This window comes from Lygodium microphyllum, chromosome 20, assembly GCF_053477565.2.
Source record: "Lygodium microphyllum isolate KBCC chromosome 20, Lygodium_microphyllum_v1.1.10, whole genome shotgun sequence".
Lineage (NCBI taxonomy): Eukaryota > Viridiplantae > Streptophyta > Polypodiopsida > Schizaeales > Lygodiaceae > Lygodium > Lygodium microphyllum.
Window position 1 is genome coordinate 138846619 of NC_141154.1, and position 72089 is coordinate 138918707.

At 38.8% G+C, this 72089-nt stretch overlaps 1 protein-coding gene and 1 long non-coding RNA gene across 6 annotated transcripts; one reads left to right on the top strand and one right to left on the bottom strand.

Annotated features, from left to right (window-relative positions):
* The first annotated feature begins 2375 nt into the window (after nt 1-2375).
* Nucleotides 2376-50161, top strand: LOC148019466 (uncharacterized). Of its 5 annotated transcripts, none has more exons than XM_087701426.1 (5): nt 2376-2766; nt 3559-3742; nt 3925-4039; nt 49721-49870; nt 49966-50161. In XM_087701426.1, the coding sequence occupies exons 1-4, from the start codon at nt 2748-2750 to the stop codon at nt 49769-49771; spliced, it is 369 nt and encodes a 122-aa protein (XP_087557552.1). In that variant the 5' UTR covers nt 2376-2747; the 3' UTR covers nt 49772-49870; nt 49966-50161. The 5 variants fall into 5 exon arrangements, with proteins under 5 accessions (XP_087557552.1, XP_087557551.1, XP_087557549.1 ...); XM_087701427.1 differs by having other exon boundaries at nt 2388-2766; nt 3559-3724; nt 49966-50140; XM_087701425.1 differs by lacking the exons at nt 49721-49870; nt 49966-50161 and adding an exon at nt 49400-49524.
* LOC148019467 (uncharacterized) lies at nt 39012-40632 on the bottom strand. Its single transcript, XR_015695052.1, has 3 exons — nt 39611-40632; nt 39426-39527; nt 39012-39342 (listed from the first exon to the last, which is right to left on the bottom strand). It is a non-coding gene; the product is annotated as an uncharacterized LOC148019467 (long non-coding RNA).
* Nucleotides 50162-72089: the final 21928 nt, after the last annotated feature.

Consider the following 72089-nt stretch of genomic DNA (forward strand, 5'->3'; position numbering starts at 1 on the left):
CCACAACACCTCAAAAGGAAGGGGGTGGGGCCTATGGACACTAAAAGATAAGGTGGATAGAATAGCACTCTCCTAGCTTAAGAGGATGATTGACGTGTAGCCTTGGACAACCAGCATGAAGCTCTTTATCACTAGTTTAGCAACCCCATGCAAACACTAGAAAGACCTTAGGCACATTGCAAATGCATCAAAGTCAAAGTACAAGATCAATGATAGCAAATTCCTTGCTACGAGCTGAGAAAATATTCCTAGAAGAGTGCTAATGCTCGTTAACAGAGAGGCAAAGTGGTAGATCTAACTCCTCACTCAATAGGCCAATTTTGCTACCTAAAGAAGCCTTTGAGGAGGACAAAGCCTTGGTAGACTCCAGCCCCAATTGTCCAAGGCCTTAAGCAATAAAGTTTTCCAAAACTAGTTTGATATATGGGATGATAAAGACCTTTGGCTCTTAGACAATGACAAATTAGCTTGTGGTTTGGGGTAATATGAAAGAAAAGAATGGATGCAGGATTTCATGGCTTAATGCAAGGAGAGCTAGTCCACTTCTTTCCAAATTCAAACCGTGGATGAAATTCATAACCAACCTAAAAGGGCAATATGTACAAGATCACAAGGGTCATAAGGATGTAGAGATGAGGAGTCTAGCCATGGCTCTAGAAGTCAAACAATGTTGGAATCTAGGGTACTTCATTAGTTAGTTGTTGATATCCTGAAGATCCAAGCCAAGAAATGCCAACACAAGCACTTGTTGGTCTTGTGAATGATAGCCAAGGGTTTGCCGATTAAGGCAGATATAACCAAATACGGGTAGTGCTACTTGGTGCTACTTTTGTGAGAGGGTAGATGAATATGCCTTGCATGTTCTTTGGAAACATAAAGAAAGAAACACTCTCTAAAGGTTTGTGAAGAAATGGATGAACGAGGCCTCGTTGAATGCAAGCATCAATTTCACGAATGCACTCTCAGGAGATCAAGGGCATATTGACAATGAAACTTGGAAGGCATGACAAATAGTTAGACTTGCCCCTTTAAGACCAATATGGCAAGCTAGAAATTATGTGATTAATAAATATTCAAGATCAAATAGAGCTGCTCTATAAAGGAGAAGCCTTACTTATTTTGCGGGAAAAGTAGGTTCAAAATAATCGAATTTAAGGTGGTTTTTTGGAAACTTAAAGAAGTTATTTGATGTTATGGACTGAATCAAGACATTGCAATCAAGACATTCATGCATTGTAAATATGATTATTAGTCACTAGCATACCTCCTAACATGCATTGCAATCAAGACATGCATTGCAATCAAGACATTCATGAGCATTGTTGACATGAAAACCTTCATTGCGATCATAAAAAAAAAACTACCTTCGATACGCTCGAGGATGGTGGTTGAGGGATTGGCTTCAGTTATGCACCTCTTCTCTCTTCACTGCTAAGGCTGCACAATCACTCGTCAATGCAAGGCCGATCCTTTTAACAACCCACACGATAGTGTTGTGGACAATTCTTTCAGCGGCACGTCGATGGGGTCAACCTGCAAGCCTCAGGACTATGTGCCACAATAGTGTTGTGGATGATGGCGATTCACGGTTGAGGTGGGCAGCCGGATGCGCGCTTTTGGCTCCACCGATTTTGAGCAGCGAGAAAGGCAAGCTTTCCTGCTCTCGGACTCAGACTTCAACGCGCCTCTCGGCTCCCCGCAAGCACAAAACCTTCGCGCCTCTCGGCTCCTCGCAAGCACAAAACCTTCTGTCCAGGACGATGGTGATGGCGATGGCGAAGGTGGGGTCCTCAGGCGATCCTCAGGCTGAGGCGATGGCATTAAAAACCCAAACAGTCGGACTCCAGTCGAGCGGGCAACCCAAATAGTAAACCTGCCCGACTCCCCCTCCCGCCCGATGGAGCCCTCCCCCCTCCAATCCATCACGGGCCACGCGTGCAAACCCAGCCCGAAGTACCCCCCCCTCGTTACTATGATGCCCCTGCCTCCTGCCCGGCGAAAATACCGCGTGACTCGTCAAATCGACCGAAGGCCACCCTTTTCCGGCGGGCCGGCCCCCTCCCCCCCCGCCGAACCGGGTTTACAATATGGCCCGGGTTTACTTTTTAGGCGGGGTTTACTTTCTTGGCGGGGTTCACTATCGTGGGCCGGGTTTATCCTGGGCGAAAAAGTAGGGGCCCAGATCCTCCCCGCGATCCACGGGCCCCCCTCAACCGTCGATCCCAACTCTCAGGACCCCGTGGCACATAGTCCTGAGGGTCAACAGGCCGACGTGGATATGGGACATACTGGTAAAAAATAATTATGATAAAAAAAGGATCTACATGTATGCATGCCTTATGGCCATGCGTTCCATGAGAGGGGTCTCCCAAACAATCTCTCTCTCTCTCTCTCTCTCTCTCTCTCTCTCTCTCTAGCATCATGGAGAAGGAGATTTGCTCTGCATCTCTGAACTAGAGCTGCCTCCCCCCTTCTCTCTCTCTCTCTCGTGCGCATGGAGAAGGAGATCATGCACATGGAGAAGGAAATCTGTGTAGCTCCTCTAAAGCAGAGGCCCTCCCACCCTTCCTTCGAGGCCCAGGACATACGAGTGTAAGCTGGCCCCCCCAAACTCCCCTTTTGGAAGTGTCTTCTCTTTCTCCTGTGGTGAAACTCTCTCTCTCTCTCTCTCTCCCCCCCTATCCATCCATCCATGGAGGAGGAGCAACAGGTCATCACAGTTTCTCTCTCTGTGGATCTATCCATCCATGGCCGGTCTTGCATCAGGTAATCTTTCAGACTCTCTCGCTCTGCGACTTGTGGTGAAACTCTCTCTCTCTCTCTCTCTCTTTGCGTGGGTCCATCCAACCAGCTAGCTTTCCTTTGCTTTGTTTTCATTCAAATGTGGTGCTTTCTGTATATGATCAGACAAATGCCGTCTCTCTACTTTGAATCGATTCAGAAATGATATTGTAGACTTCTGATGATTCGATAAATAGCGCCTCTCTGCTTCTCTTTCATTCAGATACCATGAGTACTCCCAATGATTCGATAGATGGTGTCCCTCTGCTTCTCTTTCATTCAGATGCCATGAGTACTTCTGATGATTCGGCAAATGGCTTTCTTATGCTCTGCTTTCATTCAAATGTGGTGCTTCTTGTATACGATTAGACAAATGGCGTCACTTTACTTTGAATCGATTCAGAAATGATATTGCAGACTTCTAATTATTCGATAAATAGTGCGCCCTCTCTGCTTCTCTTCATTCATATTCCATGAGTACTTCTAATGATTCGACCAATGGTTGCTAATTTCTTCTACTTTGTTTTCATTCAAATGTGGTGCCTCGTGAATAGGATTAGACAAATGGTGTCTCCTTGCTTTGCATTCATGCAGGTGCCATGTTGACTTGTTGTGAATCGACAGATGGCGTCTATGTGCTTCTCTTTCATTCAGATGCAACGACTTTTGATCAGTCGACAAGTGTCTTTCCTCTACCGTACTTTCATAATTCAGATGCCATGTGCTCTTTCGATGATTTGATAAGTGGTCTTTCTCCACGTTGCTTTCTGCATGCAGATGTAATGTCTTCAGATTATCTGATGAATGGATTTCCTCAGATATGGTGCCTTCTGATATTGGAGAAGATTGAGGATTTGGCAATATGCCAATGCAAAGGGATTGGAGAAGGAGATCTTGCGCAGTTGGGGCATGCCTGGAGCAAGGCCTCAAGTTTCAGTTTCAGGTTTATATTCACCCAAAAGTCAGTTTCACATCTGCATACTATCCATATACAGATGCAAATCACCTGCTGATATTATAATTCGATCAAATATGCTATGTTTGATACAGGACGCATGCAGATGATAGATACTTTATGCTTTTTATATGTTCTAGTAACTGTTTGCTCGAGAGTTGCTATATCTGCCTATGTTTGTGATTCAGGTGGTTGCCAATCATAGGTACGGAGTTAATGTTGTTTCCTCAATTCCTGGCTACACTTCCTCATGCTTGGCGGACTACCAGGGAGACGAGTATGCTGATGGAAAGGGATGCACAGGTGCTTGATCTGAAACTCTTACTATTGCGTATCTAGGTTCTGGGTATCATGCCTTTGATGTAAAAATTTATTTTCTATGTAAGACATAAATGTGTTGGATCAATTCTTGTGTAAGACACAAATGTATTGGACCAGTTCCTTTCTAAAACACAAATGTATTGGATCAGTTCTTGTGTAAGGCACAAATGTATTGGATCAGTTTCTTCTAGGGGACGAATGTATTGGATCAAATTTCGTCTCTCTTCTCTAGGCTTTTGCCATAGCAATATATATTTCTTTGGGACATCCTTGTTGGCTTTCAATGTGTGAGAAACCGTGCATTCTCTAGGTTACTACATTGTCCTTGCATGAGGGAGGTGTTTACAATACTAATCAAGGTATCGGTTTAGCAATTTTAGTAAGCATTCAATATAAGCATTAATTGATTCAGATTTAGTAATTTTAGATATTTAAGCATTTACTATATCATTAGAGTTTGTGCTGATGATAAGGGTTAGCTCAACATGATTTTATTGATTGAGAACATGCATACTTTTGAATTTCAAGTATGGTATGCACACTTGAGGGAGTTCTCATGGAGCCCCCATTGTATTTTTTGCACTTGTTACCAATGTGTTAGTTTTGATGTTAGACACGATGCTTTAGGGACTTGAGCAATGTTAGAGGTTAGAAGGCTTTCATGACCCTCAATTCCATTCTAAACATGGGATATGGACTCACCTTGCTAATGTGATGACTTGACATCTCAATAGAATTTGTGTTGTACTTCCTTATATCAGTATTGTTGGCTTGGGTAGCTCTAGTCTATTCAATTTGTATCTTAGATGATCAATGCAATCCAGGTAGACATGGGTACCCCTAGCCTATTGTATCTTAGATGATCGATACAAACCGTGTCTACTCAAGTTTGGGGTTCACCTTCCATCATTCAAGTTGTCAAGTGTTTCAATTTATGTTGAAGTTAGCCCTTACCTTATGATCTTTCATAATCATATGTCAACCTCACTTCAAATTTCTCATGTCGCACTACTCGCCATTGCTTGACATCTAGCATGTCTAGACAAGCTTAGCATGATATGACTCACCTCATAGTCATGCAAATGTCCTAACCCTCCAATCATTCTACTCCTCTGATTTATGTCCTAACCCTCCAGTCATTCTACTCCTCTCATTTATGCCCTCGCTATCCTACAAAAACTAGATACTTTATCTTGCTATGGTTATAAGGATACTTTAAAGTCACTAATCCATTCTTAAGAAATAATTTTCCAATGTCTAAGAAGGTTATCGCAAACTTATGATCAAAATCCAATAGTTGAAACAGGAATATTACTAGACTAACACAACTCAATTAATTACACATTCTAGAGATAGATAACTCATGACTAGTCTTGTAAAAAAAGGTTTGGCTATTATTGGTAAGGACCCAATTGTGCACGCTGTGTGGATCATCATGGTGCGTTTGCAAAGTGACAGCTTCCAACTTGCTTGAAATATTTAAAATATCCCACAATGTAAGAAAAGTATCTCTTATGGTCTTCAAGATACCATCTTTGGCACCTCTCTGAATTGTGTGTATATGTTGTTGCAAAACTTGTGGGGTATACCCTTTGTGAAGCATGTCACAGATCCATGATTTCATCCTCACAGACAACCATGGTGCAAAGGCCATCCTTGCATTAGATTGTTCAGTGTATAGTGCACCATGACATACATTTCCTTTTGCATCAACATTCTCGTATTGTATATAATTCAAACGGCAAATTGTGGGCCAAAGATATAGTTGCGTAGCCACGAAGTGGCATTGACAACTCACATCATAGGTTTGGGACTCAACCCTTCGTTTGTCGATGTTCTTTTGGATTTTCATGGATGGTGGGTTATCACAAGCATCAATCGGACCAAAGTTACACCAAAACCTATAGAAAAAGAATAAAATATAACATTCAATGGTATTGCACAAAGTACTTTAGATTGATTAGAGTCGAAACAGAGGAGTGATTCTTTTTTTTAAAAGTAGTCTTTAAAAGTGTAGTGGTTGTTTGTAATGACTCAATTAATAGAGGAGGGAGATTGGGGGGGCGGAATCATATATTTAGGTTGCAGCGCCATTAGAAGTAGACCCCACGGGCCATAGATGCAAGCTTGATGCCATCCATCCGCCATCCCATAATAAATCTCAGTTTTACTCTAAATGTAAAAAAAACAATGGTTTGCTAGTGTGGGGCCTCTTTGCGACCTCTTCATCCTAGTGCACAAAAGACAAAAAACCCCGCTTGAAATCTATCCTGGGGCGTGCTTACTTGCATGCAATCTGATTGACAGGCTAGCCGTATCATCAAGGATGTGATCCATGGGGATTGGGAGGGGAGTTGCTGTGTTTTGTGAAGATCGAAGGCGAGTAGGCTAGTGAGATAAGATGGAAATTGCAGTATGAAGAGTCGATGAGCAATTGACAGTCATCATCCATTTGCTAATAATCAACTTAGGATGAGATAACTTGGTGAGCAGCCACAGTAGGTGACTTTCTTGCTGGAGGGACTATTGTACTCTATGTAAAGGAACTCTTTCAATCATGATAAAGGAGCTAAATCAAAGATGTTCGTGTTTCGCCAGCTACAATAACCAGATGTAGAGTTGTTATTGTCTAATGGGTTGCCATCTAGACTACTAAATTAATTACACATTCTAGACATAGATAACTCATGACCAATCTTGAGTCAAATATTTGTTGAGTCCAAACACGACCCCAAAACCATATGATTTTAAAAATCTTCAAATGGTTAAATGTAGCACAAGGGTAGAGATGTTGGCACAATGGGTCAATGTGGAAATGAGCTAAGAATCATTCCCCTTTAGTTCTTTGATAGTCAATGTCATAAAAAGATTTGTCCATCTTATGTGCCAAGTAACCAAAATGTCAATCAACTTGAAGCATTCCCTACTTCTTCCTCCTCACATGCCTTGTCTAATTTGCCTTGCATTGTGACCTTGATTTTTTTAGGAGGCTTTGGGAAAGAGGGGAGCTTCCTTACTTGTGCTTTAGTCCTCAAAACTTTCTTGCGACAATGTGCCTCAAAGAATGGACGTGCCCTAACTAGTGAATTCCCAAAACCATCCTCGACAGGTTGGAAGCTAATAAGTGGATGTGGTAGTTGTGGCTTCGACACCTTTGCTTGTTGGACAGACATCTGCATTTGAAGAGCAAGACATCGAGCAAACTCTAGTAGTTCCACATCACCATCTGCCAAGCACACATTATTTCAAGACAACCATAATATTTATAGGTGGTCAAAGCTAAGTTTGATCATACCCAACACTTACCACACTGGAAGAGTGTCTCATCAACAATTTGGCATATTTGTGCAATCTTGTCCTCATTTGATGTCATCGATGAGCCTAATAATAAACCTCCAATAATCAATGAATATTGACTTGCAACAATTTAACAATGATAGATTAGAGTTATTTGTATCTGCACCAACCCCACGGGGAGACATGGGAAGTGGGTCCTCAACATCGGTTGGATCCATGTGGCATAAGAATCCATGACCTATCAAAATTATCGAATCACAATAACTTAGCAACTTAGATTGTAAAAAGCACAATAAGGAACTTCTAGCAACAATAGAATGACTCACGTGGTACATCTTTGTTGGACAGGTTGTACAAGTCCATGGATGCCTTGATGACGTGGGAAAAATTTAAACCACTGATCATCAACACCTTTGCTTGGTGCTTGCAAAGGTTGCCACACATGGCCCACTCACATGAGCAACATGCCCACTCGCAGGCAATTTGCATTCTCAACTTTGTGCCACGGATTGGTTCTAGTTTGGCTCTTCACCAAGGCAACCTTGTGATCAACATCCAAGAACCTTACATTATCATCTGAGATTTCTTTGGCGCGTTGCACCGAGCTTGCAACAACATCCAAGATATTAAAGTTTTTTTTGAACCCAGCCTCCTTCAACATATCCTGATACCAATAATATGAATGACAAGGGCCCAATAGCTTTTGTAGAAGCCAATCTACCCTCCGACCATGAATTGTCTTACGTCCAGTAAGAAATCGTGATTTTAAAATCCCATGATAGGACTCGATGCTACCATTTGTCTTTTGATTTGAGTGTGGCAAATTTTGAGCTGCTCGAATCCACATTCCTGGAAAGTAAACAATTGAAATTAGGCAAATAAGAGAGGGAAAAGAATTAACTAGGCCACAAATCATTACCTATTGATGCCATCCACTAGTCCTTAAAGTACTTAACGAAGTCCTCCTCCTCCCTATACCTATGTAAAAAGTCACTTCTTGCTTTGTATTCACGTGATCAATTTTCACTTGGCTTCGCATGTTCATTATCTGGCCTAGTGCCCTAAACATGTCCGCCCGTTTTGAGGTATCAGAAACCTTCTTGATCAAGTTCTTTAACCAAGCCCGTCGGACATGCCAAATGCAAAGGTATACTGGCACGCCAAAGACCTCCCTATTGCAAAGAACAAAATATAATGAACCTCCAATCCCATGCACAATGCAACATAAAAGTGCCATAAATAAACAATTAATATGGAGGAATGCTTTATAGATGGCTTACCTGATAGCTTGTATTTCTGCAAGCGCATCATCTACCATAAATGCATTAGGTTGCCATGATTTTTTTGCATCAAACATTTGATCCCGAAAGGCCAGTAGCCATGCTCGAATGTCAGCCATGGTGCTCGAAGATGTAATGACCCATGCAACAGGGATGCCATACGATGAGAGTCAAACACCAAGATGGTGTATAGATCAAACTGCAGAAGACCATTATTGTTAACATTAATAAACTTTTTTCAATGAACATAAAAATTAGTGTAAATTTGTTTTCTAATACTATACCTTATATTTGTTAGTTCCAAATGTGGCATCCACTGCCAACAATCCATCGTTCCCATGCACTTTTGCCATCTCTAGTTGCCAATCAGTTTGCACACCGAGCGCAAATGCATTCCCTTTTGCCTCATCAAAGAGCTGATAAAAAAAGGTTTGGATCTTATTGGTAAGGACCCAACTGTGCACGTTGCGTGCATCATCCTGGTCTGTTTGCAAAGTGACAGCTTCCAACTTGCTTGAAATATTTAAAATATTCTGCAATGTAAGAAAAGTATCTCTTGTGGTCTGCAAGATACCATCTTTCGCATCCCTTTGCACTGTGTGTATATGTTGTAGCAAAACTTGATGCGGGGTATACCCTTTGTGAAGCATGTCACAGATCCATGATTTCATCCTCACTAACAGCCATGGTGCAAAGGCCATCCTTGCATTGGACTGTCCAGTGTATAGTGCACCATGACACACATTTCCTTTTGCATCAACATGCTCATATTGTATATAATTCAACCGCAAAATTGTGGGCCAAAGATATAGTTGTGTAGCCACAAAGTGGCATTGACAACCCACAACATAGGTTTGGGACTCAACCCTTCGTTTTCCGGTCTTGTTTTGGATTTTCATGGATGGTGGGTTATCACGAGCATCAATCAGATCAAAGTTACACCAAAACCTATAGAAAAAAAATAAATATAACATTCAATGGTATTGCACAAAGTACTTAGATTGATTTGAGTGTCAATCACATAGTAGTCAGAGGTACTCTCCTAACCCCATGAATCTCATGCTAACACTATAAGTATAGGAGAAGCATGTAAGTTGTCGAAATGATGGGAAATATATAATTTTCCTAGATGAACTCAAAAAGCTAAGAAAATGTGAAAATATTTTACATAATTTGCAGCACATATAATGATACATATATTTTGGGAGTTAGCATGCTAAGGTGGACCACTTAGTCAGCTATTTAGCTAGGTTATTTAAAAAGTTAGGTGATCAGTAAAATTTTTGTACAAAATATCTAAATCTTTTAGAGTATAGCTTTTTAGATTCATCTCATCAAGATCTTTCCAATGATATATAGCATGATGGGGTATGCCATGGGATAACCATTAAAGTGTAAGCTTGTAACGAGCTAGCTAAGCTTTCCTAGACAACCTATTTTGGTACCACATTACCATGCTTTCACCCTTCTACATAATGATGCACATAAATAACGATACCTAGTATCATTTACAAGAGTTTTTTTTAGGATGACAAAAGTCGTATTTTTCAAGCAAACGCAATGAGTTAAAAGAGCCTCTGTCATTTACAATTACTAAATCCGTACGAGCTCTTGGAGGTCTTTGCCACCCATAGTTGACCAATAACTTATATGTGGTACCCATAGTTGATCAGTAACTCATCCCTAGCACCAAATGATGTGATGGCCTGAACTACTATGTAGGTAGGGACATCTCTAGACCTATACCTAGACTCATGACCATTTTGCACACAAAATAAAAGTACAATTTGTTCTTGCACTTCTCCCTCAACTACTACTGCTAATTAAGCTTGCTATGTTCCCTTGGGAAAAATGTATGCCATCAATATACAAACATTATCCCTCATGATGCCTAAGACCTTGTTCAAAGAGAGGCCTCATTAGCACAAAGGCCATACGTACTCATGCTGTGAATGTACCTAGCAAGCTGATCCTATGGACCCCAATGATATATAGGAACACAGAAACACATTAATGTGACCTTTGAATTACATGGGATGTATAGATCCTATCTTATAAATAGGCCATGCCCACCATTTGGTATGATAGAATGACCAATCAAATACTGAGCAATCCCAAAGCTAAATATCTCTCCATCTCTAGGAAGAGACCCCTCCCATTCTCCATATAGTTTGCGATCATAATTCTGTACTAAAGGTTGCAACGAGAAGGCAAAGGATAATCTTTTGACATCTGATCAGCGAAACCAACAGGAAAAGGATGTCGAGAAATCTCGTGCTGTAAATGAAAAAGCTATTGACCATGCCATGTCGAGGAAGGTCTGCATCAAGGACAATATCATCATCCTCCATGCAGGCCATATGTACCTACATTACCTTATATGGTCAAGCCTCCAAGAGATATAGTGGTAAAATTATCAAAGACAACAAATTTTAAGACATGAAACCTTACCTTGGGCTAATCTAGCTGTTGTGGTAGAGGTGCAAGATTATATAAATTGAATGACACTTTGTGAGTGTGACATGTCTTACCTATGAGGCAGGAACTATGGTCTGATGTAATTAAGAAAGCTAAGAAGGAAAAAGTCAAAATACTGAAGTTTTTGTTGGAAGAGAAGCAAAAGCGGAATGATGGGAATGAAAGAACCTCAAGAAGAGAAACCAAAGGAAGTGGAAAGCTTGCATCTAAACAAGGTATACCTCATGAAAATCCACCCCATATGTCTATGGATAATGCATCAAAGAGTAAGAAACAAGAGCAAAGCAAACCCAAAGGTAAAAATCTAGCATACAAATCGTAGTCTCATATTGAAACAACCACAAATTTAAAGAAAGTCTTAGAAAAGAGGATTTTGAATAGTGGAATTTACCTTGGTTGAAATTCTTGGCATTGCTACGTGAGAATTTAATGAAGAAATCATAGACATTATCGAGAGGAAGCATCAATTCGTTGGGAAAGTGGCTAATCCCATTTTACAAGGGGAAGAAGATTTGCTTGCATATGGAATATAGGGTCTACAGGAAACACAGCTGCAAGAAGATGTTGAAAATGCAATAATTTGTAGCCAAACATCAAGAGGAGTGAGAGAGGTTCAATTCAATGAAGAAGAGACATATGTAATGATACCTAGAAGTCACTACTTATGAAACCATTGGGTGAGAGCTACTATAAAGACTCTAGTCAAAGTCTGAGATTTTAAGGAGCCATGTATTTCATTGATTGATCATCAGTCGAAGATAAATGGTATGACAAAGAGTATTTACCTAAACGGAAGTTGGCTAGTTAACATGGATAATGGTTGGAGAATGTGGATTGCAAATAATTTGCTAGGAGATTTGTATGGAGCATGTTTGAATATAAAAATAATTCATGATTCTTGGCCAGCCATAGACCACTACAGTTTGTATGGAAACCAAAGTGTTGGATGATGGATTTGAATATTCCAGGATTAGAAGTCATGATGGGAAGCCAACTATTCAATTTCTTACTGTATGTGTGAACCATGGAAGATATCATAACAATCTTTGTAATTATCCCTTGCCTCCGACTAATAAAAAATTCAAAGATTCTTGTGATATGATTGGCTTTCAGCAGATCCCATTATAAAGCGAGACTATGATGGTATTAAAAAGAAAAGGCTCTCACCTCATATAGAAGTTATAGATGCTTTTTCTACAGGGTTCACAACATTTTCATTAGATGGTTTGGTTTGTTTTCAAAAGATTGGAAATATACATAGACATGTAAATAAAAATTTATGCAAGACTTACAAAGACTTAAAGAAGTACGGGTTGCTTGAGTCTAATGAATGCATCACAGAGATTGTTGATGAAATGGCCTATGTTGATACTATGGGTGACCTTGCAGCTATGACACACTCTAGACTGCTTATAGGAATTGAATTAGTGACACAAAGTATACTCTATTGATATGTAGAGGATAGGGTGATAGAAAAGTTTGATATGTAGAGGATAGGGTGATAAAAAAGTTGAAAAACAAATATAAAAATGTACAGATGGAAGATCTGATCAATGGATTGAAATGAATATAAAATTGTGGCTAAGAAGGTTAAGCATGTTGCTTTGCCATCCCCTTCTCACAGTGAGATAAAGATAGAGTTGACTTCTCATTAGCCAAAGCATAGAGATCCGAAGAAGATTGGGCATAAGTATACTGCAAAGTCCCTAAAAGAATTGAATATTAGCTGTGAGGATTTTCTTACTCATGCACAGAGAATGTGTTTCATAGATGTTGTCAAAACATGGTAGAGCATTTGTATTTTAGCTACATGAAATTGGACGTCTTGATCCTAGTATTATTACCCCAATGGTCATTTCCACTATGTCTCATGGAATTTGCAACCTATTCTAATGCCGAAAGCTCACTTATCAAAGTTAATTGGGTTGCTGAATGAAAAGATTAGAATGGAAATTTTGCAGACATCCTTTGCTTCATATTCAAACAAATGGTTCACTGAGCCAATGAAAAATGGAGCTTTAAGGGTCATATAGGATATGCAATCAGTGAATAAGATGACTCAGAAATCTTGGGGTTGGTTCAATTGTGAATGACTTTGTAGAAGCCTTTGTAGGAAGGGCAATCTACTCCTTGGGTGATCTTTGCTCTATATATGATCACTTTTAGTTGGTAATTTAAAGTAAGGATTTGACAACAATGAAAAAACCTTTGGGATTGATGAGCATGTGTACCTTGCCACACGGAGCAACAAATTTAATTGTTGATATGTTGAATTCTCTAAATAAGGTTTTGTGGGATTGTATACTATAGCTAACTATACCTTTTCTTGATGATGTACCAATAAAAAGGGTGCACAGAAGAAGATAAAGATGAACCAGTGGATAAAAAGGGATGTAGAAATTTTATTGTAGATTATATAGCTAGTTGTGAAAAGATGTTAACTAGATTGGAAGAGGCTAATCTTACTCTTTCAAGACAAAAATAAACTTTTGGGTTAGAGAAGTCTTGATTGTGGGCCACATGTGTGGAAATATGGAAGATGGCCATCTACAAAGGTGAATGCAATTGGAAGAATGGAAGAGGTTTATACATCAACCTTTGAAGTTCAAAGATTCTTGGTACTTATGTTTTCGATCTCATATAGATTCTACTTTTCTCATGTTGTGGATGCCCTCTATCAGTTGTTGAGAAAATGGCAGAAGTTTTAGTGGGATGAAATGCATACAAAAGCAAAGAGAAAGCTAAAATACTTTTTGCAAATAGTATCCGATTATACAAGTGGAAGAACTATCATTATTATAGTTAACATGAGTCCTATAGGGATAGGATGGACTATTGGATAGGATGATGAGCAAGGAAATAGGTATGTTGTGATTTATAGATAAAGTATTGAATCAACATCATAGAAACTATCCGTAGATCAAAATACAATTATGGGGAGTGGTTACTACATTGAACTGCGACAAAGAGTATTTTATTGGAGCTTGAGTTGTTGTAGAGATAGACTGCTTACCACTTCTTGGCATGATTACTAGCTGCTCTACTTTGAACATTGCTATGACTCAAAGGATTGCTTACAACAAGACCTTGAATCTAGATTTTCGTCATATTGCGAGTAAAGACAATGGAGTTGCTGATATGCTATCAAGGGCTAGATATGAGAATGAGGAAGATATGCTTTCATATGGTGACGAATTTGAAAGTACATGAGCAATACTTGACCATATATGCTATGTTTCTTCAGTTGAGTCTTTTTTAAAAATGTTGTATGAGGGTGAATTGCTATAGATTGGTTATTACTTAAGCACTTGGACAAGGCAAGGAGGGTGGATTGATCAAGAGTTCAAGAGGATCCAAAGAAAAGTGTATGGTTATTTCTTGAAGTATGGATTTCTATGGAAGCATCAAGGAAGCATCCAAAGCAAAGAAATGGTACTTCTTTGAGAGTAGGTTGTGACAAAGATATAGTCTATGGGCTGGTCATTGAGGAGTTTAGGCCATGTTTGAAAAGATAAAATAAATTTACTGGTGGAAAGGCATGTATAGAGATATCTTGTAGTTTTTAGAGACGTACTACTTGCTAGATGTACTTTTCTATATGATATCGTGATGGTCTACATTCAACCTATCCACTAGCTATGCATTGTAAGTGGGTGGTTGACTTAGTAATCATGCCTATGGACCTATAGAAAATGAGATACATTGGACTCATAAGAGAAGATCTCACAAACTAGGTGGAAGGTTGAGCTTTATGAATGAAGACTACTAGTGCTATGTGTAGATTTCTTTTAGAGGATCTGATATGTCACTACGGACAGTAGATAGAGAAGCATCGAATGTAGATGAAGATAGAGAACTCTTCTCAAGGATGGGGATAAAGCTTGCTCTCACAAGATCATATAATCCTTAGGAGAATGGGAAAAGTGAAAGATGATACTTGCCTGTTGGTAAGGCATTGGCTAAAGCATGCAGAGGAAAAATTGGCTAGTGGCTAAGGCTACTTCCTTATGCTCTATGGACTGATCATACTATTGATAGTGTTAGCATAGGGTATGTGCCTGCTTAGTTTATATATGCAAAGAAGCTTATGCCCATAGAGGATGTTGCTACTACTTGGAATGTTTTACCTTGGAAAGAAGATATGAGTAGAGAAAACTTTCTCACATTACAAATTCAACTTAGGGAAAGGAGACTTGAAGACATTGAACTTGCAGTGATGTGGTTGAAGAAAGCCAATAAGTATTGGTTTGATAAGAAGAATAGGCTTTGTCCTAAAGCAGTGGAAGAAGGAGATTGGGTACTAGTTTATGGCACTAGCCTTGATAATTAGCATAGTACTATCAAGAAGGTTTCGAAGCGATGGTCTTGATAATTAATACTATCAAGAAGGTTTGGAAGAGATGGTTTTCGTCTATACACTATGAAAAAGATACATAACAATGCTGCATACTCTCTTGCAAGCTTGATGGTACGAAGTTGAAGGTTCCTATAGGTGGAAAGAGGATCAAGCTATTCACAAGAAGAGATTCACTTTTCTCTAAAAAAGATGAGCAAGACCCTATGCACCACTAATTTGCAAACAAATTTAGAAGAGCTAGAATGTGTGCTTATGAAAGCACCCCAAGAAGGTGGTAAGGAGAAGAGAAGAAGGGTGGCTTGGAGCTTCTCAAAAATATCCAAGCTCATGAGCAAAACTTCATCTAAGAGAGTTTTCCACTTCTCAATGAACTCTATTGCTGAGTGCTCTTCTTGCATAGTGTAGTTAACAAGTTTATGCAAGGTAGTAACTTGATAGATGTCATCCTTCTTTTCATAAATATCCTTGACTATGTTCCAAATAAGATTGGCTGTATCCAAGCGACATATCATTTGCATGTGGAGATCATTGCAATGAATAATGATCTCCATCAAGGTAGCTACATCTTTTTGCTTCCATGCAACGAAGGTTGGATCGGTCTTTTGTGGTGGGTTCTTCTTTGCACCATTGACAACGGACCATAGGTTTACCTACATAAGGTAGAGCCGCATCCTAAAACTCTAGCTTTGGTAGCTAGGGCCCATCAACTTCTCTATCTGGTCGGAGCAAGAAGAAAACGAGGAGAATTGAGTAGTTGGTGATGAGTATGATGGTAGATAGTGTCCGAATCACTATTATCTAGTCTCAAAGGAAGAGAGATCTAGAGGTGAAGCGTGTGAGCTAGTGTAAGATCTTAGTATGCTCTGATACCATGTGAGAAAATAAAGAGAAAAGAGAGAAAGAGTATAAGAAAGTAGAAGAATCGATTAAAAGTTTGAGTGTTACATTGCTGTACAAGTATTGTTTATATACAAGGATGCCTCATAAAGAGGTCAATGTGGTAGGCAAAAAAAGGTATCCACTTGTTAGGTGCTACAAGATGAGATGATCATAAACAATAAGTGGTGGAAAAGATAAGGTAGATAAATAAGGCTTAGTTGAATTTTGGAGGCTTACACATGAGAGCTTTGAATGCTCTTTCAACAATTATGTCATGAAGTCTAGGTATGATTTAAACCATTACTTAAGATGGTTAAGTGAAAGACTATAGGTAAGTGGAAATGCTATGTTTGCAAGGAAAATCATATCTTACATGCATGATATGAAGTGTGAAAACAAGAGGATCTGATCTAAGAAAAGCATGGTTGCTATAGGCACTTTTGTGGGGTTAAATATAGCATGACTTCACAAAGAAAAACACGTGTCAACATCTAGATCAATCATGGACAACTTCTTAGAGAGAGAGAGGAAGAAGCACTAATCTATGCATGAACAAGCAAGGAAAAAGCTACTTGATGAGGGCATGAAACCATAGATGAAGACGGGTTGTCGTATACTGTGATTTAATGACATAAACTAAAGTATATAGGGATTTTGAAGTAACCCACTGCTATCATAAATCTCATAGTTATAATGTATGCATGGCTATCTTGAAACTCTTGCTGTCCTCCTGAAGACCATTGCTCATGCCTTGTTTCGAAAGAGATGGTTGGGGGGATTGAAATCATAAGTCATGGGATGATATATGTTGGTTTTTTATAGCCATAAAATAAAGCAAACTGGGGTATAAAGGTCGGCCACTACTATCTTGAAACTCTTCCCTATTCTATGTACTTGGTTGTCGTGAATCAAGGGAAATAGTAGATTGTTTTTATGTATTCTTGATTCACTTCTATCATGACATGAAAGACTGATGTATAAGGTTGAAAGAGAGACTTTTTGGTGATCTAGCGCAATGATTATTATATATATACGCGCTAAATGAGTCCAAGGTTGTTTTTATGTGTAAAGAGGATTGCTTTGGTTTTGCAGATACATTGTTTGCTGTCCAAACATTTGTATGGCAAAGTATATGCATATTGGGCTGATCATAGCCAGGTTTATGCTAAGCAAAAGACTCAAAACATTGATGTTTATGCTAAGCAAAAGACTCAAACATTGATGTTTATGTATGGCAAAGTATATGCATATTGGGCTGATCATAGCCAGGTTTATGCTAAGCAAAAGACTCAAACATTGATGTTTATGTAGTAACATAAGTTGTACTTGGTTTGGAAGCAAGCTCTTATGAAATATATAATATCTACGATTATGTTTTAGGCACATCCGATTCCCTATGTTTGAATCTACATACCTTCTCTCTTTCTCCTCATCTTCCTTCTTTCAAATTTATGTCTCTCTGAACTGAGCTCTTCTTTCTTGAGACCGGTCCCTTTTGGCCATACACAACAAGTCTCTCAAGATTGTCTTTTATGTTGAGAGAGAGAGAGAGAGAGAGAGAGAGAGAACTCGAAAACCTATATTCACCATAAAAGAAAAATGGTATCTTTGATGAATATGAGATATAGCATCTTCATTGCAGAGCATCACTAAATGCAAATTTTAAGCCAAGTAATCAACAATTGGAGCAACAATGTAAAGAAAAACGTTGTAATTCACCATGTTAAACTTAGGCAACACTCTCTCAACCATATAATCAAAATGGACTGAGTTGTTCTCACAATCTTCATTTTCCAAAGTGCTAGGGATCCAATGGTCTTTACATCATTGTAGAGAAATAAAGTGCGAAAAATCATGTCAAACATTCACTATGAGTGCATTTGATGTCTATTTGGTGACATGTAGAAATATAAAGTCATATTATCACATGTACATAATCTCTAGCGCATAATCTTATGCAGCCATGTGATCATATAAACAACAGTTTGAACATATCGATATATAGATGTGAATCTTCTCCTCTAAGATTAGTTATGAACCTTCAAATAGATTATAGTTAGAGAAAGATTGTAAAATATGAAATTTCATTATTGATTAGGTCAAAAAATCAACTCTCTATATATGACTCACTTTGGGCTTACAAAGATTTATATGGATGGTTTGAGCCTAACAAAGATTAGGAAAAATATGATTTCCCCCCCCCCCCCCCCCCCGCCTTCTCTCTTTGTCTCTCTCTTTGTGCACAATTGAACTCACAAAGAACACCTTGCTGGAGTTATAATGATGACCCTTTGCTTTAGGGTTTTATTGGCTTCTAAGTGTTCTTCTTAGGAGCTTGAAATGAGAAGTGGTTCATTTAATGTCGATGTAGAAATACCAATTCGTTTCGTAGCCTTCTTAACCTACATCATACCAACCTCAACCTTTGTATCCGTTACGAATCGCACTATCAAAAAATACAAGAAAATTTCCCACTCCACAAATTGCAACCACATAACAACCTTTTATGAGGTAGACACTACATTTCTAGGTGCGATTGGAAGCAATGGTTTGCCACCTTGGGTTGGGGAATGACAATTTCTTATCATAACCCATACATAAGTAGGTACACAATACGTCCCATGTGTGAACTCACCCCAAATCCTACTTTCTTGTACTTCAACCAAACCTAGTTATGTGTGCAAAGCCTCCCCTACTTTACCCCAATTATGCTTAGCTAGGTATAAACTTCTTACCATATGAGATCAATTGGGACTCAAACTCCCTTGCTGCCAAGTGCACCTAGGTAGGTAGATATATATGGTGCCTACCTCTAGTGGAATTAGCTTGTAGTGTTGAATAGTGCACAGGAAATCAATAGGGAAAAGAACCCTTTTTCTACATGATACAATGCCAAGAATGACTTGAAATTACTCTTAGGCCAATCAACAAGGAAAAGGTGCAATCATTATTACCTCTTTTTCCCAGTCCATAAGATACGTGACCATTGCATAAGTAATAAACTGCACGAACATGCAACCAATCAATCTAGTCCAAAGCCCCTGAACAATTCAATTTATGATTGAAGCATTGCTCATCTTGTATGAAAAGTAGACACCCATGCAACAAAAAGCATAAGATGCCCACATTCAATTGCACATAGATCTATTGTCACTAATTAAATGCCCAAGAACCCTCACTCATTCACATGCTTAGTGGTTGGTCAATACACGGTAATAAATACAACACATGAATGGTATACATACATTCATGGACATTTACATGCCATAATCTTCCAAAATATACAAGTTTGCACACCAATAGTATAATACAGGTTACATATACTGCTAGGGGCTCGTTGCCCTCTACAATAACTATCTAGGTATGTGGTGCCTTCCATGCGGCTACCATCTTCAATATTTAGTACTGGAAAACATCATGGTAAAAAAAATAAAATCCAAAGGAAGGCTTTGATATGTACGGAAAATCATTTAACCTTCAATCTTACGTTTGCTCAATACTAAGAAGCATAAAAGAGTCTATAGAGAGACAAACCTTTCCTCCTAGATGGGCTAGAAATGCTAGGAGGCAACCAGTTGGTAGTCCAACAATGTAGACAAAGGATAGGTTCATATAGGCTCCAGCTTGCCGCCACCCTGATCCCCTCACAACCCCTAGCCAGTGCAAGCACCATGAAATCTTATATTGAGAAGCCGCAAAATCTCATGATGGCTAGAGAGACAAATTTCAAGACAACTTGTCCTTAAGAGTTATTGGCTAATACTAGGAATTAAAAATCCATACTAGAGTACTGCTTGCAAAGCATCAAAAGTAGACGAAGTCAGAAACAAGGGAATATAGCTTGCTATAACATCAATCACGTCCTTATCATTGCTGTAAACCTAGCCCCACACATTTTGAACTAATAGTAGGAACACTACTACAATCAAGGCTTCAACACAGGTAAGAACCCTTGCGACATTCACCGCTACTCCAACATCTTTCGCATTCCCGACACCTAGCTGATTAGAGAGTCTCGTGCTAGAAAAAGCCCATAAAAAATGTCATTTAAACCTTCAGTTGCTACATTTTGCATGCAGAAGTCATGCAGGGAAATCATGTTAAGATCTGAAAGCCTGTATCTGGGCAGTCAATGCTCTAGCTTACCTTACAGCACTGATGCCATCTTTCAATTTCAACCTCAATTTCAGCTTGTTAATCTCCTCAGTCAAAAGAGCACTCTCTACATCTTTCCATTTCAGCCCATCAAGTTTGTTGGTACAGATAGCAGTGCAAAATACATCCCAAGACTCAGGTAAAGTGCCAAGCAGAAATAAAGGATGGAGATTTTCCTGAAACTCAATATCCTGCTACTTCAAACTCTTCATGATAGAATGAAATTGGCTCAAATGAGTAGCTAATGGGGTCCCCTCTTTCATGTGGAGATCCATCAACTGTTTAAGCCAATACATTTGCGAAGTAGGGCTTTGCTTTGCATAAAGTTCTTGAATCTTGTCCTAGAGATCCCATGCACTCTGATCTTCTTCTTCAACAACATTATTATGGACCATGATAGTGGACTTGTATACTACATCCAACTCAGCCCAATCATCATCATCCATGATTTCGAGTTTTACACCCTTGTTTCTCAGTGGTTTAGTCTGCAATTTCTGCACCAAAACCTGTCATATTTGAGACTTCTAGTAGCTATGATTGGTACCATCTAACTTAGCAATGTTAAAAAAAGCTGAATCTTTGAGATGACCAGGCATAATGATTCAAATAGAGGCAGAATATGGAGAAAATAGGCTGCTATAATTAGCAATAAACAACCCAAAACCACGAGCAGACCAAGACAAAATGGTAGAGTACTACCGATCAATGTTGCTGCCCACCAAGTACTATCAGTAGTACATCAAAATGACATGATTTAGCCCAATAAATACATGACAGCCTACATAAAATAGCTTGTTTTAATAAATGAGAGCAGTAAGTGAATGAGAGCAAACAGTAGGCTAATGGAAATCTAATGATAACAGTGACTGCCAAGTCCAATCCTGCGTCAAGCGGGCATAATAGAGGCACTATGAGAGCTACTGAACATGAGCCAAACACCCAAATGCGTAAAGAAATTCCGTCAGAACAATCGATACATCCCTTGAGTAATAAAGCAAGATCTACACACTACTGGCAAGACCTGACAAAGGTCGCTATATGTGTTGAGAGAGAGAGAGAGTATGAGATAGATACACAAGACATGCTCCCAAAGAATGATTCATATTGATGTAGAGTTAGTATATATAGGTGAGACCCAAGTCAAGTGAGAGATGATATATATAGTTGTAACATCCCCACTCAAACAAAGGTCTCTAGCTGCGAGTGAAAAAACCCTTGGGGAGAACAAGGGAAAAACCTGAGCCCCTACACATACCTACGATAAAAAAATGATTTACTATAAAGTTTTCCTTGAATACAATGATACATGCCTCAATCAGTGAGACAAGAACTTGGAACAATACCAAGTGCATGTCTTAATGAACTAAAGCGAGCTTCACTAAGAGCTTTTGTGAAGATGTCTGCAACCATTTGATCACTGGGACAATGCTCCACCATAATGGAACCTTTCTTGACTTCATGTCGAACATAATGATAATGACTAGCAATATGCTTTGATTTACTATGTTGTATGTAGTCTTTGGTAAGACTAATAGCACTTTGGTTGTCGCATCGAAGAGGTGTACTAGATGATGAAGGATGTCCCAAATCTACAAGTAGTTGTCGAAGCCAAACTAGCTCGTGAGCTGCTAATGCTGCAGCAACATATTCAGCCTCAGTTGTAGAAACCACAACACATCGTTGTTTCTTGCTGGACCAAGAAACCAAACGTCCACTTACAAAGAAACAATTCCTACTTGTAGATCGCATGGATAAATGTGAACTTGCCCAATCAGCATTTGTATATCCAATAAGGTTAAGAGAAGTTGAAGAAGATAAAGAAGAATCCTCTCGACGACGATAAATAAGCCCAAACTCCCTAGTACCCTTGAGGTACTTAAGAATACGTTTTGCAGCACTCCATGAATAGTGGAAGAAGGGGAAGAAAGATATTGTCCCAAAAAGTTAGCTGTAAATAAAATATCTGGTCTTGTGTTTAAACCAATAAATTGAAGACAACCAACAAGATTAGAAAAAGGTTGATGAATGGCTGATTCTTCATTGCGTGTTGTAGATGTACCCTTGGTAGAGCTCGAAAGATTGGGAGTGTTGGCAGAGTGTGCATTTGTCAACCCAAACTTCTTAACAATATCATTAATAAACTTTGTCTAGCGAAGAAGAAGAATGCCTTGTTGTCGGTGTCGTTGAACTTGAATACCTAAACAAGAATGTATCTCACCAAGATCCACCATTTCAAATGCAATCGATAAAAGCTTCTTCATAGCATCCAAGAAATCAATATTATTTGACATAAGAATAGTATCATCAACATATAGAGCAAGAATAATAAAACATTTGTCCTCCCTTTTGATGTAAAGATTTGGGTCAGCAAAACATGCAACAAAACCTTTAGATGTGAGGAACTGATCAATCTTAATATACCAAGCACGAGAGGCTTGCTTCAATCCATATAATGCACGATGAAGCTGGCATACAAGATGCTTCTTTCCTGCAATCATAAAACCTTCAGGTTGCTCCATATAGATTTCTTCTTCAAGATCTCCATTGAGAAAAGCCATTTTAACATCCATTTGGTGAATTTCTAGATCAAATAGTGTTGCAAAAGCCAAAAACATACGAACAATTGTGGAGCGCACAACGGGAGAAAATGTTTCTTGATAATCTACTCCTACAATCTATGAGTAACCTTTTGCAACAATTCGTGATTTGAACTTATCAAACGAGCCATCAGCTTTGGTCTTGGTTTTATAAACCCATTTACATTTAATAGGAACACGATTTGGGGGGAGTTCAGTAAGAATCCATGTACCTTTGGAGATTAAAGAATCGTACTCAGCTTACATAGCTTCTTGCCATTGATCCCTTTGAGACGAATTGATAGCTTCCATATACGATATTGGATCCTCTTGGACAGACATAGCATCATCAAAGACATCATATTCAATAGAATAGAATCCATGCTCTATCTCAATAGGAAGATCGACATATATCTCCAAATTTTCATCAATCTTCGTTGAAGGTGAAGGAGGTTTATGATCATCAGAATTAGTAGACTCACAAAGCAAGTAAGAAAATGCACTAAGCAAAGACTGTGTATCATCTGAAACATTTGACGACCATGTGCCACCCATAGTCTTCTCATTAAATATAGCATTACGACTAATGATAACCTTTTGAGGAGAAGGATCATAAAATTTGTAACCTTTGGAATGATCTGAATAACCAAGAAAAATAAGCTTCAAATCTGGAGGGTTCAATGTATGTCGAGTGTCCTTGGGCACATGAATATAAGCAATGTATGTCGAGTGTCCTTCAAATCTAGAGGGTTCAATGTATGTCGAGTGTCCTTGGGCACATGAATATAAGCAATGCAGCCAAATGTGCAAAAGTGAGAGACTGAAGGTGTCTTCCTTGTCCAAATTGTTATAGGAATTTTACTAGCAGGTGCAGTTGAAAGATGATTTTGAATAAAAACGGCTGTTAGAAGTGCTTCAGTCCAAAACTTTTGAGACAAACCAGAGTGTATAAGCATGCAACGTATAGCATTAAGAATAGTGCGATTTTTGCGCTCAGTAACACATTTTGCTGAGGAGAATAAGGAATTGTAAACTCATGATGAATACCTTGATCCTTACAGAAGTTATCAAATAGATTGGATACATATTCACCGCCATTGTCACTGAGAATAAGGAATTGTAAACTCATGATGAATACCTTGATCCTTACAGAACTCATCAAATAGATTGGATACATATTCACCACCATTGTCACTGCGAAGAGTCTTTATAGAGAATCCAGTTTGAAGCTCCACACTTATCTTGTATTGTTTAAATATAGATAAAGCCTCAGACTTATGTCGAAGAAGATAGACATGTGTGTACCATGAAAAATCATCAATGAAAGTTATAAAATATCAATATTGAGACTTTGAGGCAGGAAAAGGACCGCAAATATCGGTATGAACCAAATCCAAGAGAGCACATGAATGTGATGAAGTAGAAGTGTGGAAAGGCGAACGATGGTGTTTTCCAAGTGCACAGTACTCACATATTCCCATACGTGGATGAGATTTAAGATCCATACCTTGCACAAGACCATGACGATGAAGATCAAGAATTTTGGCAAAATCGGAGTGTGCAAATCGTTGATGCCATAATTTGCAATCTGCATCTCCAGGGGCAGTAACAACATTTGCAACCGTATCATTCAATGATAGCTCAAATAGATTACCATGTCAAGAAGCCACTGCTATAGTATGTTCGTCTTTCTCTATATGACATTGATTATGATCAAAACCAACAAACAAACCAAGATCAACTAGACGAGCAACAGAAAGAAGATTTCTTTGCGAATCTGGAACATGAAGAACTCCTCTTAATATTCTAGTGGATGAAACAGTCCCCAGATATAAATCACCCACTCCTTTGACTTGACACGTCGTATCATCTGCAAGGTAAACAAACTTCTTGACAGGAAGAGAATGATAATTGTGAAGCCATTGCGATTGGTATGTCATGTTTCCAGTGGCACCTAAATCAACGATAAATAGAGAACCATCATGAACATGAAGTATCTTTTCTGGAGAGATAACATGATGGACGAAATTGAGCTCCTGATGAGTATGATCATCATCAATTGTAGTTTGTTGAACAATATAAGCTCGAGAACGTTCTTCATCATCTTTGCGTTTATAACAACGACGAGATGGATGATCTGTATGTGCACAATAATCACAAGGAGGAAAACTTTTGGACGAGCGAGATTGCTTTGCAGTAACTCCATGCTCCTCATCATATTGACATGCCTAGCAATCAGAAGCCACATGGCCTTTCTTATCACAATAAGAACAATGTTTGTTAGGATAAGCAAGATGAGAAGATTTACCACCTTGATTAGGACGTCCACCCTACTGAAAACGTGAAGCGGGATGCTTGCGAGCAACAAAAGCAGCATCAAAATCCCTTTGTTCGTGAGTGACCAAAACAGCATCAGATTTTTCCAAATGATGCTCATGACGTTGAGAATATTCAATAAGAGATATACATGCTTTGTCAAAGTGGATATCATCCTTGTTAGAAAAAATAGTGATGATATTGTCATATAAAGGATCTTTGATGGTATGAAGAAGTTGAGTAACAATCTGATTTTTAGCAATAGGAGCGCGGGCAGCACCAAGCTGATTGATAATGTCTTTAAAGCCTTGATATGAGAGTGCATAGAAGTACCAACCTTATATTCAAGATTCTTCAAACGAGTTTGGAGATATAAAATTTCGGTGACCGATTTCTTCTCAAATGTTGAGATAAGATACTCTCAAACAGCATGAAAGGTTTCCAGAAGAAAGACATTCAACATAAGTGAGTCATGAAGTGCAGACAATATATAACGACGAGCCGCTTTGTCACAAGGAATCCAATCAGTATGATCAATTTTCCATTGTTCAAATAACGGGCCATCACTAAATCAGAGAATTGTCATTCATCACATCAATAGTTGAACTGAGCAAGACAGGTCACCCAAAACAATATCAAATAATTTGTCACCTTCAAGAATTAGCATCATCTTTGCTTTCCACCCAAGAAAGCCTTGTCCTTGGAAGAAGGAAACCGAACGTTGGCCAGACGGATATCCGTTAACAATTACGCAATTGGCCATGCATGTATCTCGAGAGAAAAAAAATAAGATGAGATCGCAGAATCTGCAAACCATGAACAAGACGAGTGTAGTTGAGACGCGTGACAATCAAAATAGGGAGATGCACGTAAGAACGACAAAAAGTATTGACTAACTAAAAAGAAAGCCCGAAATAGAGAGACGTAACGTGCAAGACGAGGTGACATGTATAAGAAAAGTGCTATTTCGATCGAACAAAGAAAGTGAACGAGAATAAAACAGCACAAAAAATAGCAAGATGTTTGCTTGTCGTAATCAACGTCATTAATGAAGATGAGCGATTAACGAACTGCAATTGGGGATTAACGAACTGTAATTAGAATTACAGTTTTAAATAAATAATCACAGATTTGAGCAGAATTGTTGTCTTGAATCCTGAACTGTCATAACTTTTGATCCAGAACTCCGATTGACAAGCGGTTTTGACAGGATTCGAGAGCACGACGAGAGCTATGCACCAGACCTGGTTTTGTTTTTAAAGACATAATTAACTAATACTTCTAATTTGAACAAGTTCATGTATCAAATCATCACTTGTGCAAAGAATTCAATCAAGTATAAACAATGAAACAACTTATCTTCCTTGTTGTTGCTACGCATCCATAGCTCTGATATCATGTTGAGAGAGAGAGAGAGAGAGAGAGTACGAGAGAGATACACAAGACATGCTCCCAAAGAATGATTCATATTGATGTAGAGTTAGTATATATAGGTGAGACCCAAGTCAAGTGAGAGATGATATATATAGTTGTAACAGTATGCTCAATGAAGACGGATCAAATCAGCTCATAAGTATCCAAAAGCAGACATGAAAGTGTCTACCAAGCAAATATCATAGTCAAATACATATGAGAGATCCTAGTCTCAAATCTCAAGTAGCTCAAATCCATAACCTGCAAGCTCTAGGTAAATCCGAGACTGTAAGCAAAAAGATCCCACTAGCACAAAAGTCGATGGCAAATGAGCAACCAAGCTCAAACATAGCATGTAAATGCATAATACATCTCATAGCCAAGACTGTACATCATGAGAGCACCAAGAGTTTATCTTCTCCAATCTAGTCAGAATCCTCTCAACATCTCCGATATGAGCTGACACAAATAACCTGCATTCTTGAGTGCATCCAGTGTCTCATCTTTCACTTTCTCCAAGCAACCTTTGATAGGGATGTCATCAAGGAAAGGCATAGTGAGCTACGGAATGTAGTCACGTAGAACCTTGTTCATAGCATTCATCATGTGTGCCACAGAGTTTGTAGCACCATGTAGTAAAGTGTACATCTAAACAAGGCTTAAGGATGTCTTCATCATAGTGAGATCCCTACTCTCAAGAGCAAGTTGGAATTGATTATAGCCGGAATAGAGATCACCTAGAGAATAAATAGCCCAACCTACAAAAGCTTTCGCAAACTCATCAACAATAGGCCTAGAACCAACATTCCATATTGTCACCCTATTTACCAATTGCATATCCTGTATGAACCTCAGTGAACCATTCTTCTTCGGCACAGTGAACCACTAATTAGAATAGGGCGCTGACGATGGTTCAAGAATTTACATCCTGATCTTTTCATTCAAGAGGTCTATCGATTTGTGCAAGTGAGCCTTTGGCACTATAATGGGACTGAGATTCCATGGAATGTGTGGGATAGTAAAGATAACCATAGGTGAAACAACTCCAGTATCTAAATACCCAATCTCGTGCGGAAAGAAAGCAAATGCTCTCCCATGACATGCTAGCATCTCCTCAAACATCTCGTCTCTTTAAGTAGCAAGAAGTCTTCATTCCCAATTCTCAATTGTTTGAGCATCTCTGCTGAAATTTTATGGCCAATACTTGCAGGATCTCTCAAGTTTGGATGCCTAGTAATCCTCTTCATTTGCTCTTCACAATCTGGCAATAGCGGACTTGCAACTGGCTTAACTTTCTTGTCCTTTGTCTTGTACTTGGTTTCCACTCTAGCTTCATATTTTTCCCCTGCTAAATGCAATCCTATTGTAAATTTTATGCATAACCCAAATCTTGCTACGAATAGTCAGCATCCAACCTTGTGAGCTGAAAACAATCAGTCCTTTTCTCACTGGATCGCATAAGAATAATCCTAGACCCAGTAGGCTGACACACATCAACCTGTAAACCCTATTTGCTAAATTATTTTAGTACCCTTCAACCCTTTTTACTGATTAAATTTAGCAAAGAACCCTTTTTGTTGAGAGGTTTTAGCACCCAATTCATTTTGTAGTATGAATTTAGCAATCTTAAAATACAAAACCAAAGAGTGAACCTACACAATACTAGACAACTCCTTATTCTTAGCTTTCAGCATAGACAGGAGTTCTACAATTGTATCCGAGTAAGAAAATCCATCATAGAACCCCTCAATCCCATCATCGTCCTATAAAAGACCTACAAGTCTCAAATCTTTCTCTTTCCTTATTACATATTCCCTGGTAGGCCTAGGTATTTGTGAGCCTAAAAAATCATAAAGAACTCTCTTCAGATACACTAAGGACCCTGAGAAAAGGCCATCACTGCGAGGAGGCGAGAGCTTCCCCTTTCTCATACCACCATCGCCCCACAGGACCGTGGTACCTAACAAAAAACCGGCTCTTTTGTGGACAAAGGGGACTCTCGCAAAGTATCTTTGTTCCTCTGATGGTTCACGCACACTGTCATGAACTGCATTGCTCTCCTTCCATCCTTTCTTTTGACTCGCATGTAAGCAGAGCCATCATCCATCGCCTTCGTCTCCATATATGCTTTTGTAATAAAGGGCTGACCTAAAATGATAGGGAAGGAGCACAAATCTTGGATAAAGAAGTGATAGGAATCATTAATATCATCTATAGCAACCTTCATGTTAGGGCACATACCGTAAAGCTCCCCTTGAGTGTTGTTGGTAGCCCTTATCCACCAACTGTGCTCAACATCCACTGGCCACTTGCCACTCTCATAAAGACTGAAAACCATGAAATTGATTTTCGAACCATGATCCAAAAAAGCAATACAAGTAGTCCCATTTTTGCCAATTTTGACTACTGCATGCGGGGAAGTAACCCAGGACCATCATCCTCATTAGCATACTACACTAGCTAAATTCTCTTTTCATCTTTCTTGGAGGCAAAACTTTTCTCAAATATATTATAAGGATATTCATCACAAAACAATTCCTCAATTTGGATACCCTCAATAATAGACTCTGCAATTATCTCTATCTCATGGTGGATCATAGCATGAGTAGGCTCTCCAATCATCTACCTCTTCCTCTTGATAATGTCAATGATCACCTCATGAAATTCTCTTTTCACTATTTCCAAAATTTTATCCAAGGTGAAATCAATCTTTGCATTCAGGATCCTATCTTCCAATACTTTCTTGAGATCAATTCAGTCTCAATATCCAAGAGAAGCTTATAGCCAGGTTACTTTTTCTGTCTAGGTTCTTGCTTCTTGGGTTTCTGCATATTTTTCATGCTCTGCTCAGGACCGAAAGTACAAGGCTCAGAAACAGGATCACTTCTTCTAGTCACCTGCTTTGTAGTCCCAAGCATCTCATCATCTCTCTTTCTTTTCTCTTCAACCATAACTTTAGCCCCCTAAATTTTTGCCATGTAAGCATAGATCAAATAGGTACCCACTAGGGAATTCCACCTAATCTCAAATCTAATCTTTCCACCAGTTGCACTAAGCTCAGCCTGTGTTATTTTCCTCTTGAGCAAAGGACCATAACTTTGACTCAGCCTCAGGAGCTTTTTCTAACTACAAACCATAGGCCATTGCATCTTTGCATATCTCTCTAGCCACATAATAAGTCCACAAGAGCATCTCTTTGAGAAGCTTTTTCATGCCTCCTTTCCCAAAGTTCAAATCAATAGGCTATCTTGAATCTACATAGCAAATCTTATTATCCTTCCATGTCACTAAATTCAGCCTCTGTGCCTATGCAAAAGCCTAACAATTCTTACACTCATGATCAGTGCTGCCGCACCACATACATGCATTTGTGGGAGTTCTAGCTGGAGTAGATGGGGCTAGAAGATTACTAGTTTTCTCCTCCATCTTAGTCATCTTGATCTGCAAGACCCATATGTCTTTAATTAAATCATCTATAGGCTCTTCTATAGGCAGAACCATGGAAACTGGTGGCTTTATGGCAATTGTCGGGCAAGGATATAGGCATAGGTATAGGAGCGGGTGTAGGTACAGAAGTAGAGATAGGCATAGAAGAAGAGACAGGTGTAGGCGTAGAATAAGAAACAAGAACATCTGATTGCATCCTTACTCTTCGTTGCTTGATTTTCACAAGCAAAAAAATAGTATCTCTTGCATTCTGCCATGCATTCTTCAAACCATTCTCCTGCGTCCTATCTTCAAGCAATTGCTCTAACTGCAATTGCAAAGGAGGGTTTGCAACAGTCTGTACCAACAACTCCACCTTCTTTGCATCCAAGATTACCCTCTCAGTATCATCCAACTACTCATAAATGGAGCTCAAACTCCTGCAAGAGCTCCGTAGCAAAACAAGACCCTTATTGGGTTTTCTAATCCACTCTCTAAAAGCATGGATAGTAATCAGCCTTGTATCTTCCAAGAAGAACCTGTTCTTCATGGCTTTCTTGAAATCATCCCAATCATGATTACATGCACTAGTTTTTATAATTCAAGCCTTCAAGAATGGAGTGCATATGGGACAAAGAACTGGCTCATTCGATGCAGAAGAACCTTGAAAAACTCCATCTTTGAGGCATATAATTTCAAGAGTTCTGAAACCTTACATCTATCAAACAATTTCAAGATAGAAAACTAAAACAATTGATACCAAGTATTCAATGTATTAATGCCAAGAATCCAATGATACAAGTGGAGTAGAATCCTCGGGCTAAAAACCCTGATCATGCAATACAATGAAGCCAAAAGAACTCTCATAAATAGCTAATAGATGAGAGAGAAAACTTGTCAAGACTTCTCACATAATACCTTGAACTCAACTTCAAGTAATGCAAGAGATCCCACGAGATTTGTCTTTCTAGTAGCCTTTTTTAACTAAGGCCACTAAATCTTGCAAACCAATCACAAGCACTCGTATAAGTCGAAGAAGATTCCCTACTCCAAATTGTCCAGGCCTGTCTCAACTTCAATGCTCTCTATTTGTGCAGTATAGCAGTCCTACTTCAACCCAAACTCAAAAAGCACAATGCTTTTTTTTCCCTATCTGCATTTTCATCTTGATATTTATGATTAAGATTTGATTTAACTAATCCATTGAAAATCACTGTCAAATCTGCTTGCCTTTATCTTTGTTTCTCAGACAGCCATGAACTAGATCTAAAAATATAAGTAGCCAAAGCTTAATGAGTAGGCTTAATGCTTTAAGCTTGGCTCCTTTTTTAGCCTTAATGATAGCATTTTTTTGCTGCATTTAATTGTCTCGTCCCTAAGTATGTTTTGAGGCTCCGCGTTTACCGCAAAATTATACCGATAGGTGTTTGAAAAGCACAGTGTTTACGACACCCTGTTTGGCATCGTTAATAGAAGGCTAATAATCTTCTTTCTTATATACTAATCATTGTTCTCAATGCTGAGATTAATCATCTAGTAATTGGTTCATCTTTTGAGCTTTTCACACTTGCAAAGAAAATGATCTAGTTTGGATTAAAGTAGTTCAAATTTTAGGATGTTCACACTCATGTCTGAGTGAACCAGTTTGACCAAGAGGCATTTTACACTTTAAAGCTTTATTTCTTGGTTTTTAGGCCCTGGTTTTGCATGGATCTTCTTGGCTTCCACTCTTAAGCTCTTCCACTAGTTCCCAGGGGTTTTTAGCTTTGGCAGGCTACACATCAATACAATGGCATCATTTTTTATTTATCTTTTACACACATGTAGGTGTTCATACACTCTTAAGCACACGTATACAGATTCATATTTACAAGGAGAAATTTTGAGTTTGGATATACTGAAATGCAACCTAAGTTGGAAAATAATATTGCACTCCAAGCAAGAACTGAGAATTGAAAGACGGGAACTCACATGCAATGTACGAGAAAAATAGACCTCAGGCCTAAGTCACACATAAAATCACAAGAAAAAAGATGTTGTCATGGAAGGAGTGCAAGCCTTCTGGATCTCACTATATCCTGGTTTTTTGCTCGTAGACACGCAGTGTCACGACAACGTCTTTGTGGATGACTGTGCATATTGATTTTTGAGCCTTTGCATGTGCTTGGGTCATTCTTTCGTAGAATCCTCATACACTCTAATGAGAGTCGAAAAACACCTTCTACTAGAAATTGATTTAAAACATATCAACAATAGTTGCATTTGATATACATGTAATACATCTATCAATTACATGGTTTACTATTATATATTTACAACTTTTCTTTGAGTCAAATCTCATGGTACTCACATTAGCGAAACAAGAGTCCTACTAGAAGAGTAAAGGCAAACTCACCCTTCCTCCTTTTCTCTCTCCATCTCTCCCTCTCTCTCTTATGGCTATCTTTGAGTAAATAAGTATTATTCTTCAATGAGCACTTTGAAATACATATCTAGAACAATATCCAAGTGTCGATTGTAGGTTATAGATTGTATGACTTACGTACACATAAAATTTTATTATGAACCCATTTGTGCATGGTTAGGTTTGAAACTTATTAAATATAGTGTATATATTGGACCATTGTACTATCTAAATAATACAAGGTGTATCGCATGGCATGAAGCACTTGGTTTTCTAAACCTTGAACCATAATTTTCATGTTGCATTCTATTTTGTACACTGCATGAACTTCATAATGAGATACGAGATATAAGTAAAGCACGTTTTCTTTGTGCCAGAGATCTCTCAATCACATAGTAGCCAAGCGTACTCTCCTATCCGCATGAATGCCATGCTAACACTATAAGTATAGGATAAGCATGTAAGTTGTCGAAACTATGGGAAATATATACTTTTCTTAGATGAACTCAAAAAGCTAAGAAAATGTGAAAATATTTTACGTAATTTGCAGCACATATAATGATACATATATTTTGGGAGTTAGCATGCTAAGGTGGACCACTTAGTAAGCTATTTAGTTAGGTTATTTAAAAAGTTAGGCGATTGGTAAAATTTTTGTACAAAATATCTAAATCTTTCAGAGTATAGATTTTTAGATTCATCTCATCAAGATCTTTCCAATGATGTATAGCATGATGGGGTATGCCATGGGATACCATTAAAGTGTAAGCTTGTAAGGAGCTAGCTAAGCTTGTCCTAGACAACCTATTTTGGTACCACATTACCATCCTTTCACCCTTTTACATAATGATGCACATAAATAACTATACCTAGTATCATTTACAATATTCTTTCTCAGGATGACAAAAGTAGTACTTTTCAAGCAAACACAATGAGTTAAAAGAGCCTCTGTCATTTACAATTACTAAATCCGTATGAGCTCTTGGAGGTTTTTGCCACCCATAGTTGACCAATAACTTATTTGTGGCACCCATAGTTGATCAATAACTCATCCCTAGCACCCAATGATGTGATGACCTGAACTACTATGTAGATAGGGGCATCTGTAGACATATACCTAGAGTCATGACCATTTGCACACTAAATGAAAGTACAATTTGTTCTTGCACTTCTCCCTCAACTACTACTGCTAATCAAGCTTGCTATGTTCCCTTGGGAAAAAGGTATGCCATCAATATACAAACATTATCCCTCATGATGCCTAAGATCTTGTTCAAAGAGAGGCCTCATTAGCACAAAGGCCATAGGTACTCATGTTGTGAATGTACCTAGCAAGCTGATGCTATGGACCCCAACGATATATAGGAACACAACAACACATTAATGTGACCTTTGAATTATGTGGGATATATAGATCCTGTGCTATAAATAGGCCATGCCCACCATTTGGTATGATAGAATGACCAATCAAATACTGAGCAATCCCAAAGCTAAATATCTCTCCATCTCTAGGAAGAGACCCCTCCCATTCTTCGTATAGTTTGCGATCATAATTCTGTACTAAAGGTTGCAACGTGAAGGCAAACGATAATCTTTTGACATCTCATCAGTGAGACCAACAAGAAAAGGATGTCGAGAAATCTCGTGCTGTAAATAAAAAAGTGCTTGACCATACCATGTCGAGGAAGGTTTGCATCAAGGACAATATCATCATCCTCCATTGATGTACCTACATTACCTTATATGGTCAAGTCTCCCAGAGATATAGTGGTAAAATTATCAAAGACAACAAATTTTAAAACATGAAACCTTACCTTGGGCTTATCTCCCTATTGTGGTAGAGGTGCAAGATTATATAAATCAAATGACACTTTGTGAGTATGACATGCCTTACATATGAGGCAAGAACTATGGTCTGATGCAATTAAGACAACTAAGAAGGAAAAAGTCAAAATACTGAAGTTGTTGTTGGAAGAGAAGCAAAAGCAGAATGATGGGAATGAAAGAACCTCAAGAAGGGCAGCCAAAGGAAGTGGAAAGCTTGCATCTAAACAAGGTATACCTCATGAAAATCAACCCGATATGTCTATGGATAATGCATCAAAGAGTAAGAAATAGGAGCAAAGCAAACCCAAAGGCAAAAATCTAGCATACACATCGTAGTCTAATATTGAGACAACCACAAATTTAAAGAAAGTCTTAGAAAATAGGATTTTGAATATTGGAATTTACCTTGGTTGAAATTCTTGGCATTGCTAAGTGAGAGTTTAATGAAGAAATCAAAGACATTATCAAGAGGAAGCATCACTTCGTTGGGAAACTGGCTAATCTTAATTTACAAGAGGAAGAAGATTTGGTTGCATATGGAATACAAGGTCTACTAGAAACATAGCTACAAGAAATGTAGCTGTGTTTGCATCTACATTTCTTGCATCTACAAGAAATGTAGATGCAAGAAGAAGAAGATGTTGAAAATGCAATAATTCGTAGCCAAACATCAAGAGGAATGAGACAAGTTCAATTCAATGAAGAAGAAGCATATGTAATGATACCTAGGAGTCACTACTTATGAAACCATTGGGTGAGAGCTACTATAAAGACTCTAGTCAAAGTCTAAGATCTTAAGGAACCATGTATTTCATTGATTGATCATGAGTCGAAGATAAATGGTATGACAAAGAGTATTTACATAAACGGAAGTTGGCTAGTTAACATGGATCATGGTTGGAGAATGTGGATTGCAAATAATTCACCAGGAGATTTGTATGGAGCATGTTTGAATACAAAAATAATTCATGATTCTTGGCCAACCATATACCACTACAGTTTGTATGGAAACTGAAGTATTGGATGATGGCTTTGCATGTTCCAGAATTAGAAGTCGTGATGGGAAGCTAGCTGTTCAATTTCTTACTGTATGTGTGAACCATGGAAGAAATCATACCAGTCTTTGTGATCATCCCTTGCCTCCGAATAATAAAGAATTCAAAGATTCTTGTGATATGCTTGGCTTTCAAAAGGTCCCATTATAAAGCGAGACTATGATGGTACTAAAAAGAAAAGTCTCTCACCTCATATAAAAGGTATAGATGCTTTTTCTACAAGGTTCACAACATTTTCAGTAGATGGTTTGGTTTGTTTTCAAAAGATTGGAAATATATAGTCATGTAAATAAAATTTTTTGCAAGACTTACAAAGACTAAAAGAAGTACGGGTTTCTTGAGTCTAATGAATGCGTCACAGAGATTGTTGATGAAATGGATTATGTTGATACTATGGGTGAGCTTGCAGCTATGATGCACTCTAGACTGCACGTAGGAATTGAATTAGTGACACAAAGTATACTCTGTTGATATCTAGAGGATAGGGTGATAGAAAAGTTTGATATGTAGAGGATAGGGTGATAAAAAAGTTGAAAAACAAATATAAAAATGCACAGATGGAAGATCTAATCAATGGATTGAAATGAATATAAAATTGTGGCTAAGAAGGTTAAGCATGTTGCTTTGCCATCCCCTTCTCACAGTGAGATAAAGATAGAGTTGACTTCTCATTAGCCAAAGCATAGAGATCCGAAGAAGATTGGGCATAAGTATACTGCAAAATCCCTAAAAGAATTGAAGATTAGCTGTGAGGATTTTCTTACTCATGGAGAGAGACTGTGTTTCGTAGATGTTGTCAAAACATGGTAGAGCATTTATATTTTAGCTACATGAAATTGGACATCTTGATCCTAGTATTATTACCCCAATGGTCATTTCCACTATGTCTCATGGAATTTACAACCTATTCCAATGCCGAAAGCTCACTTATCAAAGTTAATTGGGTTGCTGAATGAAAAGATCAGAATGGAAAATTTGCAGCCATCCTTTGCTCCATATTCAAACAAATGGTTCACAGTGCCAAAGAAAAATGGAAATTTAAGGGTCACATAGGATATGCAATCAATGACGAATAAGATGACTTAGAAATGTTGGGGTTGATTCAATTGTGAATGACTTTGTAGAAGCCTTGGTAGGAAGGGCGATCTACTCCTTGGGTGACCTTTACTCTGGATATGATCAGTTTTAGTTAGTAATTTAAGGTAAGGATTTGACAACAATAAAACACCTTTGGGATTGATGAGCATGTGTACCTTGCCACAGGGAGCAACAAATTTAATTGTTGATATGATGAATGCCATAAATAAGCTTTTGTGGGATTACATACTATAGCTCACTATACCTTTTCTTGAGGATGTACCAATAAAAAGGGTGCACAGAAGAAGATAAAGATGAATTAGTGGATAAAAAGGGATGTAGAAAGTTTATTACAGATTATATAGTTAGTTTTGAAATAATGTTAACGAGATTGGAAGAGGCGAATCTTACTCTTTTAGGACAAAAGCTAACTTTTGGGGTTAGAGAAGTCTTGATTGTGGGCCACATGTGTGGACCATATGGAAGATGGCCATCTCCAACGAAGGTGAATGCAATTGGAAGAATGGAAGAGGTTTATACATCAACCTTTGAAGTTCAAAGATTCTTGGTACTTATGTTTTTTATCTCATATAGATTCTACTTTGCTCATATTGTGGATGCCCTCTATCAATTGCTGAGAAAATGACAAAAGTTTTAGTGGCATGAAATGCATAAAAAAGTAAAGAGAAAGCTGAAATACTTGTTGCAAATAGTATCTAAACTGAGAAAGGTTGTTTATAAAAGTGGAAGAACTATCATTACTATAGTTAACATAAGTCCTATAGGGATAGGATGGACTATTGGATAGGATGATGAGTAAGGAAACAGGTGTGTTGTGAGATTTACAGATAAAGTATTGAATCAACATCATAGAAACTATTCGTAGATCACAAGACAATTATGGGGAGTGGTTACTACATTGAACTGCGACAAAGAGTATTTTATCGAAGCTTTAGTTATTGTAGAGATAGACTGCTTACCACTTCTTGGCATGAACTAGTTGCTCTACTTTGAACATTGCTATGCTTCAAAGGATTGCTTACAATAAGACCTTGAATCTAGATTTTCGACATATTGCAATAAAGACAATTGAGTTGCTGATATGCTATCAAGGGCTAGATATGAGAATGAGGAAGATATGCTTTCAGATGGTGAAGAATTTGAAAGTGCAAGAGTAGTACTTGACCATATATGCTATGCTTCTTCAGTTGAGTCTTTTTTAAAAGAGTTGTATGAGGGTGAATGGCTATAGATTGGTTGTTATTTAAGCACTTGGACAAGGCAAGGAGGGTGGATTGATCAAGAGTTCAAGAGGATCTAAATAAAAGTGTATGGTTATTTCTTGAAGTATGGATTTCTATGGAAGCATCAAGGAAGCATCCAAAGCAAAGAAATGGTACTTCTTTGAGAGTATTTTGTGACAAACATGGAGTATATAGACTGGTCATTGAGGAGTTTAGGCCATCTTTGCAAAGATAAAAGAAAGTTATTGGTGGAAAGGCATGTACAAAGATGTCTTGTAGTTTTTAGAGACTTGTACTACTTGCTAGATGTACTTTTCTACATGACATTGTGATGGTCTACATTCAACCTATCCACTAGTTATGCATTATAAGTGGGTGGTTGACTTAGTAACCATGCCTATGGATCTACAGAAAATGAGATACATTGGACTTGTAAGAGAAGATCTCAAAACTAGGTGGAAGGTTGAGCTTAATGAACGAAGACTACTAGTGCTATGTGTATATTTCTTTTAGAGGATGTGATATGTCACTATGGATAGTAGATAGAGAAGAATTGGATGCAGATGAAGCTAGAGAACACTTCTCAAGGATGGGGATAAAGCTTGCTCTGACAAGATCATATAATCCTTAGGAGAATGGGAAAAGTGAAACAGGATACCTGCCTATTGGTAAGGCATTGACTAAAGCATCCAGAGAAAAAATTGGCTAGTGGCCAAGGCTACTTCCTTATGCACTATGGGCTGATCGTACTATTGATAGTGTTACCATAGGGTATGTGCATGCGTAGTTGATATATGTAGAGAAGCATATGCCCATAGAGGATGTTGCTACTACTTGGAATGTGTTACCTTGGAAAGAAGTTATGAGTAGAGAAAACTTTCTCGCATTCACTACAACATATACGGGCTATAACAATGATAATAGCGATGAAAATAGTGTATTAAAAAAATATTCTGATCGTCGCTAAATGTGTCGCTACAAATAGGTTGTTATATGCGTCACTATTAGCGACACTGATAGCGATGCATATAACGACGCATATAGCGATGCTAATAGCGACGTATATAACGAAGCGTATAAGGACGTATTTAGCGATGCAAATAGCAATGGTTGCAGAAAACTATACCGACGTGAATAGCGATGGTTGCGGGAAATATACCGACACTAATAGCGACAATTACAGAGAAAAAAAATTTAGGTGCAGCCCTGCCACCTTAGCCATGTAGGGCTTGGAGGTAGACACAAACAATAGTTACTAGTTAACTTGCAATTTGAAGTTACAAGATTTGCATGGAAGTGCTAATCGAATAACACTTTTATAGGATGCATATCATGTAAGTACAAAAAAAGGGCACAAAGATTTTACAAAATAGACTAAAGGTAGGGTGCTCTAGCGTTAAAAAAAGACATCCATCCAGCAGTGGTCTCCACGTCCCAGCAAGATGCACTACAACTCGTCGTCTGAGAGCTCATCTCAACGCAGTGGCATCTCATAAGGGGTCTGCAACACATGATAAACACAAATATGAAATACAACAAAAACAATGAGAAACTTATAGAATTCAATACTTTGTCAACACATACCAATCGACCACGCGTAGAAAGCTTGTCAATGAGGGGTTTAAGGCCATGCTTCTCTCCATATGCTACTTCCAGCCCAGTGGACTCACGACCTGTGATTGAATACTTTACAAAAATATCAACAGAAACCATTAGAATCATACTCAAAGTTAAAGTAATGTATAAGATAGTAGATTGAAAGTACTTACGAAGTCCACCATGAAACTCCTTTGGCCGCCGCTACCATAATGGTGTACTCCACTAGTCTCCAAGCGCGCCCTCGCTGCCTCCCTTTGGTGCTACCATCTTTGAGGAGAGGACGTCACCTCCTCCTAAAGGTTACTCCATTCTTCTATATCTAGCCACTCCGGCTTTCCCTTCTCATACTTCAATGCCTTACGCACGTCCGCCTGTGCGACATGTAGCCCTTCATCTGCTCTATCATCCATTCTGTCGAAAATCGATCAGTGACAGATGGCTGTGGGAACTCCTGATGTAACGTGTGTATGATGTGCTCCTTGCCAGCATCCAGCAATTTCTTCCAAAAATCCAAGACAGTGTGGCGAAATGTTCGCTGGCATAACTCGTGCATCCGCGCTATGAAGCACCTCCCCTCAATATTCATATACACATTGCCAGTGGGTTGGTCTACAATGTATGACTAGCCCGGTGGTGTAACTCTCATATGAGTCTTCTTCCGACTAGGAGTGCGCTCTGGTGTGACATTATACCCTAGAGACCCCTCCTCAACTGGAGTTGCCTGTGCGGAGGTGCCGGCTGCTACGGACGACTGAGCAAATCCTGTCATCGCAGGGGGGGAATATCTGTAGGCCATACGATCACAGGGGAGGATGGGATTTCCCCCGATCGACGAGGGCTAACTACATCCGTACCCCTGCAATCGCAACACCCCCCGAATCCTACGGCGGGCAGTATGATATGAAGATCGAGGAGTCTTAGTGCCTCCGCCTCTGCTACTGCCAACTCCTCCGACAGACTCCTCCACAGAGCGTTGCCGACTCGGTGTATCCCGTGTCGAGGTCCTGGTCCATCAACTGCGTCTACTAGAGAAGGATGTCTCTAAGCAAAATGAATCGCTGGAAGGCATCGAGATAGACGGAGCTAGATGGATATTTATTATCTCCCTGATGCGTGCCAACTGGCTTGGTGACATACGCGCCATGATATCGTCTATCTCCTCATCTGTAAAGCTGTGGCTCATCTTGCTCACCTAGCTGAAAGTAGTGACCTGCATAAGAAGAATACACTATTGTCAGTACAAGTTGCACCAAGGAGTGTTCATTTTTGAAGGGCTAGTCCATATTTTCTTCTGAAGGTCTCTATATGAACTTGCCCTTCCACTTGAAGGTCACTTTTTAAAATATGGCCTTCGAATTATGTGTGCAATAAATATTACCTTTCAAGATCTATACCTTGTGCAAAGAAGCTTTTTAATCAATATCACTTAATAACGATAAAGTTTTAATTCATGTGTAAGATAACTTTTCCATTCAATTTATACTATACATATTCAATTTAATCAACTCTATTATGGATCATTGATATAACCTTAGTAACTAGGCATTGGGCAATTATATTAATAAATTTATTTATAATATAATATACTAATTTTTAAAGTAAAAAAGTGCCCTTCAAATGCAATGCTAGAAAAATTTTGCCTTTCTTCAAGAAGGGAAAATTTATAAATAAAAAATGAAATTAGTAATTCGAAAAAATACACTATCAAAAGAAGATGTGACCACGTAGCAAGATACTAATACTCTAGAAATACATGCGACTATCCATCAAGGTGTTGATGAGTCGGTTTTATCTATGGCTCCACAACTTCATCTTCGCATAACTTGGCATACACCGGTAGATCTATGCAAAAGTATCCACAAAAAGAGGAGTCTTCTTTATTTTTAGGGAGATGAATGTCCGCTTCGTCTGCTTGCCCCTGATCCAACTCTTCCAAGTCCCTCTCATCACCCTCGATCCCATGCATGTCTGCTAGGTCTCTCTCATATTCCCCTCAGGCAAAATGTGACACTTTAAAGTTTTGAAAACCAAAACGTATTAGACAACAACATTATGCATTGTTTTTTGTGAACCAAAGAATGATATCTGAGACTACCTGAATAGTTCGGTCATACTTACATCACTCCATTCGCACTTTGATTGTATACTTAAGAGCGCAAGAAGTAAACAACACACATGACTTCCATCGTATAATGGAATGGCAGCCTCCTCTTTCACTGGATCAGAGGATGCTGAGTCCGTGGGCACTACAACAGAAACGAGGCATAGACGCGCAAAGTCGGGTGTGTCTATCATTGCGTCTATATGTGTGTGTAAAAGAGCATGTAAATAGACACAAATTTTGCGTCTATATATCTGCGTAAATAGACGCGAATATAGACGCGTCTTCAGACGCGTAATTATTTAACCACCTGAAATTGGACTTAATATAATAAAAAAACCAGAGTTAATAATTATTTTTGCATTGCTCTCTAATGAATGGCAGTTCCTCCAGTTGACAAGCCTGATATAAGTAATTAGCGGCAAGCGACAGAAACCTTATTATACAATTAGTAGCAAGCATTGCATGTATCTCGTAATTTCTCTACTTGAAGATGATAAAAACTACTTCATTTTTATTATGGAAAATTCAATTTAGCTTTAAGCTTGACTATTGATTCTTGAGTATGCACATGTGCGCATGATAAAACCCATAGAATTAAGAATACACATTGAATCATTAAGCAAATTAAGTATGTTACAGTGAATGATCCATCTCATCTTCAATGAGATCAGCCCTTGCTAAACTATCTACTTCTAGGTCTATGTTACCAAGAGGTAATGAAATAAATAAGTCTATCCCACTATCAAATGTGTTGCTATATTGCTCAATAACTTCATCAATATCATCGACAATCACATTATTGTCCTCTTCTGTGTTTCCTTGAACATCCTCGCGAGGTTCATCTTATACTATATCACGCATATCATCCATTATGGTGTCATCATGTACATCATCATTAATTGTTGGATTGTCATCTGCTATCTCTATGTCAGTAATATTACCATATATTGGTTTTGAACGATTAGATATAGGGATGACATACCACCATCGGTTATTGTTTACCATTGGATGATACACAACCTGTATTTGAAAAAAAAAAGCAAGAAACTTAAATACTTATTATATTGTGTATGTGTATCATATGTATATATATATAAAAATTAGCTTTTGCATATATACCTGCTTGCATTGTTGAGGTAGTATTAATGTGTCATTCTTGTTTTGGTGAAATTTTGTAGAGTCAATGATTACAAAATCACTTGGATGACGTCTGATTATGTAATACTCACCATTTGTTACCACTTCTTTAAACCACTTTACATTCAGTACATATATAAAGAATCGTCTGAAGTCAAACTTCAAAATATCTTGGATCAAGCCACAATAACCTTCCATGGTACCATTGGCATCCTCAAAGTGAGCAATGACACCACAATCTTGGGTATTTCTCTTTTCATCTATACGTTGAGTTCGAAGATGTTTACCCTCACACCAAATAGCATTGAATAATGTGCACTAGTAGTAAAAGATTAAGATCAAACATGTCAATTTTTTATATAAAATATAACTTATAGAAACAAATTAATTGATAGTATGTCTCACCTTTGATAAGCAACCTCGTGTGTATTCCCACTCTTCTTGAGATATATTAATTTCCTCATATTTTTCCATTCTCTCCATTTCCTCATGTCACCAATCTATATCAATATGATGTGGGAGCGCATTTAGATGATCTAGAAATGAGACATTACGTCCATATCTAGTGCGAAATGCTTGTCTTTCGCTTTTTCTTCTTGCCCTTGCTTCATTATATAGTGTCACCCATTTGCTCATTACATCACTATTGAGCACACAAAAACTATTTAACTTACGAAGTTCTTCTTTTGTTAGCACTTTACTCATTCCTTTTCCTTGAGGTATTATAAAGGTCATCCTCAAGTCTTCATCATCTTTCCATAGTCGTTGTTGAGAGGGTTCCACTTCAGCAAGATATTTAGAGATATAAACAAGGGGTGATTGCACTAACCAACCCTCAGCCATGCTTCCCCCAGGCCGTGCTTTTTGCCTCACAAAATCTTTCAAGGTTTTCATGAAGCGCTCAAGAAAAAACATCCACCTTGCATGAACTGCCCCACAAAGTGCGATCTCATCAATCAAATGTACAAGTAAATGTAATTGAGTAGTCAAAATGGATCGAGGAAAAATTTCCTCCACCAAATAAACCACCTCAACAGATAATACTCGAGCATCTTGCAATGTGTTTGGATCAATTTTCTTCGAGCTCACATATCTGTCAGGATGTATTTGACAATTGTTTATTTTTGTGTAGAAATCCAAAGATATATAATGAAAAAATACAATGTATACACACCTCACAAGCTCTCCCATCTTGTAAATGATATTACGTACATCTTTGGATATACAATGGGATATGCTAGTAGGAAGTGCGAACTGAATGTAAACAATATTCATAGATCAAATGATTAGTTGAGGAAAAAGTCATCATACCCCAAAGTTTACACATAGTTACTCCACTAATTACTATATTCATGGTTAGAGATACCCTTACTTGAATCATTTTGTGCCAATCGTGGGACTTCAAACCAAATAGTTGCTCCACACCTCTTTTCTTTTTCTTTATGAAGGCTCCCTTGAGACATCTCATACATCTTGTGGGTGTTTGAAAGCTACGTATTTGTTCCTTCACTATTTTTTCCTCGTTCTTTGACAACATCCAAGGTGCATGGGGTAGCTCAATCTTTCCTCTGGGTCCAATGCATGGCCAGGCTCGTCTCATGCGACCAATGTTACATAAATCCTCCCTTACATTGACTGAATCACGAGCCCCTATCAAGTGATCCCATAATGTAGATACAACATTTTTGAATATGTGCATGGGGTCCAAGAGGTGATTGATCTTGAGTTTAGTCCAATACGAAAGATGAAAAAATATAGAGAACCTAACAAACAAACAATATATTATGTAAACAATTCATCATGTTAAATACTTTAAAGTCAATCGAGAGAAATGCACTTCTTACCGACTCACGCCGAGTGGAGGGTGGCTATCAGCATTAATCCATCTCTCCTTCCAATCTCGAATAGTTAGAGATTGTGGAGTCATTCCATTAGTAGGGATAACATATTTGGGATGGTCAATAGAAAGAAATCAATGATGATTGTCATAGATAACCTTCTTTAAACGTGCCAGCCTAGAGAAAACTAGAGAGAGACCGCAAATAGGACATGCATGATATCCTGATGTGGTTAAACCTGAACAAACAAGTGAATTAATAAAATGCAATCGATTCAAGTCTTGAATTTCAAATATAGAGTTATATACATGTACCTGAACACTCTCCATATATATTGGAACATCATGCATGATCCACAACAACATGGCCTTCAACGTGAACTCTCTAGAGGATGCAGATGCGCTTGTATATTGCACCTCAATACCTTCCCATAACATTTCTAACTCTTCAATCAAAGGCTCTAAGTAAATGTCCATGTTTTTTACCTTGTGCTTTCCAAGAATGAGAAGGGACAACAGTACATGTCCCTTTTTAATTGCCATGGATGGAGGAATATTATAGTTCACCAATGTCACTAGCCATACACTGCATGATATGCTTTTGATGCCAAATGGATTGATTCCATCCATATCTAAACCAAATCTCAAATTTCTTGGCTCTTCTTTGAAAATAGGCCACAAATTGTCTATATGTTACCATGCCGGTGTGTTTGTAGGGATCCTCTATTTTCCATCACTTGAACGATGACTAACATGCCATGACATGAGCTTTTCAATAGACTTACACTTGAACATAAGTTGAATACGTGGAACAATCGGAAAATATCGCAAAACCTTACAAGGGACATCCATTGACTTCATCTCCACTTCGTATCTTGATTCGCCACAAACAGGACACTCATGCGAACTCATGAATCCCACGAAATAAGACACAATCATTGATACATGCACGGATCTTGACATAATCGAGGCCTCCCAGAGATGTCAAGTAATGTCTTGCTTGCTCTCTCTTAGTTGGTAATTTGTTTCCTTTTGGAAGCATTTGTGATAATAACCTACATATATTTTTAAAAGTGAGTTAAAAAACCACCAACATATATTTGTGTCTGATTTCAAAATAGAATAATTAATATTATGATTCATAAGCCAACCTGAATTGATACCTACTTTAATAACGCATTCAAACTAACATTACTTCATCCATAAATTGTTTGCAAGTTAAGTATCTCGAGGGATGCACGAAGAACGGAGTACGTACAATCTTCATACAACGGAGTAGATGATGCTACGTATAGTGAATCATTTGGCTTCGTAGAGTGACCTTTTCCCTGAACCGGTTGCGAAAATAGATGGTGTACCATGTTGTCCAAAATCTCATCCTCTGCAACTTGATGGGGCATTTCATGAGGGCTACTATCATGGTCGTCAGTCTCCGCTCTTCTTGAAGACTCTGCCTCCTCGCGTCGATGTTTTGCGGCCTCTTGATGCCCAGGAGGGAGCATATGAGGATGTGGCACCGCATCTTGCTCAACCACAAAAGGGAGTTTCTCGTACGTTGATATATATTGAGTAACATAGACTAGCAATCTTAATGGTAAAAAAAAACAATGAATGCCGGTGATTTTTCTCGGTCCCATTCTCCATACATGCTGAGGTGTAACATTGCAACTCGACATGCTCGAAAAATACATCCTCGACAACGATCACACATGCATTTAATTTTTCGTCGTAGCCATGCATCTCTATTATGAAGACGTAATGTTTCATCCTCACTTGAGGATGTGCTCGTTAGCTCATCAACATATACACCACACTAGGTGATGACGATGACATGATTAAACCTAATTCATGACAATATCAAAATATTTATCATTCATATGTTTATCATAAATACATAAAAATTTATGATAAGAACTTACTATCAAAAATTATCTTAAAAACAAAAAATTATGATAAAAGCTAAATACGCATCTATATCTGTGTTTACCTATGTGTCTATTTACGTGCCTAACTTCGCGTCTATACACGCGTTTACGTATACTTAGACGTGCATATACACGCAAAAATAGACGCAAACATCAAAATTCAAAAGATACTTAAATAATTTCTTTTTAAACTGCGCATTTCCTTTCCTGCGTTTTTTGCGCGTTCTAAAGCTCGAGTTTAGCCAACATTCAGTCTCTTCATGCCTCACCTCCTCATGACTCACCTCTTCTTTCATTTCAAAGAGACAAGAGGGGAAAAAAGAAAAGCCAAGGAGAGGAAGAAAGAGAGAATAAGAGAGAGGAGAACAAGAGGAAGAAGAAGCAAAGGGAGGAGACAACAAGCAGCAAGCAAGCATCAGGGGAGAGTAACTCACCAAGGAGAGGAAGAAGGAGAAGGAAGAAGTGCCACCACCCGCCACACCAAACACCCAAGGTGAGTTCTCTCTCTCTCTCTCTCTCTCTCTCTCTCTCTCTCTCTCTCTCTCTCTCTCTCTCTCCCTTTCTCTCTCTATCTGTGTATTAGGATCTATAATTGTGTTTTTTATAGCACAGATAAATCATGAATGGCGGTCGTCGGACTGAAATCAGCCGACTGAGTGCATTTGCCAGCACGTCTACATTTCAGTACAGGCGCAGGGATAGACACGAAGCTATATTTGCTGTCATTGCGTCTGCGACTGCATCTCAGAGCGCGTGTATTCTGCATCGGAGACGTGAGAATACACACGCTCTGCAGAAAAGAAGCTTTGATTTCAGGGTCGCGTCTCCAGACGCGTGTATGCTGTATGTGAGATGCGAGAATACACGCGCCCTGCCCAGAAACTTTGACTTCAGAGTCGCGTCTCCAGGCACATGTATTCTACAGTCCACACGCGAGGATACATGCACGCCAGAAGCATTGACTTAGAAATCACATCTATTAGCGCGTCTATACTGCATCTCAGATGCGGATATAGACACACTTTGACCACAGGATTGACTTTAGGGATGCGTTTGAGAGCGCGTCTAACCTGCATTTTAGATGCGGTTATACACGCGCCAGCCAACTCTGATAAAAAATAAATTTTTATTTCTGGAATTGTACGAATTTGTCTTTTTCTTGTGTTTTTTTTACAAATGTCGCATCCTAGTTCATCTAGCAATGACCCGGATTTGGATTGCATGAATGATACATTGGGCTTGTTCGGTAGAGGGATCAATGCATTTTTTGGAGGTTTTCGTAGTAGAGAAGACTTCATGGGAGAGATGACTAGACACATTGGCTGCTCTCCCATAGCAAACGAGGTGTTCAGCGTCATGTCCGAAACGCCTCTGACATCTTTGCCTGGCACTACTTCCCAAACTCCAATTGTAGGTACTCCACGTGCAACACATGTACATGCATCGACTGAAGCACAAGCGTCAGCTGACGCACGTGCATCTGCAGAAGCACATGCATCGAGCGAGGCAGAGGGTAGTCGACAGAGAGGGAGGAGGGAGAGTCGAGGGGGAGGACGAGGCTTATGTGGGGGTTGCCTAAGAGGTGGCGAGCGATCACCCTCACCAGAAGATTACTTAGAGGAGCTAGTACGCCAGTACTATAGAGTTACAGATACTGGTGGCATCTTCCATGATGATGAAGGAAGGGATGTAATGGCGTACATGAGGAGCATCGTGTATGCGACATATAAAGATTATTATGTTTACTTCAAAAATCAGAAAAGCGGCTTGTGGTAGGAGGTGTTGAGAGCACTCCATAGGAGATACCCAAATCCTGAGAGTCAGCGATTCTCAGTGGAGCCCCAAGAGGAACACCAAGGAAAAGGGAATTCTCTTGCAAGAAAATCTATCTTGTAATATCAACAAGCTTTTTTATTAGGTTTTATATGATCACAATGAAGAAAAGAACACCGGGCACAACAAATCTTCATGCAGCATCATGTAGATCTCCCACGGATTTGATAGAATCAACCATATTCTTCAATATCTTCACAAAATCCATCAATAGAACAAAGAAAGCAAAGAAATACACCATCTTTGAATGGAAATACATCACATAGTATTCATCTTCAATATCTTCATAGTCTTCTCTCTCAATCTCTCATATACAATCACTCTGTTTTAGTAGAATTGGCTATCTCTGACTCTCTCTCTCTCTCTCTCTCTCCATCAATACTACATCATATCCTCACTACAATATCTCATAATCACTCACAATAATCCTTCTTAGGTCGTGGATACCCCTCCCAAGAGGTGTGTTTGATATGAAGAGTCACCAGAGCCAGTACAGTGTCCTTTTGTAGCTCACCACTGTCACTTCACTCCAGTCTTTACTTGAGTCTTCAGCAGCTACTTCTTTGGCTTCTTTTAGCTCTTTTGAACTTGTATTCACCTCTTTCCAAGGCTAGAAAACTTTTCCAAGCTACACTCTCATCCAACAGAACACATACAGAAGCATACAGAAGGTCTACAGAAGCTCATCAGAGAGTTATAGAAGGTCAACAGAAAGCATCAGAACCACATAACTCATACCAAAACCATTCCAAACCATAAAAAATCACTCAATAAGCTTTCAAACAATCTTAAACCCTTTTAATCAATACTCCATCCCTCCTTACAGAGAGAAAACAGAACAAAACAGAACCAATCAGGACCAATCAGAACATCATCAGAATTTCACATCTCTACTAATAAACATCATGAGCTTGATAAAACCATTCCAACCTATCCAAAACACTCTCAAACCACTTCCAGACCAATCAATCATCTCATAAAATCAACCATTCAGCTCTCAAAAACAACAAAAATCAACCAAAAAATAGATCATTTCAACACTCAACACTCAGATGATTAGGGATGCATAAAAGTGAGGGATTTGCTTCACAACAAAAGATCTCACCTCATGACATGTGCTAAGGACTCACTGCGGAGACAGGAGGAGGGGCGTGGAGCCTATAGCCAACCACCTATGTGCCACCGCATAGAGTAGAAGAAAGCCAAGAAGAAAGCAGCAGAGAAAGTGAAGAGTCGCTAGCACGCAGAGACGCGATGCATCCAAATGGAAACCATGGGATCAGCGCATTACGGATTGGGTGGTAGGAAGTCGTGGGAGGCAGAGTTTATAAGTATATTTTGATTTCTAGTTTTTTAAAATTTATATTTCTTTCAATTCTTTATATAATTTGTTCTAATACATTGTATCTCATAATTGTTTGTATATATTATAATTATTTTGCAGACTACTATCGTTGGTAGGATACCTACTCCCAGAGAGGTAGGTTACCATTGAGGCCATAACCGCGCAGCCACATGGCTTCACTTCTATGAGGAGTGTCTCATCACTGAGGATCAATACAACTGGGCTATGAGGATTCGACAGCCAGAGGAGGTATGTTTTTCTTACTTTTCTATTAAAAGTATAGCTAATTATAACTTTTTCTCCACCATGTGTACGTAAGCAACCTTGATCTTTTGTGTGTGTAGGCGAACCCTGATGTGGAGCATAGCGAGGATGAGGATAGCGACGCTAGTAGCCATGGTGGTGCTAGCAAAGATGTTTCTTTCTCAGATTCGTAGAGGAGCACCATACATGCTCTATGGCCTTGTTTTCTTGTATATCTATTATCCATCTTTGAGCCTACTGCTTACGGCCACGCTTTAGGTCACAAGTACTTAAACTCCCCATGCAAATACTTTTTATCTATAATGAATACATGGACTTTTGTTTTCAATTCTTGTGCTTTCAGATCCATTGTCTTTTTTTCAAATGCACAATTTGATGTATGGGAGGGGGAAAAAAACCAGAGAGCATGTCGTTGCAACCACATGCTCTCTGGTTTTTTTTTTCTAGTTCTATTTTGCGCGTCTATCTGCGCATCTAAATTGCAGAAAACATGTGTTTATAAGTGCATCTGAAATGCAGAGTACACATACTCATACATGCGCTACATAATTTAAATTTTAAAAAAGAAATTAAATATCTTTTTTTAAAAATGAGATTTTTTGTTTTGCGTTCGCGTCTATAAGAGCTTGTAAAAGCGCGTCTATGGACGTGTCTATATGTCCGTCTAATTTTCCATGTAGACGCGCTGATAGACGCACAAAAGAAATTAAATAAATAACTATTTTGGTTTTTTTATGCACTTGTATTCACGCGTGTATATGCGCGTCTATTATGCGTCTATTTCTGTGTGTAAATTTCTCCATACATGTGGCTATAGACGCGAGTTTGTAGACGCACAAATAGACGGGTGAGTAGAACGCACCCATAAGATTTTCTCTTTATTCAAAAATCGCATCTAAAAGTGTGTCTAAGAGGCCTTTTTGTTGTAGTGGGGGAGGAAGGCATCAATCATAGCATCTAAGTCAGGCTTTAACATAGGAGGAGGGACCCCATTGTCCTCAACATTCCCGTAGAATGAGGCATAGAGGTAGTGCCTTCTAAAACATCACCTCCATCAGGTGATGTTTGCACGGTGCGAGCACGGAATCTTGGCACAGGACACAACGGATCCGCTGCTTGTGATGCACCACCATCACCCTGTATAAAACATAGAGAGGCATGTACAACAAACCAAAACAGGCATACATAAGAGTTAAGTAAATGTATGTTTTACGATCTCCACGAAATTAGCAAACTCTTCACTTACTGCCAATTCGTAATTCATGACTGCTTGATCAATTATCTTCTTTGAAAATGCACCATAGTGTCGCACGTGCTCTATGGTCAAACGACATTTTCGACTAATTGCCCACTTGCACATATTGCATGGGCATGGGATATGCTGATTCAACGATGCTTTGCGATTCCTATCGTATTGGTCTGAACCTCCAGACATGATGACTACAATACAAGCAAGGCTTATTGGATCCCAAATATTGATCCATTATTATAATCTACCACATTTAGTATTCAGTTACCACGATATATGGTTACAATAGTACATGGTGTAGCAAAATTGATTATCTCCATCTCTTTAGTCTACCTCTGTTATCTCCATATCTCTTTAATTTCTCTCTCCTTTTTCATCACTATCTCACCCTTTCTTTACTTTATTCCATCAATATTTTTTCCCTAATCATTTTCTATTTCTCACCCTCTTATTGCTTTATTTTCCATTGCTCACCCTCTTTGCTCTCCCCCCTCATCCTCATCTCTATCCTCACTCTTTAATCTCTGTTTGGCATGCCTCTTTCTTTTCAATCTCTCTATCTTTTTTCATCGCTATCTCACTTTCTCTTTACTATATTCCCTAGTCTTCCTCTCTATCCTCTCTCTGTATTTCTCACCTTTTCTTATTACTTGACTATCTATTTTTCACTCTCTTTACTCCTCCATTATCATCTCTATTTTCACTCTTTAATGTCACTCTATTATCTCCCTCTATTGTCCCCTCTTCTCTTTAATCTATCTTTATATCTTTCTATATCACTATCTCACCTTTTTGCACCCCATTCTTTCATTCTTTTCTTGATCCTCACTCTTATTATCTCACTTTATATGTCTTAACTTCGTTTCCTTTCTCTATCCCCACACACCCTTCTTTGTATCCCTACTATCTATCCTTCCCTAGCTCATTCTCTTTTTGCTATTGCTCTTGATCATGCATCCTCCCCCATATGTTCACTCTATATCCTCACCCAATCCATTCCTTGTCTATTTCTCACACTCTTTAATTACTCTCTCTCTCTCTATTTCTATCTCCATCTCCATTAGTATCTCTATCTATGTCTCTATACGACCTTCTCTTTACACTTTCTCTATTTCTCACCCTCTTTATTCTTCCCGTTCATTCTCCTCTTTATCCTCACTCCCTGTCTCTTCACGTCATCAATTTACCCTCTTTATATTGTCTTCCTCTCTCTTTATCATAGTCTCTTTCAATACTCACTCTATTATCTCTCTCTTTCCATACATTCTCATTACTCTCTTTATGTCATCTCTCACTCTCTCTTAGTCTATCTCTCTTTTTCTATCTTTCTTTAATCCTTTACATAAAAACATAAAAGCATAGAAGCAACCAATTCACACAAATATATATTCCTTTCATTTCTCTTCATTGTTTCTTTTTTATGAATCACAAACTACATTGAATAAGAATGTAATGTGTCCACCTGTCCACTTGTAGGACACGTCTTAGCAGCCCATCTGGAAGAGAGTCTAGAAAGCGCTACCTGGCACTCACAAGGAATGTCACAGGGTTTGTGATCTAGGTCTTCTTGAGTCTGCCACAAAGCGGAAGTATCCGGTCATTCCCACTTAGGACCGACCTAAAATCAGGGTTTTTCTAATAGTCAAGTCTCTAGAAAGTAGCTAGTGTCAAGCTCCAGATAAACCACTTTGCACAGAAACATCAGGGTCGAAGCGGATTTATACTGCACTTGGTTCAAGGAGAATGGGAAACGAGAGGGATGTGAAGCTCAACCTCTTTGCCCGTAAGGCATAGTCCCATTCCATTCCCCTAAAACAACATAAATCGGGACTCTAACTCTATTGATTCTAGGCCATCACTATTTCTCTATCAATTTCTTCGAGAAAAGTTTCCGGCTAACCGAGACCACCCTTCCATTGGACGAACCCATAGTCACATCCACCGCACTTTCCCGTTGCTTAGTTATCTAATTACCTATCACATTATGTTTGACAAGCAAAAGCAACTTCCTTAATTAACCAATTAAACACTGGTTCCTTCACATAACTTAGGCACTGACATAGAAAAATAATATCAAGCAAGTTTCTTTTTCAAACATTTGATCTTTATTTATCATAGTCTTTGGAATACATCAAATATCTTGCCCGAAGGCTATCCGAGCAATCCTCTGGATTGCTACTCCAGGTTCCACCCGTTGACTAGTATACGGGCCTTGAGATCCCATCTCGAGTCAGGTCAGCCTCTTGTGCAAGATCCGTAGGCAAGGAATTTACGGCCAGAGCCTCCCTTGCACAAAAGTGTCCTCCTGCTCCAAGCAACACCCACGGAGAGACCTCTCGTGGCGGGTTCGGTTCACACACCCGGCACGGCTAACAACCTCCTTGGATAGGGTCAAGCAGATAGTCGGAGGTACCTAAACATGCCTCTCCCTCTAAGATTTTAACCTGAAGCATTAGTTGTTTTTCTTGAATTAGTTCCTTAAGCAAAGAAGTACAAACAGTGTACCTAAGTGTACAATCACGAGCATTCCAGTGGTCGTTCATACGGCTAACTACTAAGGTGTGATTCCTTTTCCCCGAATACTCCCAGCATTCGATCCTGGATCATTCGCGACTTGGCAAGATTCCAAAAGTTTAGCAAGCTAGGTTGCTTGTTTACCCTTTTTTCTTGGGTTAGGGTTTATATCCTGTTGACCCCAAATTATCACTACCTTAGGTTTCCTTATACTATAGTCAAATAGATCCTAGAAAACCCGTCGTCCTAACTTGGTTGGTCAATTTGCTCACTTGGCAATTCACAACTGCCCTAAGCTTGACAAATCAGTCCCCAAGAGAGAGTGTTGTAGTAGGACAACTACTCAATTCTTAGAGAATCTAACTTGTAATTAGAACTCGCCATTCTTGGTCTAAGGTGTAGTAAACACAATATTAGTGAGTTTGGGAATCTCCCAATTCCCACTTTTTGAATACTAAAAATGTGGCACCCGGATAACATGCCCATAAGTTTCTCAAAACCATATGATGTGACCTATCATTGGAAAGTTCTTGAAAAATTGAATCTATTGAGCTATAGAGCGCTCAATTTGGAGTTATGGTGTTCAAGTTATGACAAATCCAAAGATTTGACCACGTGTCCCAAACTTATGAAAAATTCCCATATTCCCCAATATGGTGTTAGTAGTACTATCTTGCGATTTAGTCGCAAGAGCATATGACCTTGCAGACTTGTTGTACGAGATAGGTAACATTGCCTAACTTGAGGGATTACATCTCTTATCGTACGGTATTCCTTGATCAATAATACCTTTGATCAAGATATAAGATTTGGGAGTCCCATTAACCCCAATCCAAAACCCTAATCCCACTAGGTCGATAATTGATTTGGCCCTAGGGTCCCTAAATTCCTTGCGAAATTCTAGCATTTGGTCGTCCGATCTTTAAGGTGAGAACCCTAGATCATCATTGCACAGTTGTTTAGATAACCCTAACGTTTCATGAATGTGGGATGAACTTTAAGATTGAAAATATTAAATCGATACCCTAAGTGCAATGCTAAGCAGAATTTTAACATAACTTAACCTAACCTAGCACATTGAAGTGATCGTCGTATACTAACTAATCATACATTTATGATTTGCATGTAAGTTACTCAATTACATGCAAATTACTTAATTGATCTAACCAACTTATGATTAAAGATGATCTTTCCTTTAAATATGCAAATACTTTCCTCTAAAAATGCAAGTACTTTCCTTAAAAGATGCAAGCAACTGCGAGATGTATGAGATGTATCATTCCATGTGAATATGCAATTGCAAGATCATAGGCCTTTCACCTTTATGCAACTATAGGATCTATAATGATCTTTCCAACTTTCCATGCCATATATGATTTGATTGACATTAAGATTATTTCTTATAACCTTTCGTTTATCCATCGAATTCAAAGCTTTTGTATTTTAATGAAAATGTATACTTTCCCAATTGTGAACTTTGATAAGAGAACTCTATGCATGGATGCATCATTCTTTCATGACTAGATACCAATGAATACATCATTGATTTAATCCTTCCTTTATCACTTAACTTAACCTATCTTTTATATTAAATGTAACTATCATTTCATGCGAGTTACATACTATATGCTTTTTGTCAAAGCTCATAAATAATTTCCTTTCATTGCAACTATTTATTCATCATTAAACGACATTCTACAAATTAACTTATATACGAGTCACAACAAGGAATTTATTACATAAGTGCATCATGTGGTATATGATCCATTCTTTCCAACAATGCGAATCTCCCAATACGCAAGGACATCTCAAAATGCATTCAACCTATATGTGAGATGCAACAAGGATGTCTTTGCACAAGTGCATCTTTTAACTTATGCATCATATGTTCAAAATACGACTACCTTTGACCATGGAAGTGCAAGCATTACAAGTACATTGTCATGCAATTGAACTTTTTAAATCAAAGAAAAATATATAAATTTTTCAATGCATTTAAGTTTCCCAATGTGAATTTAAGCATGCTTTATGCATCCTTTCCATGTGAATATATTTTTCGAAACCTGGGCATCTAATATCGGGGCATTGTCCACTCTTATGCTTCTGGTGGAAACTCCCGCGTGTGCTCCTCTCGATTTTGGCTTAGGAGCCATTGACAAAAATAATATCAAATCAACGAACTCTCCCTTGGACCCCTTACAAATTCCGAAATTTCTTGCATCTTGAGATCTCCTTCGCAGCGTAGGAAATAAGTCTTGCGGAACATGATCTATGAAAACCCGAAAGCTGCGGGTGGACTTGGTATAGTGGAGCTTCAATAGAAGCTTCTCAAGCTTCTGATTTCCAGAAATGTGGTGATGATGGTGATGACTAATCGGATGATGATGGTGAAGATGATGATAATCAATCGGATGAGGATGATGAAGATGATTGTGATGGCGGAAGCCTGACGGCGATGGCGAGAGGCCAGGACAATGGCACTGAAGCTTGGGAGAGGGGGTTCTTATAAGGTGGAGGTGGGGATGGTTAAAGCAGTGGAAGAGGGGGGGTGGCCACACAGGTTGGCGGCCGCATGCCTTCCTCCCCATGCCCCTCCATAATAACTCATACACACTCTCTCTCTCCCAGCCATGCAACGGGAGAAAGAGAGAGAGTTAAATTTTTTTTGCAATTATTCATTATCCTTTTTTTCTTGAAGGGGAGTTCCTGCGGTGATTTGCGGGTTTATAAGCACACAGTTTCTTATGCACAACGTGGGGGGTGATATTGTTATTTCACGAGGACGGAGCACTTAGGCCAGAGTTTTTTTGTTGTGAGAGATTACTTCATATTGTTTTTGTGCGGAAACTAGGGTTTTATAATATTTTGTTGTAGAAATATTACATTCTCTCCCCCTTAGAGGAATCGAGATATCCTCATCTCGAGAAGATCTGGGGATATTGTTGGTTGAGAGTACTTTCATCCATCTAGATGGCATCCTCTTCGGGATAATCTTTCCACTGGATGAGGTATTCTCTCAAGGTCCTGGATCTCAAATGCCTCTCCCTAACATTTAGGATTTTGTCATGCTGTAGCTCAAGGACTCCTTGGCTAGGCATTACAATTTTTTGATAATCAAGCACATGACTAGGGTTAGGCACATACTTTTTCAATAGGCTGACATGAAATACATTATGAACTTTTAGGTTTTCAGGGAGTTGAAGTCTGTAAGCATTAGGCCCTAGGCACTTAAGAATCTTGTAGCGTCCACAACACCTTGGACTTAGCTTTTTGCACTCACCCAAGGATAGGGAACTCTTCTTTAGACGTATGCAAATGAAGACCATATCACCTTCCTTGAAGGATCTGTCTTGCCAATTCAAGTCAGCGTAGGACTTCTGCCTATCCTTGGCAGCTTGAATGTCCTGCCTTATTGCTTTGGCTTGTTCATCCATATCTTCCAGCATTTGCCTTGAAGATTCTACCTTCAAGGTTGGATCCGAGAAGTTCAAAGGGGTACGACAGTCATGCCCATATAATGCTTGGAAAGGGGTCATTTGAATGCTTTGCTGGTAAGAAGCATTATAGGTAAATTCCACCAATGGTAGGTATTGGATCCATTTCTTGGGCTCGCGATAGCAATATACCCTAAGCATATCTTCAATGACTTGATTGACTCGCTTTGTTTGACCATCATTTTGGGGATGGTAAGCTATGTTGAAACAGAGTTCAGTTCCAATAGCCTCAAAGATAGCCCTCCAGAAGTGTGATGTGAAAAGAGAGTCACGATCACTAATGATCCTTCTGGGTAACCCATGGAGTTTGAATATCTCCTTGATGAATAACCTTGCGATACCCGAAGCTTTATAGTTCGTCTTGACAAGGATGAGATGTGCAACCTTGGTGAGCATATCTACTACAACCATAATAGAGTTATATTCTCCCTGAACTTAGGGTAAGCCAATAACAAAGTCCATACTAATGAACTCCCATTTTATTTGTGGGATATCAAGTGGTTGTAGTTTCCTAGGCATTTTAACATGTTCTGCCTTAATACGTTGGCAAGACAAACATTCTATGACATACTTGAGTACGTCTCCCTTGAGCCTTTCCCAATGATAGCTCTTCCTGACAGTATTAAGGGTCTTGGCATAACCAGGATGCCCTGAGAAAGGGGAGTCATGGGCTTCCCAAAGTATCTTCTGCTTGAGAGTTTGGCTCGCAGAGATACATAATCTTGTCCTAAAGTAGACAAGTCCATTATTGATGGAAAATTCATGATACTTTGTTTTTAGCTTCGGGTCTTGATCCTTGATGGGGATCTCCCTTAGCATTTGCCGATAGACTGGGTCATGGTCCTGCCTCTTCTTTTGCTAGCTCAAGAATCAAGTTTGTTTGGCATTGATACCATTGTGGCTAGAGACCTTGTTATTGATGGATCTTGCAAAATGAGAGAATTGAGAGAAATGCCTTGCAACTTAGTGCATCAGCAACTACATTTTCCTTTCCAGCTCTATATTTGATTTCAAAATCATATTCTTCCAGCACTTCGATCCACCAACGTTGCCTCATATTGAGCTCATTTTGGGTGAAAATCCATTTAAGACTCTTGTGATCCATCACTAAGGAGAATTTGTTACCTAGCAAGTAATGTCTCCAAAGTTTGAGAGCATGGATGACAACCAACAGCTCCAAGTCGTGAGTAGAATAATTCCTTTCACGGCTCTTCAATTTTCTTAAAGTTTATGTTACAGGATGACCTTCTTGCATAAGTACACATCCTAAAGCAAGTGCGCTAGCATCAGTTACCACTTCAAACTCCTTACTAAGTTCAAGAAGTTTCAGGATGGACACTGATATCAAACTTTGCTTTAGTTTGTCAAAGCTGGTCTGTTCAGTAGGTGACCATACAATTGCTACTTGCTTCTTTAGTAGATCAGTGAGAGGTGCTGCAATCAAAGCATATTCTTTTATGAAAATTCTGTACCACCTTGTCAACCCAAGAAAACTACTTATTTCTTTGACAGAAGTTGGTGTTAGCCACTCTAGAGCATCTCTGACCTTAGTCAGATCTATTGAAATTCCTTCTGCTGATACGATGAAACCTAGATATTCAATCTGTCGCTTGAAAAATGCACACTTCTTCTTCTTGGCATAAAGCTTGTGTGCTCTCATTGTTTCAAGAACAATGCGAAGCTAGGGTTCATGATCTTCTTCCTGTCTTGAGTAGACTAGGGTATCATAAAAAAAGACGAGTACGAAGTCATCAATATAGGGCCTAAAGATATCCTGCATTAACCTGTTGAAGGTAGCAGGAGCATTCGTAAGCCCGAATGACATCACTAGGAACTCAAAGTGTCCATACCTTGTACTGAATGCAGTCTTCGGGATATCATCTTCTTTGATCCTAATCTGATAATATCCAGATCTGAGATCTATCATTGAGAATATCTTCGCCCCTTAAAGATAATCAAGTAACTCATCTATTCTCAGAATGGGGTATTTATTTTTTATGGTTCCTTGATTCAACCCTCTATAGTCAATGCATAGGCGAAGCGTTCCATCTTTCTTCTTTTGGAATAACACTAGAGCTCCCCATGATGAATTGCTAGGATGGATGTAGCCTTGATCTAACAGTTGATTGAGTTCCCTCTGTAGACAATGCATAGGCGAAGTGTTCCATCTTTCTTCTTTTGGAACAACACTAGAGCTCCCCATGATGAACTGCTAGGACGAATGTAGCCTTGATCTAACAGTTGATTGAGTTGTTCTTTCAACTCAATAGCTTTCGAGATGTATATCTTATACGGCCTCTTTGTGACTAATGCAGCTCCTAGCACAAGTTTAAACCTTTGGGGAGGTAGTTCCGACAGATCTTCAGGGAATACATTTGTGTGTTCCTTTAACCATGAAGGTTCTTCTCCACATTCCTGATTCTGATCTAGCTTATTTAGCTTAAGCAAATAGACAAGTAGACCCTTTTCTACTCCTTTTATTATCTGTGTTGCTTTTGCTAACTGTATTTTTGGCTTACCAACCTTACCTTGGGTCGTGACTAGTTCCCCTTCAGAATCGTGGAAAGAGACTTGGCCTTTCCCATAGTGGATGTGGGCATCATTGGGTATTAGCCAATCCATTTCAAGTAAACATTTGTGGACACCTAGGTTCATTACCCTGAATCTCACAGAAGTTGGCTTTCCACCCAGTAGGAATTTCACAGAAGTTGACTTCCCACCCAGTAGAAATTTCACCTTAGTAGTTTGCCTAGTACAAGTGACCTCACGACCATTTGCTAATTCCACAAGTAAAGTAGGTGCATCTATTATGGCTATTCCTAATCTTTTTGCACAGACTGGTGAAATGAAGAAATGTGTACTGTCACAATCAATCAAGGTTTTGAAGCTTTTACCTTGATAATCCGATGGAGTTTGAATCACCAAGAATTTGCGATTCGGGCTTTTCTTGTGAAGAGTGGCATGGATCGTTGCCCTCTCAATGTCATCATCCATGGATGGGTCTTCTTCATTGCCCAGTTCTTTGATGGATGCATTGGAGGTTCTCCCTCTAGCCATGATGGTGGCTCCTTGGCCATGACCGGCTCTATTTTGACCTTCGAATTGACCCTGGCAATGCTCCTTGCCAAGCTTGGGACACTCTCTCTTGAAGTGCCTAGGCTCGTTGCAATGGAAGCAATGTGGGCTGCGATCATTGCCTTGTGTCAGAATAATGTTGTTGGTTGCATTGACCTTAGCTCTCTTTCTTTGTCCTTGATTCTGACCCTGTGTTCTCTTAGACTGAGCCTTAGACATGCCCTTATTTTGATCCTTGTAAGGCCAAGTCCTATTATTCCTTGGTTTGGGGTGTACCTCCTGTACTATTGGAGCAGCTCAAATCAGTGCGTCTTGTAGGTCCGTTGGATGCATTGATTCCAATCGAGTGTTTATGAGTGGATTCAATCCATTACAGAATTTTGACACTTGCTGGGTCATATCCACTAGAGGAGCATACTTCAAGAGTGAGACGAACTTTGAATAATATGCCTCAAAGGATAAACCCAGCTGCTTTAAGTCATAGAATTCATTCATCTTTTGTGTGTGGTAGGCAGGTGGCAGATATCTCTCTCGCACAGCTTCTTTAAGCTTATCCCAAGTGACTATTCCCTCCGAGATCACTTGGTCCCTGCACCATTGTTTCCACCAAAGTCTTGCTTCACCTATAAGCTTAAGTTTGGTGAGCATGGCTTGGTTAGTAGGTGCAGTTCTTGCTGTCTCAAAATCATCCTCCATGGACTCAATCCAGATCTCGGCATCAGCTTGAACAGTCCTTCCCTTGCCATCAAACTCGGGTGGCTTAATTTGTTTGAGAAGAAATTTCTTCTCTTGAGCCGTGCTGGACTTAGTGCAGGAGTCAGATTTGGAGCCTGCGTTTGGGGTTGCATCTGTTCAATAAGATTCTTCACGTTAAAATCTTATCATACATTCCTTATATTACTTTAACATGATTGGCACGGCTTTTTAACTAAGTGATTCAATCACTTAACACCTCAGTTAACATTTATGATCAAAGATATATAATCGTAAAAAGCCTTATTTATTTATGGAGGCATAAGGCTTTGAGTACATTTATTCTGGATAAGTAGGATAGGCTGATTGATACATCAATTTGGGGAGAATAGGACTGTGTTACAATCGGCTACAGGGACGGAATAATAATATGGAGTGGGGTCATGGATTTTCAGGAAATGGTAAGTCATAAGAAGCTTGGGGTATCCCTTCCTCTGGTACCCGTTCTTCTTATAGCGTCCTAACACTTTGATTCTGTCATCAACAGAGATCACTTTGGTCACTTCTTCATAAACATACTTATTCTTCTTGACTTATCGACTGCTAACACCACAACAGAAACGAGTCATAGACGTGCATGTTAGACGCGCAAAGTTGGGCGTGTCTATCATTGCATCTATATGCGCGTGTAAAAGAGCGTGAAAATAGACACGAATTTTGCATCTATATATCCGTGCAGATAAACAAGAATATAGACGCGATTTCAGATGCGTCATTATTAGACCACCTGAAATTAGACTTAATATAATAAAAAAACCAGAGTTAATAATTATTTTTACATTGCTCTCTAATGAATGGTAGTTCCTCCAGTCGACAAGCCTGATATAATTAACTAGCGGCAAGCAACACAAACCTTATTATACAATTAGTAGCAAGCTAATTTCTCTACTTGAAGAAGATAAAAAATACTTCCTTTTTATTATGGAAAATTCAATTAAGCTTTAAACTTGACTATTGATTCTTGAGTATGCATATGTGCGTATGATATTTTCCATAGAATTAAGAATACACATTGAATCATTAAGCGAATTAAGTATGTTAGAGTGAATGATCCATCTCATCTTCAATGAGATTAGCCCTTGCTAAACTATCTACTTCTAGGTCTATGTTATCAAGAGTTAACGAAACAAATAAGTCTATCCCACTATCAGATGTATTGCTATATTGCTTAATAACTTCATCATCATCAACCACATTATTTTCCTCTTCTGCGTTACCTTGAACATCCTTGCAAGGTTTATCTTGTACTATATTACACATATCATCCATTATGGTGTCATCATGTATATCATCAATAATTGTTGGATTGTCATCTGCTATCTCTATGTCGGTAATACTACAATATATTGGTTTTGAACGATTAGATATAGGGATGGCATACCACCATTGGTTATTGTTTACCATTGGATGATACACAACCTGTATTTGAAAAACAAAAGCAAGAAACTTAAATACTTATTATATTGTGTATATGTATCACATGCATACATATTTAAAAATTAGCTTTTACATATATACCTGCTCGTATTGTTGAGGTAGTACTAATGTGTCATTTTTATTTTGGTGAAATTTTGTAGAGTCAATGATTACAAAACCACTTGGATGACGTTTGATTGTGCAATGCTCACCATTTGTTACCACTTCTTTAAACCACTTTACATCCAGTACATATATAAATAATCATCTGAAGTCAAGCTTCAGAATATCTTGGATCAAGCCACAATAATCTTCCATGGTACCATTGGCATCCTCGAAGTGAGTAAGGATACCACAATCTTGGGTATTTTTGTTTTCACCTATGTGTTGAGTTCGAAGATGTTTACCCTCATACCAAATAGCATTGAATAATGTGCACTAGTAGTAAAAGATTAAGATCAAACATGTCAATTTATTATATAAAATATAACTAGAAACAAATTAATTGATAGTATGTCTCACCTTTGATAAGCAACCTTGTTCGTATTCCCACTATTCTTGAGATATATTAATTCCCTCCTCTTTTCTCATTCTCTCCATTTTCTCGTGTAACCAATCTATATCAATATGACGTGGGAGCGCATTTAGATGATCTGGAAATGAAACATTATGTCCATATCTGGTGCAAAATGCTTGTCTTTCGCTTTTTCTTCTTGCCCTTGCTTCATTATATAGTGTCACCCATTTGCTCATTACATCACTATTGAGCACACAAAAACTATTTAACTTACGAAGTTCTTCTTTTGTTAGCACTTTACTCCTTCCTTTTCCTTGAGGTATTATAGAGCTCATCCTCAAATCTTCATCGTCTTTTCATAGTCGTGGTTGAGAGGGTCCACTTCAGCAAGATATTCAGAGATATAAACAAGGGATGATTGCACTAACCAACCCTCAGCCATGCTTCCCTCAAGCCGTGCTTTTTGCCTCACAAAATCTTTCAAGGTTTTCATGAAGTGCTCAAGAAAAAACATCCACCTTGCATGAACTGCCCCACAAAGTGCGATCTCATCAATTAAATGTACGAGTAAATGTAATTGAGTAGTCAAAATGGAGCAAGAAAAAATTTCCTCCACCAAACAAACCACCTCAACAGATAATACTCGAGCATCTTGCAATGTGTTTGGATCAATTTCATTCAAGCTCACGTATCTGTCAGGATGTATTTGACAATTGTTTATTTTTGTGTAGAAATTCAAAGAGGTTCACTACATGATGTATGCAATATATAATGAAAAAATATAATATATACACACCTTATAACAAGCTCTCCCATCTTGTAAATGATATTACGTACATCTTTGGGTACACAATGGGATATGCTAGTAGAACGTACAAACTGAATGTAAATAATATTCATACATCAAATAATTAGTTGAGAAAAAATTCAGTATACCCCAAAGTTTACACATAGTTACTCCACTAATTACTATATTCATGGTTAGAGATACCCTTACTTGAATCATTTTGTGCCAATCATGGGACTTCAAACCAGATAGTTGCTCCACACCTCTTTTCTTTTTCTTTATGAAGGCTCCCTTGAGACATCTCATACATCCAGTGGGTGTTGGAAAGCTACATATCTGTTCCTTCATTATTTTTTCCTTTGGGTCCAATGCGTGGCCAGGCTCGTCTCATGCGGCCAATGTTACGTAAATCCTCCCTTACATTGACTAAATCATGAGCCCCTATCAAGTGATCCCATAATGTAGATACAACATTTTTGAATATGTGCACGGGGTCCAAGAGGTGATTGATCTTGAGTTCAGTCCAATATGAAAGACGGAAAAATATAGAGAACTTAACAAACAAACAATATATTATGTAAACAATTCATCATGCTAAATACTTTAAAGTCAATCGAGAGAAATATACTTCTTATCGACTCATGCCGAGTGGAGGGTGGTTGTCGGCATTAATCCATCTCTCCTTCCAATCTCGAATGGTTAGAGATTGTGGAGTCATTCCATTAGTAGGGATAACATATTTGGATGGTCAATAGGAAGAAATCGATGATGATTGTTATAGATAACCTTCTTTAAACGTGCCAGCCTAGAGGAAACTAGAGAGGGACCAAAAATAGGACATGCACGATATCCTGATGTGGTTAAATCTGAACAAACAAGTGAATTAATAACATGAAATTGATTCAAGTCTTGAATTTCAAATATAGAGTTATATACATGTACCTGAACACTCTCCATATCCTGGAAAGTCATGCGCCATGGTCCACAACAACATGGCCTTCAAAGTGAAATCTCTAAAGGATGCAGATGCGCTTGTATCTTACACCTCAATACCTTCCCATAACATTTCTAACTTTTCAATCAAAGGCTCTAAGTAAATGTCCATGTTTTTTACCTTGTGCTTTCCAGGAATCAAAAGGGACAACATTACATGTCCCTTTTTAATTGCCATGGATGGAGGAATATTATAGTTCACCAATACCACTGGCCATACACTGTATGATATGCTTTTGATACCAAATGGATTGATTCCATCCATATCTAAACCAAATCTCAAATTTCTTGTCTCCTCTTTGAAAAAGGGCCACAAATTGTCTATATGTTACCATGCCGGTGTGTTTGCAGGGATCCTCCATTTTCCATCACTTGAACGATGACTAGCATGCCATGACATGAGCTTTCCAATAGACTTACACTTGAACATAAGTTGAATACGTGGAATAATAAAAAAATGTCGCAAAACCTTACGAGGCACATCCATTGACTTCATCTCCACTTCGTATCTTGATTCACCACAAACAGGATACTTTCGTGCGAACTCATGAATGCCACGAAATAAGACACAATCATTAACACATGCATGGATCTTGACATAATCGAGGCCTCCCAGAGATGTCAAGTAATGTCTTGCTTGCTCTCTCTTAGTTGGCAATTTGTTTCCTTTTGAAAGTATTTGTGATAATAACCTACATATATTTTTAAAAGTGAGTTAAAAAAACACCAACATATATTTGTGTCTGATTTCAAAATAGAACAATTAATATTATGATTCATAAGCCAACCTGAATTGATACCTACTTCAATAGCGCATTCAAAGTGACATTACTCGATCCATAAATTCTTTGCAAGTTAAGTATCTCGAGGGACGTACGAAGAACAGAGTACGTACAATCTTCATACAACGGAGTAGATGACGCTACGTATAGTGGATCATCTGGCTTTATCGAGTGACCTTCTCCCCGAACCGCTTGCGAAAATAGATCGTGTACCATGTTGTCCAAAATCTCATCCTCAACAACTTCATGGGATATTTTATGAGGGCTACTATCATGGTCGTCAATCTCCACTCTTCTTGAAGACTCTGCCTCCTCGCGTCGACGTTTTGTAGCCTCTCGATTCCTGGGAGGGAGCATCTGAGGATGTGGCACCGCATCCTGCTCAACCACAAAAGGAAGTTACATGTACGTTGATATATATTTCAAACATAGACTAGCAATCTGTGTTAAAAACAATGAATACCGGTGATTTTTCTCGGTCCCATTCTCCATATATGTTGAGGTGTGACATTGCAACTAGACGTGCTCGAAAAATACACCCTCGATAATGATCGCACGTGCATTTAATTTTTTGTCGTATCCATGCATCTCGATTATGAAGACGTAATGTTTCATCCTCACTTGAGGATGTGCTCGTTGACTCATCAGTATGCACCACACTAGGTGATGATGACGACATGATTAAACCTAATTCATGACAACATAAAATTTGTTATTAACATGTTTACATAAAAACTTCAACGTGTATTATTTATTCTAAGATATTCAATTTTAAATATATAAAAATTATCATAAATATATAAAAACTTATGATAAAAACTTATTATCAAAACTTATCTTAAATACAAAAATGTATAATAAAAACGCAAGTGCACTAAATGCACGTCTATGCCTGCGTCTATCTGCGCGTCTATTAGCGTGTTTACGTAAAATTAGATGCGTATATACACGCAAAAATAGATGCAAACGTCAAAATTCAAAAGATACAAGCGATTTCTTTTCAAACTGTGCCTTTCCTGCGTTTTTTGCACGTTCTAGAGCTCGAGTTCAGCCGACATGCAGTCTACCTCCACTAGTCTCTTCATGACTCACCTCCTCATGACTCACCTTTTCTTTCACTTCAAAGAGACAAGAAGGGAAAGAAGATAGCTAAAGAGAAGAAAGTCAAGGAGAGGAAGAAAGAGAGAACAAAAGAGAGGAGAACAAGAGGAATAAGAGGCAAAGAGAGGAGACAACAAGCAGCAAGTATCAAGGGAGAACAACTCACCAAGGAGAGGAAAAGGGGGAAGGAAGTAGCGCCACCACCCATCCACACCAAAGACCCAAGGTGAATCCTCTCTCTCTCTCTCTCTCTCTCTCTCTCTCTCTCTCTCTCTCTCTCTCTCTTTCTCTTTTCCCTTTTCTCCCTCTCTCTCTCTTTCTATATTAGGATCTTTCTTTCTATGAATTTAAAGCTTTTATATCACAAAAAAGTCATGGTAGTTGTTGTCGGTCTGAGAGCGGCCAACTTAGCACGTCTAAGAGCGCATGTAGTTTTCAAAGTAGATGCAGATATAGACGTGCAGCTCCGTTTTCTGTTATCGCGTCTCTAGGTGCGTCTCTTAGCGCGTCTATTCTGAATGATAGATGCGAGTATACACGCACCATACTCAGAAAAAAACTTTTGTTTTTTCCATGGTGGTACCGCGTCTTTGAGCGCATCTATTCTGCATACTAGACGCTTATAGGAGCCTGTTATAGTGCTTGTCAAGATGTTCTTGCTCTTCCCAGGATAAGGAAAATGGCAAGTGAAGATTAAATGGAAGGGCCAGTAGAGAGAGATTCTGAAGCCAGCAAGGTTCCAGCAGACAGATGGTTAGAAAATGCAGTTGGCAAAGGCTTGGGTAATTCAAAGGTTGTATCTGATAAGAGATCAGAGACTGGTAATGAGAGAAGGTCAGAACACCCAGCTGCCAACATAACAAGGATAGTACACTCAAGCCCGTTGGCCTCTTGTAGCCCCTCCCTATCCCTGAAGGAAAATGGACTCACATCACAATGGATGAGGAAGAACTTCATGGGCTCCTTAGTGGACTATGTGGAAGAACTTCCCCCCTAGATGAAGAAGGCATCACTCAGTATCATGTGCTTTTGCCTACTTACATTGCAATCATTGTGCATTTGACTGCACACGTAATACATGCACATGTGCAATTGCATACCTTAGTGCATCCTCTCACCGCATACCACGCATCACAGTACATGGTGCATCTACTTGTGGCATATAGTGCATCCTCATTGAATTTAATGAATCCCCTTTTGTATCCCCCTTGTGGTGCATTCACCTTATCCATAGTGCATTTGACTGGTTTCTACAATTGGCTTTTATCCTCGTGAAGTGATATGGATTCATAGATATGTATATAAATAAACAATGACTTTTGTGACCCTGTATAGACAATGTCAACACACACAAGCAATGATAGTCAAGCGCAGGGAAAAGAGTTGGGTTCAACAAGCTAAGCTCCTTAGGTCCTCCTCTCACCACACATTGAGAAGATATGTGATCATTCCCGCCTCTAGATGGAGGGCATGCAACCCTCATCACTACCATAGGAAGCTCGGACCAACATCTCTGAGGGTGTGGACAGGGTACCATCCCTGCCTATATATCTTTCCCCTTTACGGTCTGTCCTTCCGAGGATGAGCCCTGTCCCATTCCCCAACAACTAGTCCACGCAACTTAGCATAAGCCAAGATCTGCTAATGGCTGGAGGCCAAACGAACATCATCATAGGGGCCATCCCTCTACTACAACTATGGCATGTCTCACCTCTCCCCTCCTCATCATATGCGCTTGATTAGATGTATAATCCCTTCCATGGAATGGTTTTATCATGTCCCAAGGCCTAATCCTTGGTTCGCATTTTGCAAGTTCCCCTACGTAGCAGGCATGGAGCACCCAATGCAGCTGGCATGCAAATGCGCTCTCTGCTGCCGTGGAAGGGAGCATGCAGCACAAGCTCCTCCGTCGGAGCGCTACGTGTCTAGTCTCAAAAGGTATGCAAAGAAACGAGACCCCAAGCGACACCGCCTCGGACATAGGCCGAAAAATCCCCAGGCTAGGGGAATAGAAGCTCAAGGGAGCACACAAGGCGTGGCAACACCGGATGTGCGGGCCCCCAACAAACGCTTAGACACCAGGTGCTCGAAAGCGGAGAGGGCAGCTCGAGACAAGGAAGAATTCGATGCATTGTTCAAAAGCATTTTGGAAACGATTGCGGCCAGAGACTACACCATTCAGGTCCCGACCGACATCTTCCCTGCCTAACTTCGCAGGAGCCCCTCACCAACAGAGCCTCAGTCGCTTGACCACCTGGACTCACCCCACCTTGTGCAAATAGAGTAGCTCCTATGATGTGCAAGCAACTTAAAAAAGGCCATCCTACCATAACTTTTTGTATTTTTATGGTTAAAAGGGACAGACTCCCCACTTGTACACACTTTCCTCACCTATTGCTAATATATGCCAAGTCTTTAACAAGCACCGGAATAGGCATCGCAATCAGCATCATAGGATTTTGAAAAAGTAATCTCTTGACATGATCGCATTTGTTCATTGTACTTGACGCATGCGACTTGCATATACTCTCATGAAGTGACAAGTGGATGCAGGATGACATAGGTCTTCGTGCAAACGCATTCAATGCCCAAGTCACCGCAAGACCACCAACCTCACAAAGAACCGCGACAAAACCACGCTGCCAAATGTGAAAAATCACCCTTGCGAGTGCCCATATCGCATGACCCAAAGCATAGTCCTGGGCTACGCTCTCTTTCTGGGTCAAGCTCTATAGTTGGCTCACGATAGTTGTTACCTCAATTATACCGACATCGTGTGGCGCAAAGAGGTTTGCAATATCTCAAGTGTATCTCCCCATCTCAACAACTACTTCTCTAGCTAGAGCACAATCATCACTATAATGTCCATTTCCTGAGCCTTCGAAGCTTGACATTTCCCAACCCATTGAAAGGCTGATATCCTCAACATATTGCAATGGTTGTGCTCATGCAAGTCCAAAAAAAGAAAGAAAGAAAGAAAGACAAAAGCATAAGAAAAAGAAACAAAAAAAGAAAACAGAAAAAGGAAAAAAAAAAGAGAACGAAAAGATAACAAGCACCCACGATCACAATAGAGCACCTAGGGGTCCTCAAATTAGGTGCGTCCAGTGACCTTGGTCGACTGGCTCCATCCCTACACTACAACAGAAACGAGACATAGACGCGCATGTTAGACGCGCAAAGTCGGGCACGTCTATCATTGCGTCTATATGTGCGTGTAAAAGAGCATGTAAATAGACGCGAATTTTGTGTCTATATATCCGCGCAAATAGACGCCAATATAGATGCACCACCAGACGCGCAATTATTTAACCACCTAAATTTGGAATTAATATAATTAAAAAACCAAAGTTAATAATTATTTAACCATCTGAAATTGATTCTTGAGCATGCACGTGTGCGCATGATAAAAACCATAGAATTAAGAATACACATTGAATCATTGAATAAAAAAACCAGAGTTAATAATTATTTTTTCATTGCTCTTTAATAAATGGTAGTTCCTCCAGTTGACAAGCCTGATATAAGTAACTAGCGGCAAGCAACAGAAACCTTATTATACAATTAGTAGCAAGCATTGCAATATGTATCTCGTAATTTCTCTACTTGAAGATGATAAAAAATACTTCATTTTTATTATGAAAAATTCAATTTAGCTTTAAACTTGACTATTGATTCTTGAGTATGCACGTGTGTAGATGATAAAAACCATAGAATTAATAATACACATTGAATCATTAAGCAAATTAAGTATGTTACAATGAATGATCCATCTCATCTTCAATGAGATCAGCCCTTGCTAAACTATCTACTTCTAGGTCTATGTTACCAAGAGGTAACGAAACAAATAAGTTTATCCCACTATCAGATGTGTTGCTATATTGCTCAATAACTTCATCAATATCATCGACAATCACATTATTGTCTTCTTCTGCGTTTCCTTGAACATCCTCGTGAGGTTCATCTTGTACTATATCACGCATATCATCCATTATGGTGTCATCATCCACATCATCATTACTTGTTGGATTGTCATCTGTTATCTCCATGTCGGTAATATTACCATATATTGGTTTTGAACGATTAGATATAGAGATGACATACCACCATCGGTTATTGTTTACCATTGGATGGTACACAACCTGTATTTGAAAAACAAAAGCAAGAAACTTAAATACTTATTATATTGTGTATATGTATCACATGTATACATATTAAAAAATTATCTTTTGCATATATACCTGCTCACATTGTTGAGGTAGTACTAATGTGTCATTCTTGTTTTGGTGAAATTTTATAGAGTCAATGATTACAAAACCACTTGGATGATGTCTGATTGTGCAATGCTCACCATTTGTTACCACTTCTTTAAACCACTTCACATCTAGTACATATATAAAGAACCGTCTGAAGTCAAGCTTCAGAATATCTTGGATCAAGCCACAATAACCTTCCATGGTACCATTGGCATCGTCGAAGTGAGCAAGGACACCACAATCTTGGGTATTTCTCTTTTCATCTATACGTTGAGTTAGAAGATGTTTACCCTCACACCAAAGTGCATTGAATAATGTACACTAGTAGTAAAAGATAAAAGATCAAACATGTCAATTATTTATATAAAATATAGCTTATAAAAACAAATTAATTGATAGTATGTCTCACCTTTGATAAGCAACCTCGTGCGTATTCCCACTCTTCTTGAGATCATCTGGCTTCGTATAGTGGATCATTTGGCTTCGTAGAGTGACCTTCTCCCTGAACCGGTTGCGAAAATAGATGGTGTACCATGTTGTCCAAAATCTCATCCTCTACGACTTGATGGGGCATTTCATGAGGGCTACTATCATGGTCGTGAGTCTCTACTCTTCTTGAAGACTATGCCTCCTCGCGTCGATGTTTTACAGCCTCTCGACGCCCGGGAGGGAGCATCTGAGGATGTGCCACCGCATCCTGCTCAACCATAAAAGGAAGTTTCATGTACGTTGATATATATTGAGTAACATAGACTAGCAATCTTAGTGGTTAAAAAAAACAATGAGTACCGGTGATTTTTCTCTGTCCCATTCTCCATACAAGCTGAGGTGTGACATTGCAATTCGACGTGCTCGAAAAATACACCCTTGACAACGATCACACATGCATTTAATTTTTTGTCGTAGCCATGCATCTCGATTATGAAGACGTAATGTTTCATCCTTACTTGAGGATGTGCTCGTTGACTCATCAGCATGCACCGCACTAGGACGACGACATGATTAAACCTAATTCATGACAATATCAACATATTTGTTATTCATATATTTACATAAAAACTTCAAGCTAGCATATTAATTATTCTAAGATCTCAATTTTAAATACACAAAACTCATCATAAATACATTAAAACTCATGATAAGAATTAACTATCAAAACTTATCTTAAAAATAAAAAATTATGATAAAGCCTAAATGCGCATCTATATCCGCGTTTACGTATGCGTCTATATTAGCGTCTATTTGCGCGTCTATGTTCGCGTCTATA

What these genes read in the sequence shown, in the direction of transcription:
- LOC148019466 (XM_087701423.1), top strand. An exon ending in AGGTTTATATTCACCCAAAA is followed by an intron (nt 3,743 to 3,924) that starts GTCAGTTTCACA and finishes TTTGTGATTCAG; the next exon opens with GTGGTTGCCAATCATAGGTA. An exon ending in TGATGGAAAGGGATGCACAG is followed by an intron (nt 4,040 to 17,440) that starts GTGCTTGATCTG and finishes TTGGTTTTGCAG; the next exon opens with ATACATTGTTTGCTGTCCAA.